Source organism: Salvia splendens, chromosome 5 (assembly GCF_004379255.2).
Source record: "Salvia splendens isolate huo1 chromosome 5, SspV2, whole genome shotgun sequence".
NCBI classification, from domain to species: Eukaryota; Viridiplantae; Streptophyta; class Magnoliopsida; order Lamiales; family Lamiaceae; genus Salvia; species Salvia splendens.
The window spans coordinates 13,601,058-13,656,051 of NC_056036.1; the positions used below are offsets into that span (position 1 = coordinate 13,601,058).

Genomic DNA, 54,994 nt, shown 5'->3' on the forward strand with positions numbered 1-54,994 from the left:
AGTTCGTCGCAGGAACATGATGCCATGCTGCGCTAAGTTGGCTACTTGATCACTCATGTGCAATCTCGCCAATACCATAAAAAACAATATCATCAAAAACTCACACCTTTATGTAGGGATGTTTTGGAGGAATCATAACATGTCACATTATCACCTAAACATAAATAAGATAGACTAAATGAATGTGCAAATCCTGTACCAACCAGAGCATACACTCCATCTCAAACAATTTCACACCTGGTGCTCAGATGTTGCATAGGGTTGCGTGCAGAGAATTAGTTATCATAATTAGACGAAGATCGAGCTCTGCATAGGGTATAAACGAATTGGGGGTGAAAAATATTAGAATTGGTGTGAATATATTATGGGATAGTTTGGTCATTTCATATATTTTGTAAGTGAAATAATAAGATAAAAGAAAAAAAAAGAGGGAAAAACTCAAAAATCTCTTGTTCTGAAAAATTCGCAGGCCACGATCTCATATTTCGAAAGGTCGACGAATTTAATCCCAAATTTCAAGAGGTCAGAGAAATTAATCTCTTTTCCGAAATCTATCATAATGGTCGTATGTTTTCTTTACTTATAAACTCTAATTATGATAGGAGAATTTTTTTGATATTTTCTTTATTTTGTTTAATTTATAACTTTAATTAAAATTTATAATGTTATAGTAATATAATAAAAAAAAATAACTGCATATAATTTTGCGTTTCATTCAATGTTATAAATGCGATACTAAATGAAGTTCTAATAAAATTCAAAAAAAAATTGGACTTTTTATTATAGTGACTTTGAAAACTTTTATTATCTTGGTATATATGCATAATTCATTGAATAAAAATATGTGGACTTTAATAAAGTTAAATATAGTAAAAAGTTTCAAAATATAATTAGTAAATTTAATTTAAAAATTATTCTCTTCATTTTTTTTAAATCGATTGTTTGATTTCTTTATCATCTATATTGAATTTCATTAATGTTATAAATGCAATACCAAATGAAAGTTCTAATAAAAATTAAAGATTATTTGGACTTTTTTATTATAGTTTCTTTGAAACCTTTTATTATCTTGGTATATATGCATAATTCATCGAATAAATATTTGTTAATTTTAATAAAGTTAAATATAATAAAAGTTCATAAAATATAAGTAAATTTAATTTTAGAATTATTCTCTTTATTCTTTTTAAATCGATTGTTTGATTCATTTCTTTATCATCTATACTGAATTTCATTAATGTTATAAATGCAATACCAAATGAAATTTCTAATAAAATTCAAAGATTTTTTGGACTTTTTATAATAGTTTACTTTGAAAGCTTTTATTACCTTGATATATATGCATAATTTGTTGAATAAATATTTGTGGACATTATTAAAGTTAAATATAATAAAAAGTTTAAAAAAAGTAAATTTAATTTTAAAATTATTCTTTTTATTTTTTAAAAATCGATTGTTTGATTCATTTCTTTATCTTCTACATTAATTTCATTATGGTGTATAAATGTTAGCGCTACTAATATCAATCATCGCATGCATATCTAGCTCCAATTATGTATCCTTCTGGGGAAGAATTAAATATTTATAAATCTGATATATTTTATAATAAAATAAATAACATATTAATATTCAATTAGCAGTAGTGTCTATTGGTGGTGAAAACTAGAATATAACTACAATATAGATAACATGGAAAGTCAAAGATATATAATAAGAATATGATATTTAAACATATATTTCATAATGTTTATGAAATCTGATCTGATACAAATATATTATTAGGTAGCATGTACCTTAAATAAAATTTAAACATGCAGTATTAGGTTGAACATACATATTATTCAGCTAAATATTACATATAAAAATTTAAATAATAATAATTTCAACTATTTTTTATTATAATTATGCTAAAATAAATAAAATACCAATAAAATTAATTTGATTAAAAATAAAAGTGCAAAAAGTTATACTCCTATATAAGTAAATGAGTAAATGTTATGGTCTTATTAATAAATTAAATGTTTATTTTGGTACACATAGAATAAATTGCAATATATATTATAAAAATACTAGGATAAATAAACACACAAAAAATAAAAAAATTATTTAGGAAATAAATATAATAAAATAACAGTCCATTTAATTTTAATCAATTATGTTAACGGCAAGATATAAATTAATTGATATTTATGTCAATTGTGTTTATATCGTCAAAACGAAATACATGAAAATCTTATTTCTTATTCTCATCATATCTATATACTCCATTTTTAAGTAATTAAATATAATTAAAATTAATAATTGAAAAATCAAGGGGATTAATTAAATATGATTCAAAGCTAATTCATTAAATTTTAGTGAGTTCTGGCTTGTGATGTGAGTTGTGAGCCAAAAAAGTATAGTTGTACCCCTAAAAATAACCGTCCTCAAACCAATTCATATGATTAATCATGTGATATTTTCTATATATTTCAGAGAGAGGTTCATATTTGAAACAACTAGGTACTGCTTAATTTTACTTTTTTTCAAAATTTTTGTGTTGTATGCAATGTGTATCCTTTTTTTTGGATAAAAAGAAAGGCTCAAACCATTTAAAATGGTGAGCAAAGGAGTACAAAACATGAACAAACTAAAGCTCCTAAAAAACAAAGAAGCGCTACAAAACACCATACCAAGCACAACCTACAACCACCGCAAACAAAGCCAGCCCAAACGGAACACTCGACAAACCAAAAAACTACTAGCAAAGTGCCAAACACCCACAACAAAGATGAAAAGCCTCAACTCACCAGGTATACTTCATTTGTGTCCCAACCATCTTCTAACTTTAGATAGGTCTTCGCATACTTGCTCGGGCGAGTAAGAAAAATTTGGACACCATCCTTTAATTCATAATCCAAGCCTCCAAAGAAGTAGTTTTTTCTCTGCATCCCAATTTGGTTTCATCTTTTCGAAGATTACTTTATTCTCGAGCCACCAGATTGACCAATAGATCACGTAGAAGATAGAGCTCCAAATTTTCTTATCAAATCTCCTGAACGGTGTGTCCATCCATGTAATAAAACAAGATATTGGGTCCTTGGGCATGCAAAAGGTGAGATTCCATCAATTTCATCCAAAATACCATAGACTACTGGAAAATCTGCAATTAAAAATGATATGGTCAATTGTTTCTGGTTCTTCTCTACACAATATGCAATGTGTATCCTTATTTTTTGTAAGGAAAAGATTTAATTTAGATGTTTGATAATAATTTGAGGGCACTATGTAAATCTTCGCAAAGTGTTCGACGAATCGTCGTTTTGGTTTGAAGATTTAGATCAAATAAGACTTTTGTATTCATAAAAAACTTAATATTTTTAAAGTGAAAGATTTGAGTACTTTCCTTATGTCTGGCGATATTTTTAAAGTACATGGACTATGGGCGAGATAAACTCTTAGTCCATGGACATTTTTATAGTTTACTCATTTTTATAAAAGCTTATACTATCTCAAAGTGACTCAAAAATTGTATAAAAGCATTATTAATTGCTTGTGGATTTTCTCTCTTCCGTCTTCATCTTACCCACCATCATTTTTATAGTACATAACTGATTTGTATCTCGTTCATTCGCTATTAGAAAAAAATAGTGCTCGTAAAAATTTATAGAGAATTGCAATGAATTATAATTTAAATTTTGCACAACTATTAATTGATAACCATGCCTCGATAAGTGATAAGAATTAGTGGTGCCAATGGAAAATTAATTCACAAAAATTAGCAAGCAAGAAGAATGAAACAAAGCATTGAATCAGGAGAGATAGCTGCCAAAAAAATTGAAGAGTACGAAAAATCGGCATTATTTAATGAGAAATGTTTGATACTTTGATAAGATAGAGATGAAAGAAGAAAAAGAAAATTAGAAAAAAATTAACAAGGAAGGGGGGTGAAATTTTTTGACTTGAAGGTGGAGTATTAGATATGAATCATGATCATAAAGATTTAATTGGGAGTTTTTGACGTGGAGGTGGGAGTATAGATATGAATCATGATCATGGAGATTTAATTTGATATATTTAAATATTAACACTAAAGTTTTTTTAAGTTTTAAATATAATAAAGGATAATTCAGTAAATAAACAATATAACTAATAATAAAACCGGTTTGGTCCGATTAAAAAATTAAGGGCATTATGTACGTAGAAATTATGTACGAATATCTTTTCCCTTTGTCATAAGGTTATTTTTCTGTGACAATTCTTAAATTCATGTATGACATAAATAAGGATATATTGTACGAGACTATAAATTTAACGCAATCCTTACATTTAGAAACATCATAGTATCATCCGACTCAAATTCACTCCCCGTACGTGAGACGGTGATTTCTAATTTCTGATTTAAGGATGTATGCGATCAAATCTATAAATAGTATTCTGTAATTCATTATTTATAACTATGTAAGAATACAAATTTACTCCCTCCGTCCCAATTAAGTTGAGACAAAATTTTTAGACACGGAGATTAAAAAATTGTGTTGAAAAGTAGGAGAGAAGAATAAAGTATGAAAAAAGAGAGAGTAAAGTAGACGATTGAATAAAGTAATGGTGATTTAATGTTTTATTTTTGTTAAAAAATGAATTCTACTTAGTCGGGATATCCCAAAAAGAAATACGACTCAACTTAGTTAGACGAAGGGAGTACATTATATTATTTCATATTTCAGTCTATTAAAAATGATATGCTATCTGCTTGGTAGATATGAGTACCATGTGATAATACCACACTCGTTTATGATATATTTAACATTTTATATATATTTTATTTAGTTCTAATATATTATAAAAATTTATTAACACTGTACAAAATTATAATAATTTAAAACTAGTCTAATGTCTTTATTTTAAATTGTGAATTCATTGGGCCTCATAAAGCGTTGGCATCATATCTTACGAGTTATAACGCGGGAAGAATACATGACTAGACACTGTCGGTGCAACCATTATATTCCCGACCTAAGAGCATCCACAATGGCAACCAGCGGCATGTCTGTTAAGGATGTGAAGCTTCTGTCTGACCATCAGTTCAAAGACGTTGCGGCGGGCTTTGGGGAATTCAAATATTGGGAGGTGTATCTTGTGGTGCAGACTTCGGCCAAGTTTACTGCGGGTGTTGAATCTGGCTGGCCGAAGCGGACGAAGATCAGCTCCTCCGGGGAGTACAGTAGCAGTGCTGGTTCCCACGAACTCCCCCCCCTAAATTGTTTAATTCCGTAAATTGTTTAATTTGGTGAATTTGTGAATTGTTATTATTGTTGGAAGTCCGTCGGGATGTCCTTGAGGATGTCCGTCACTGTTCAGTGAGATGTCCTTATGACGTGACAGTGCAGTGGGAAGTCCTTATAACTTGGCAGGATGTGTTTTTGGGATGTCCGCGGGGATGTCCTCCGGGACATCCGCACCACTGTGATGCTCTTAGAGCCTAAAGGTAAATAATGATTAAAAGTGATTAATATTGATCTGCCCAATAAATTGCAAAAAATAGAATTGTCATTTTCACCCAAATAAAACTCTAAATTTTAGAGGACAATTTAGCGATCACAAAGTTGGACACTATCAACGTATTATTTTATCCTATTGCACTTGTTGAATATATTTTGTGGTATTTTATGTTCCGATTGCAAAATTTTGTATTTGTGCATGGGCCAACAAAGCCCACCCAATTGAAGCAACCCAATAAGAACTTGTCGAATCACCAAATCATAATAATTTTGAGTACCCGTGTACGTGATGTTAACGTAAAGTTAATAAAATAAGCAAAAAATAATAATTAGAATATTATTAGTTGAAGATGAATGATTGATATGGAGAAAAACAATAGTATTATCTTCTATATAAGTGTGTGCATTTCTTTTAGCATTGAGATCATTTCTACTAAAAAACAATAGTATTGTCGCACTACATATATGGACATAGAAAATATTCTTCCTCCCCCCAAAAAATTGATAAATTTAAATGACACGAGTTTAAAAATTGATAAATTTAAATGACACGAGTTTTAATGTGCAATTAGTAAAGTAAGAAAGAGATGAAAAAAACTTAAAAAGTAAGAGAGGGAGGAAAAAGGTGGTGAAATGAGAGTTAGTGGATTATGTGGTCCACTTATAAATGATATGTATAATTATTATTTGTTGAAAATTTTTGCATATTTCAATTTTGTCTAATATTAGAGGACGGTGTATAATGAAAAAATTAGTGTATTTTTTGGAGATAGGTGGAATGTAAATAAGCAACCAACCATTAAATATTGGCAAAAAACATTAAAAAGGTTTTCGTACTCTTATTTTTAATTTTGATTGTTTTTTTTTGTAATATTGTTTTCGTTATATTACGTTATAGTTTGATTTGTATCATTTCTAAATCGAGTTATATAAACCGTTAACTTTTCCACATTACACGTTGTCTCGTTATTCTTAAATTACTATGCCTTAATAAACCAATTTTCTCCATATCCGCCTAAATTATTGATTCTCTGTCAAGAATTCTTATAGTTTGAAGATGGGTTTTGAAGTTTTTTTTTTTGGTACGTGCACCAGCTGGGAAGATGGGTTTTGAAGTTTGAACAATTGCAATAGTTGGAGAAGAGTTAGAAATTAATTATGTTATGTGGCTTATAAACTAGCTAAAATCTCGATAGTACTCAGCCTCAACTAGACATTGTGTTTTTATATAAACCCGTTAGAAAATTTATTTATTTAATTGATTATTTTTTACTCGAGAAACACAAATGTTCAAATTAATTTCATTCGCTGCAACTTACTAATATTGTTATGGTATCGACACTATGCTGTTAAATTGACCTTCCGCACCCATGATTGAAAGTATATTGAGTCATAGTTGCGTAAAATTAAATTCAGTTCGCTTGATATATGCATATTATTCAATGTCCACTTCGCCTTCTTATTATGATATTCTTTTTTAAAAATCTCCATCCTCACCTTTTTCTTCGGAAATTCATTTAAAAATTTCTCCACCTTCCCAACTCTCACCATTTTCAATTAAGTCCAACGCGGAGTTAATATTAACATTTGATGATCGATGTGGAATTTATATATATAGTTAATGAAAAGGTTAACAGATTTGATATATTCATTCAAAAAAAGACACATTAATGTACAATGGAGGACCCAAAAAATATCGATTCATAGTTTGATACTCCACTTCATTTCGATAACGACCGAACACAAATTTTGATAATTTTCACAAATTACTTAAACCCTACTCCTTTAGTAGTATGTCCGTCCAATTATATTAATTATAAAACTATAAAAATCTAATACTAATAGAGAGAAAAAATCATAAATGACTTAACAAATCGAAAATCGATGATTAAGATTGAAGGACCTCTAATATTTTAGGTAGAATATATTTAATGGCTGGGCAAAAAAAGGTGGATAGATTTGTCAGCATGAACAAAAAATCAAAGTAATACTGCTGAACTCAATAATTAAGTAATAGAATTCACATTATGTATAAATGAAAGTCAAATTTGGAGAGTAATCTCAAAAACACATTCAACTTTTTCGGTCTTCAAATTAATGAGACTCAGTTTTCCCCATAACGAATCAAAAAAAGAAGGGGATAGAGAATGCATATGGATGCGGCGGAGGAGGAGGAGGAGGGCGGCGAAACCGCCGGCTTCGAGTGCAATATTTGCTTCGGATTAGCTGAAGATCCGGTGATCACCCGCTGCGGCCATCTCCATTGCTGGCCGTGCCTCTACGAATGGCTCCGATTCCACTCGCAATGCCACGAATGCCCCGTTTGCAAGGCCTTAATCCGAGATGAGGAGTTGATTCCGCTCAATGGAAGGGGCGGCGCCACGTTTCACCGTCGTCGTCGGCCGCCGGCGCAGATGCCTAGGGCTGTAAGGGTCCGGTTCCGTGAATTTTCTGGTTTGAATGGGTATGGTTCGTTTGGTGGGGGCAATGAGGAGGTTGAAGAGGGGTATGTTAATGGTGATAATATGAAGAAGATTATGTTTTTCTTTCTTTTGTTTCTAGTTTTTGATTTCATAATAATTTGATCAACTTTTGTTCAAACCCCACTCATAATTGATGTGGTATAAAGATTAGTACTTTTAACTCAATTATTTAACTGTTGATGATTGTAGGGTGTTAAATTCTTCTGTTTTGTATAATTGTTCATGGGTTGCTATACGTTGATCTAACACATATTTCAGAATTGTATAGATAAATGGATGAAAGTAGATAATGAAATGCATGTCATAATTTATGTATTAATGGATAATAAAATATAAATTAAATTAATTAGTGAATTATAAAGTTTATTTAACGAAAATAATAAAAATAAAATGAAACATTTGATAGTAGATATCCAAAAATACTTTTATATGACATGTAAAAGTGCACAAAGACAATATCGTGAAAGAGAAAAAATTATAAAATACTATTCAAATAATTATTTTAAAAATTATACTCGTATATATTATAATTGTGGAGCACCATCTCCCATCTTATTTCACATTTTTTACTTGACAATTTCATTGGAGAAAACTTATTAATACAAAATATTAACAAGATTGTTTTTAGCCCAAAAAAGGACAATGTTAAGACGCGAAACATCACTTCATATAAAATCTTATTAATAATTTTACAAGAATTATAAACATTCGACATTCTATAGATAAATGAGAGACTAAAAATAAGAACGCAAATCATCAATCTAAAAAGTAATAGAAACGCATTTGAATATCCAAAGCCTATTTCAAAAATAAATAGTTATTTAATGATTAATTGTTTAAATCCAAAGCATTCGTTTAAACTAGAATCAACAAATTCTGTGACAAGAAACTGGGCTTTTGTAGATAAAAAGGGTTGCACACTGAATGATTAAATGGACTTATCAATATAAATAAGGGCCTAACAAATGTATTGTACTTATCATTGTGGGCCAGACTTCTTAAACTGGGCAACTAAGTGGGACTCATCTTACTTGTCACGACCGCACTTCCTAAGGATAGGAAGCACGGGAAAAATCGTGACTAGTGGGGGAACTAAGAAGCGGGGAAGAAGGGGGAATAATCAATTCAAGGCAATACAACTTAACAATCAAAGAGGTAATTCCATTTATATCGATCAACGTTTCAAAACCCAAGTCTCATAATGAAAGATAACAGAGTTCAACCATAAAGGAAGTAACAGAGTTCAACAGTTCAAAGAAAATAACAGAAATTCTGAAAACATTGAGTAGCGGAAGCAATTTTGAGAGTTTAGCTACTACTATGTATGAAGACATAATAGTAACCGGAACAGTGATTTAATACGTTCTTGGATCATCGCTCAAAATCCTCCGCCTCCCGACCCCGCTCAACCTGCACATAGGGAAAACATATGCAGGGGCTGAGTACTTGGTGTACCCAGTGAACTCATGCCCAAAAACATTCACCGTTAAGATATGTCAAGCCATCATCGTGTGAATCCCGGGTTTTACTTTAAAAAGGCCGAGAGACACTAAAGTTCATTTCCTTAAAAAGTATCCGCGCGGACCAACATCATCCTCCATCATATACCATATCTGAACCATCATGTGAAACGAGACTGTGGTCACAATCTCGATCACTGGACCGGCCGACCTAGGGGACGGCTCACGATCCCCATCAGTGCACTAGTCTAAGTAGGGCGTAGACCCTAGTTAGACCCGAATTCGTTAACTATCAAAGTCTAGTAGAGTTTTATTCTAGTAGACAAACAGATAGGCAGTTTCAAAACATAAACACGACATGACATACTTATAGAAACATCCTTATAACACCGTAAACATATTGATTTAAAATAAACGTTAAAGAATAAAGCCCACCTCAAAAGCTTATGATTTCCGTAAGAATTCCTCGTTCCGACTGTTAGAGTGCGTGCGGACCACCTTCTCGGAAAATACATAAAATTCATATCAATTCTCGGTAACGACGATATTTGGAATGCATGCACTCTAATTCAAATCTTTTAATTCTCTTTCTCAATTTCCGTGCATTTTCGGTTATTCGGCGGCCGCCCAAGGCGTCGCGTGCGATGCCGGTCGGCCTCTTACGCTCGTTCTTTCCTTCGTTGGCTCCTCGTATTTTCCATAACGTCGAAAATAATTTCTAAAAATTATTCAAGCGTATACTTTAAATTTTCATAATTATTTACCATTGAAAAAAAGTATCATTTCATACTTAGGTAAATTGTTCATTCTTTAAAAGGTCTTCCGGAAATTAATTAAATATTTTTTCCGATTAAATTTTAATTTCCGGCCCATAAGATTAAGCTTAGCCCACCTTATTCCTCCAAAAATTTAATTAGGAAGCCCATCAAATTAAAAGAAGTACATGGCCCAAACTTAATAAAATGTTGGCCCAAAATCATCTCCCTCTCCAACACACTCTCTCTCTCTTCCCTCTTTCTCTCTCTCCGTCGTCCTCTCTCTCTCTCGGCAATCACACAGCAGCCGACCGCCACCACTGCCGTCGTCGTCGTTCTCCCTCCGGCTTGCCACCGTCGCGGCTGGAGCCGCCTGCCGCCGCAGCTGGAGCCGCCGAGGAAGCTGCTGTCTTCGCTGCTCGCCGGCGGGAGCTGCTGCCGCGGAGGAGAGTCCACGTCGCCGCTGCCGTGCGGCTGGGGCTGCTGCCTCGCCACGCCGGGGTTGCTGCCTCACCGTCGCGTCACCGGCCGCCGTCATCCGCACCGAGAACGTCGAGCGCGGCTGTCCGCCGCTGCCCGTCGCCGGCGGAAGCTTCTCCCCCTCCGAACCACTCCGAACCCGCCCGGAAACACTCCGCAAAGGCTCGCAACACGTGTTATGAACATAAAGCTAAGTTCTTTCTAAGTTTCGGTTACGCGCGACGATCGTTCGGTTGATTCTTAGTTGGTTTCTTACTTGAATTGGTTATGGAGGATAATCAAAGCTATATGCATGTAAAGCTTAAAACAACACATGCTTTATGATAGGAATGGATTATACCTCCAAGAAGATTGAAAAAGATGGAAGAAAACACAAGATGGATGGCTCAAAGCTTCCTCCTTCTCCTCGGCACTTCCTCTCGCCGCCTCTCTCTCTCTCTCTCTCTTTTTTGTTGTGTAATATGAAGGTGGGGGTGGCTTTTGGGGTGTAGATATTGATGGGGAAGTGGGGAGGTGAAAACCGTGAACATCATGGGGGGAAAGAAAGAACCGTCGGACGTGGTGGGGGGAAGAAGAATTAATTTGGGCTTAGCTAAAATAAATCCATACTTGGGCTCCCATGATTTAATTTCCAATTGGGCTAAAATCAACAATTAAATTACAAGCCCAAGCTAGAATGGATTTAAAGAGTTATTAAAATTCAAGTTATTTCATATTTAATTGGACTTCAAATTTATTTTTGGAAAGTCCAAGATAAATTCATACATTTATATATTTTTCGTATTTTCCTTCATCAATTAAAATTCACGGTCCCTTATTAAATTTTGTTATCTCGTTCTTCATAACCAAAAAAATAAAGTACGAGAAATCGTACATAATTTATATTTGGTGTTGTTCCAAATATAATATTCATTCAACCGTTCCTTGCTTTACGCGCGTCGTTATCCATAAAATATATATTTCTTTCCATTTAATTCATTCGTCTTGCTAAAGAATAGCAATTTCATCAACGACCTTTCAACGAGACCTTAAACGTGTCTCCCAACGTTCATTTTTAAAAAAGAAAACACATTCCTTTTCCCATCAAACCCATAAACCATAATTTTTCCCATATCACATTTATCGAGAAGCATAGCATTTCGAAATAATTTTATCAATTATTCCGTTACATAAAAGTAAATTTCAAACTTAAGGTACGGGTGTTACATTACTAAAATAAAGTAGCAGAAACTGGCATTATAGTATAGATGAAGATAATGTTCTAACTACTCCACTTCAACTTGACAGACTAACTAATTCAGGTAAACAGAATTGAGTGGAACAGACTATAATTAAAGTAGTCTAAACAAGATAGAGGATGCTAATTTTTCTGTATATATTGAACTTAGGTCATTGTATGAATACAACATTTAAATGCAGGTCGTTATAGATAAAATTATATTTTCTCGTCCGAGCACATGCAATTGAGATTTCGTTGAACTCCTCAAAAATTTACATTTAATTTGATATATGGTATATGAAAATTAATTCAAATAGATAGTTTCTTTGAGATTTTTAAGGATTACCCATTTTTAACACAGGGTCACTAAAAATTCAAAAAATCTATAAGTGACTACAACATCACAACAACGCATACAACATTACTCAATGCATCTACAATATCGTCGATTCTTCCAGCAAGAGAGTTGCACGCTCTTCTCCTATCCTATCCTATCCACCAAAGAGGGGCGTAGAGGACTGTTTCTCCATCCCTCTGTGGGGCTGGGCATCCCGGCCGGCCGGCCACTCACAATGCACCCAAGGGCCAAGTGTGTTGGGTATCACATGTCCTAATAAGAAGTTTTGCAGTTAATATATGTAGCAAGTCCACGCGCGACTTCTGATAGGGCTGGCTGAATTTGGAACTTAGGCTAGCCGAACCCCAATTGAGCAATTATTCCGAATCTTATGTCTAATTTCATTAACGAAATAGGTGATTGGTGGCCTAATATAAGAACATATATTTAGTAATTAGTGCTTACTTTTTGTTCCTTATTTCGAATCTAGTACTAGTATCATTTATTAATTCATTGTATCCATTTCAGTGGAAACTACAAAATAATTAAATAAAAATATAATCGAATACATGATTTTGATTATCATATTAACTTATCTATCTTGAGTCTAAATTTTTTAATAAAAAATCATTAATGTTTGTTCATCTACCTATATGACAACTCTAATCCCAACTTATTAAATGAAGGAGAAACATATTACCATGAACTGATTTCATCGCTAAATTGATTAAAGGTCCTTTCTTAACATATAGTGGTGGAGCTAGAGTAGGTTGAAGATCGATTTTTCAATGTATGATCCAACGATTTTTATTTGTGTATGTATATATAAACAAAATTTTAAATGACAGTTCTTAATTAAACGAAATTTTCCGCCTCCGAACTGACATGTAGTACAATACAATACTACTTCCTCTGTCATATTAGTGTTGGATATGATCATATTCATTGGATATCATATTCTTTTCTAGCGTTTCATTATAATTTGATCATTTTCTTTTTTTGACAAAACGCAAAACACTTAATCTCTCTTTTTAAAACTTTCCTGCTTTATTATCCCTTCTACTCTATATTCTTCCTCCAATTAACTCCTTAAATATTTTTTCCATCTATGCCAAAGAGAAAAATGTTAGGACAAAGGGATAACTAGTGGCAAAAGTAAGTAATCAAAACATTGTATTCTGTTCCTTTACACTTGGGTCATCTTCATGGGGCCCAGAGATGAAACTTCCATGCAACTTCGTGAACAATTTGTTAGCGTAAGCATCCACTCTTCATTTTCCAAACCAGCAATTTCGGAGCAAATTCCCATCCTGTTTAGGTATCAATATAAATATTTCATTATCGAGCATGAAATATGCAAAACAATTAGTATAAGTAACTACTGCATTATTAGTGCATTGCACAACACACTAATTAAATTTAATCTCAACGTATCTATCAATGGAAGCTGTGAAATGCTTCTTCTCATTCTCTCCCAAGAAGCAAGCCTCCTCCATCAAGCCCAAATCGAAGTCCGCTTCGACCTCGGGCTCGGAGAGGAGCTCTATGTCGAGAGAGGAGGAGGAGATGAGGGAGGTGTTCCGCCGCTTCGACAGCGATAGCGACGGGAAGATCTCAGCGGCGGAGATCCGGGGGCATCTGGAGTCGGTGGGGGAGTACATGTCGTGTGAGGAGGCGGAGGGGATCATCTGCCATCTGGATTCGGACAATGACAAGCTGGTGGACATGGAGGATTTCCTGCGGATGATGGGAGGGGGGCAGGAGGAGGAGGATTTGATAGCGGCATTTGGGGTATATGAATGGGAGGGGACGGGTCGGATCACGGCGCGGAGCCTGCAGCGGGTGCTGGGGCAGTTGGGGGATCCGAGATCGTATGATGAGTGCGTGGCAATGATTGGGGTGTTTGATTCGGAAGGGGAAGGGGGAATCGGGTTTCATCAGTTCCAACAAATGATGACGCCTACGCCTGCATCCACTTCCTAATATTTGAGTGTGGTGTGTGTACCTATAAAACGAAGGAAAGGAAATTATGGTGTTTAATTCAAATGGTTGGAGAAGAAGATCAGTACTATAAATTGTTAATCTCTTCTGTTCTTATAAAATTAATGATCCGAATTAATTTTCATGATAGCAACACTAGTTTCATAAAATAAAGTCAAACTTACTAAAATGAGACACAAATTACCTCTCTTTAAAATTATATTGTTAAACTCATCCATGTCATGATTCATGTAAACCCGATATGAGTAGTATTACAATGTGTATTCACAAGAATTTCACCTACAATTTTAAATTTAAATGTACAAATCTTTAAATAAACATACAACATTTTTTAAAAAAATTATCACTTCGAAAAAATTGGGTCTACAAAATTGGATAATAATAACTACAAGAATCTGTCCTGCAGAATTTGCTCAAATGATCAACAATATCTTCCCGCAATATGCAATAGATTATGTTATGTATGCAAGCAAAATAGTTAAAAAGACTTCCAATGGAAAACAAAAATAAAATGATGAACCAACACTCACTATAATAGCAATTTTAATCTCGATGAGTCCAGAATTAGCTAGACTGTGTAATAACCTTGGCAAGGTCAACAATAACACCAATAATATCTAAAAAAATAAATGCCGTAAATATGTTACTCCATAATATAATTAAAAAGTACTAGTAATGTATCAAAATTACGAAAAAGTGTCTCGTCAACTATATTTTCGATCTGCTTGATTTGCTCAAATGTCTTAAACCAGAACATATAATGTGATGATTTTTATTTGTAGATGCCATCACCAAAATGTATACTCCCTCTGTTCCCAAAGAGTATAAACAACGGGTTTAGTGCCTGCAGGGGCAGCGCAGTTGGCAACGAAGGGGCAGATCTTGCTGCAATGAGCCTGGGTTCGAATCCCACAACTGCCGTGTAGTTGTAGGCATGCACATACCGAACCAAACCGGCAGTTCGTATCCCGAAACCTGAACCGCCGGACGGTTCGGTTCAGGTTCACAATTTTCAGAAACCGGAACCGGCGGTTCAAATAAAATTTTAAAAAAATTATTTATTATTTATAAAAATTAATTTTTATTTTTAAAAATCAAATTTTACAAATAAATATATACAAGAATTTCATAATAGCTCATATTTATTGTTGGGCCTCTGAATTCTAAGAAACCCTTCTTTGTTGTTTCTCTTTTATAGAGACATCCTTGAATATTTTATGTTTCACTTTCGATATGAGACAAAATATGTTGAAGTATTTTCTTTTATAACTACATATTTAGATCATTCATTAATCTTTTTCCAATGTAGAAGACAAAACTTTATTTATTTTTTACATTTTATTATTTACTATTACTTTCTTTATTTTTACATTTTATTATTTACTATTACTTTCTTTATTTTTTACATTTTATTATTTACTATTTTTATCTTTATTTTTGTCATAATTATTTTTTTCTAAGACAAATTTATAGATAATAATAGCACGAAGTAGAATAGTTTAGTAGAATAGGTTAATTAAATTTGAATGTTGCATGTTGCTCATAATTTGTATATTTATAGAATGTGGACGTGTTCAAATAATTGGATTTAAATGTAGGTATGTTGCTCATTTTTCTCAATGTATTGATCAAAATGTGTAAAAAATCAACATTTAATATCATTTGTATAATAATGATAAAAATAGACAATTAAAAAAGCAACAAATATTTAAATTTATAGTTTAAGACTTCAAGTCTTTTGTAAATTGTAATCGTTGTAACTTGTAGTCTCGTTTAAATTTATATCAATAAAATTGTAATTTTCATCCTTATTGTTTGAATTTTATTTACACACATTTCATAGATAAATAAAGACTAAAAAGAAAAGAAAAAAAATGAACCGCCGAACCGGCCCGGAACTGCCGCCGGAAACGGTGGTTTTTGAACCGGAACCGCCAAAAACCTATCCGGGCATGTTCAGGTTCAAGAAATTTTTGAACCGTGAACCGCCGGTTTTTGAACCGTGTGCATACCTATGTAGTTGCTTCCATCTCTCAGGTACAAGTGTGAGACCTTGGGAGATGGGCTTCTAGCAGCCAGTGATCTCCCCCTTAACGGGCTACTGCGTACTCTGATTGAACCCTCTCACATGATGTCGAGCCAAAATGTGGGGGCCGGCAAGCAACGGAATCGCCTTTTTTCTACAATGAACAACGGGTTTAGCACGGGTTTTAATAAATAAAGGGAAAAGTAAGAGAGAGAGAAAGGGTAGTGGAAATAATGTTAGTGGAGAGTAGGATCCACATTATTGTAATGATATAAGTTGTTAATGATAATGATATAAGTTGTAAATAAAATGATGTGTAGGGGTAATATGTTGTTTAAATTTTCCAAAATTAGAAAGTTCATGGAGGGAGTACTTCTCAGGAACGACGAAAAAGAAAATAGTTCATACTCTTTGGGGACGGACGTCCACAAAAAATTGTACGCAAAATGAAATCCGTACACAATTCGTGTTTTTAAACCATTGACCTTATTTAAAATGTATAATATGATGAGTTGAGCAAATTAGCCAGCTTTAGGTGACACATAACATCAATTGTTAGTTTGTTATACACAAAAAAAGATATATTGCTTGAAAGTTTATTTTTGTAACAGTAAAGCAGCCTTGAATATGGAAAGGACAGCCATTGGCTACCTTGTACACTATGAATAGTCCACAGTTAAAAAAACCATAACTTGAAATGTACTCTAAAGTGCCAATCCTTTTTATTGTATAGGTACAACAAGAGGCTACCATAATCAACATGGCTTCTACCTTCCAACACCTCACCTTCCTCATGATCATCATCATCTTCTGTGCTCCAGCCACCGCCGTTGATTTCAGCTATCCGGCAGTTTTCAACTTCGGTGACTCCAATTCTGACACCGGCAACCTAGTGGCTGGCATGACCGAGCACCTCGAGCCGCCCAACGGCCAGGCTTACTTCCAGAAGCCCTCGGGACGGTTCTGTGATGGCCGCTTGATCATCGACTTTCTGAGTGAGCATTCTCTCTCCCCATCATACAATCTATATTTGATCATCATCCATTAACACAAAATATAGGTAGTTTTTCTTATATGTTTGTATAAGAAGAATTGATATAAGTAGTGGATGCCATCAGAAAAATGTATATGTTTTAACATTAGCTCTTATTCTGAAAAATAAAATGCAAACCTGCTAGTTTTGATGTTTGTCTGCAGTGGATGCAATGGACTTGCCCTTGTTGAATCCATATTTGGAGTCAATTGCAGCGCCGATATTCAGAAGAGGGTGCAACTTTGCAGCTGCAGGCGCCACCACTCTTTCGCCAACGCCTTACTCAGTTTGTCCGTTTTCGTTCAAGATTCAAGTAGCTCAGTTTCTAAGGTTCAAGGCAAAAGCTGTGGATATCCTCACTAAATGTATTTCAATCTTCCAATAACATAATAGTAACAATTAGTTCAATTCTTTGGTACCAATCACCTCCTCACGTACTGGTGTAAACACAACAGCCAGGAGATTCGACAGGTACCTGCCGGCTCAGGATTACTTCCAGAAGGCGCTCTACATGTTCGACATAGGCCAAAATGATCTGGCGGGCGCCTTCTACTCCAAGACGGCCGATCAAGTTCTTGCTTCAATCCCAATAGTTTTATCAGAATTTGAAGAAGGAATTGAGGTTGGCAATGCCATGTCTTGACAGTTTCTCACATACATCATCATAGCTTAGATGAAGATGATGAGTCAACAAATCTTTCCAACTTCCTGCAGAAACTGTACAACGAAGGAGCTAGAGATTTCTGGATTCACAACACCGGCCCCCTTGGCTGCTTGCCTCAAAACATTGCCAAATTCGGTAGAGACGCTTCGAAGCTAGATGAGCTTGGATGCGTCAACTCTCACAATCAAGCTTCAAAGCTTTTCAACCTGCAACTGCACGCTCTCTGTAAAAAGTTGCAGGGACAGTATCAAGATGCAAATGTCACGTACGTTGACATTTACACAATTAAGTCCAACCTCATTGCAAACTACTCTAGATATGGTAAGTGCAATGAATAAGAAGAGAGGTTTAGCTTGAAATATTTGGCAAAATACTGATGACTTGACTTACAGGGTTCGAGCAGGCGTTGATGGCGTGCTGCGGATATGGAGGACCACCACTGAACTACGACATACGGGTTCCCTGCGGAGAGACCAAGGTTGTGAATGGGACTTCAGTGACGGCCAAGGGATGCAATGATTCTACAGAATACATAAGCTGGGATGGAATCCATTACACTGAGGCTGCAAATCAGTATGTTGCCTCACAGATTCTTACTGGAAAATACTCTGATCCACCCTTTGCTGACAAAATGCCTTTCCTTTTAAAGCTCAAATTCTGAACATTCTATATAGTAACATGAGACAGTAACCCTATTGATTTATTCCACTCTCCACGCATCAAGATGAGTCAAATATTTGCATCAAAGTTCAGCTTTCTTCTCTATCCATGCTTTTGTGAGGAAAGCATTTCTAAAGAGCCACGAAAAGAAAACTGATTATTCAAATTCAATAAAAGATAAGGGAAGGTACTGTCATCTTGGTGACATTTTTAGCATTAATCTCTATTAACAGATTATTCAAACCTCATATATTAGTTTACTAACAATTTTCCAGTTAACGACATCGGAAAGACCAGTTGGCAGCCAAGTTTTGTATGCAACATTTGGCCTGTTTAAATTTAACGAGTGTATTTTCCCAACAAAAAAATTATCACTCGGAAACGTCCGAATCATCAGCTTGATTACATCTGTAGACCAGTTAGAAGGTCGGCAGTCAGTTACAGTACCAAATCATCATATCTACTTCATTAGGAACACCAACTCTCAATTTTCTCATTTTCTTTTTTTAGCAAATGCCTGTTTTAGACAAGTTTATATCTGTAGACTTACAATGCTTTTTTTCTTGCAATTAACGAAGGGTGTTTTCATAGATCAGACATGAAATCAAAATGTACAGAATAAGGTCAACTTCAAAAGAAAATTTTCTTGGTAGCAATGATTTGTTCTTTATGGTAATAATAACACATAAAGAAGAGGCATCAGACTTGATTCTGATAAGACTACTGCAACTATACACAGAATAATGACTGGGAATCTTAAACCAACTTACAACTTTCAACGAGCTTCGACTGGAGTGACAACAGGGGAGACTTCCTCAGTTTCGAACTTGGAAACCCAAGATTTTTCACTCATATGAGGAGATGATTGACTGAGTACACTGAGGTTGAAGACGACCTCCCCCATTGTTGGTCTCTCCAACGAATTCTCCGACGTACAAGCTCTAGCCAAAGTTGTCAAGCTTAGAGCGTCTTCAATGGGGTAGGACCTTTCCAAATTTGGATCCATCCATCTCCTTAGCCTCTCTTTCCTTTGATCTTCAATATCCAATATTCCATTCACTTCTTTCCACAGCATCACAACTTCACCATCATCCTTCGTTTCCATGACTTTCTTTCCCGAGAGCAACTCCAGGAGCACGACTCCAAAAGAGAACACATCAATGTTTAACATGACAGATGAAGTAGCTGGTCTGGCTGCAGATAAATTTGCTATCTTTGCTCTAAAGTTGGAATCGAGGAGTATGTTGCTCGACCTGATATCCTTGTGAACAATGTTTGGTTGAGTATGCTCATGCATGTAGTGAAGACCATTGGCAACATCTAGAGCTATAACGAGCCGTTGACTCCAAACAAGAGATTTAACTGCGGAAGAAGAAGTTGACACCTTCGGGGAGAGCCAATTGTCCAATGATCCGTTCTCGACGTATTCATAGGCTATGAAGAAGTTACCATCATTATCAGAGGAAACTCCCATCAACTTCACCAAATTTGCATGATTCACTCTCTGTAATATTTGGACTTCCTCCGTTGCACCACGTGTTTTCTTCACAGCAAGAACCTGGTCGTTGATTGTAGCCTTGTAGACCGACCCTCCAATTCTGTACCGTTCACTCAGGTTCATAGTTTCCTTCAGAATCACATTTATATCATATACTATCGGCATGCCAAGATAGCCCGATACTCCCGGAAGCAGCTTGTCCTGTATCGTCTTCACCTCTAATTTCTTGTCTTTGGAGGCTTTATACATTGCAAAAAGATCCGATGCATCCAGAGAAGAACCATTTCGGTCCAACAAGTTCTTTTTCTTGCGCGAGAGAAAGAAGAACGCCACAAACCCTGATAAAACAATCAAAGCCAGAGCACTCGAACTAGCTATTAGAATCGACCGGAATTTTGATTTACCACGCGAAGCTGAAGATGGAAAAAGCTGCACAAGAATCGGCGTCTTCTCTGGAATCAACACAGGAAGACAAACTGCAGCAGTGAAATTCCTGTAGTTGTTCGCCATCTCAATATCTGAAGCCGTCGTCTGGAACATAGCACTCACAAGCTCTGTGTTGTCATCCGGCTGCCATACGTAAGTAGTGAGGAACTGAATTCCCTTTTCTTTGTATGACTCTCTGGGGCACTTGCAGAACAATGGGAAGATGACTTCCTCCCCTATCGTCAAATTGAGAGGATCCAACCCTGGGTTCATGTCTTCAACCACATGATAGTCGGTCATATTCTGGAAAACCTTCACTTGAACTGCGTATAAGTTGTCATCCTTCTTTATCTTATATGTAGCATTGGAGAAATAGTGCGTCCCGTTTGAGGTACAGGTGATTGGCACCAACAACAGCTGATTCGGAATTAGTGGAGCATCCTCCGATGTTAGATTAGTGGCTGTTGCTATCTCTGCTCTGCTTTTTCCAAACAGATCAGATATACTTCCAAGGTCAGTATAAGGGGACTTAACACGATATGTAACATAAGCCTCACACGATGACGGCGAGTCTGCAGATAAGGTGAAGTCAGTAATAGCAGTATTATTAACAAATTCAGAAGCAGCAGGGGAAATCACAAAGATCAGAAACAGTGAAGATATTATCAAAATTATATCAAAAGAGGCTGCCATCTCTTGAAGGGTAAGATTAAGGGATGGCTAATAGTATACAATCGCATATGCTGTCTGTGCAGAATGAAACTTTTCACGATGTCATCATAGGTTCATATAAAAGCTGAAAAGGATCACTGGGATTGATGCACATAACTTAATTACTATATTAATCGGATATTCCTTGATTTGTATGTATTCAGATTTCAGAAATTTGTTGTGGTAAAGGCAAATCAACTCGACAAGAATAAGGTGGCCCACCTTCTAATATTCTACGACAATATTCTGTTTCATATGTTGTCATCTCAAGATTTCAGGAATTGTTTAAAAAAGAAATCAAGCAAAGACGGCACTAACGCGTGTTCCCTTCTGAATCTCAAAAGCAAGACAGCAACTGTAAGATTAAAAGAAAGGAATTGATGGCTACGGCAACTATATTTTTTATATTGATTTCTAAAGACTGTCACCTTGAGAAATAATTATTGTTTCTAAACATAGATGCAAACAACTATGTCAACTACATAGTAAATAGAAAAATTAGGTCTCCATCAGTTTTGTCCTCTTGACAGAGGATCTATAAGAACAGACAACTACATATTCCCTTGATTAAACTTCTATTTAAGGTTCATATATTCAAACAACAGTAAAAACGTCGCAAGCGATTAAAAGTGCTAAATCAAGAGGAGTAATAAACAAGCTCCCTCTGACTTAACAAACCTTTAAGTTGGTTCTGGAGACCCAGCATGTCATGCTGACACAACTGATTCCGTCTCACGAATTTCTTTTCTGGGACAATCTGTAAAACAACCGGAGTATAATCTGTACACCATTATAAGATCTGCATTGCTAACAGTGTACAAGTGTCCTGGCAAAGCAAGTGGCAAGTTGTCCACGGCTTCCTCAGTCATCTCTTCCACTCGAGCTGCCTCTCGGATCTTTCCCTCCTTCCACAAACTCTTCACAAGTGTTTGTTTAGTAGCAGCATCAGGCATCAATTGCGAGTTCCTCATATCCTCAAAAATCTTCAGAGCAAGAGAAGCTCTTTCACACTTGCAATAAGCACAGATGAGAATCTTGTACATGTAAGCATCCGGCTCCAAATCACACTGTCTCACCATGGCAAAGATTCTCTGCACAGTCTTGATATCTCCTTGAAGCGCATAATGATGCATCAACCCAGAAAATGTCTGCACATCCGGGCAAACCCCGCGCAGCATCATCTCCTCAAGTATATCAAAGGCTTCACTATTCATCTGGCACTTTGCTAATGTCCTCAAGAGCGACGAATACAGAATAAGCTGACTATTTTGTGACAGTGGACCACAAATTGTTCTGACATTTTGGAAAATCTCTAAAGCTGCATCGCCCCTTCTCGAGAATCCATAAGAGTCAATAATCAATCTAATGGTGCTGAACGACAATAGCATGCCTTCTCGCTTTATCTTAAACAGCAGCTGTTCAACCAGTTGTAAGCATCCATGGCGAGCCAACTTGGCAATCATCCTCGACACTGTGTATATATCATGAACGAATCCAGGCTGACGAGCCACCCAGCAGAAGAACTCCCATGCTGTTTCAGGTGATTTGAAGTTCCTAATTAATTTGCAAACCAGGCGGCTTGTCCACATAATGTTTGCAGCTTCTAGCACAGCCACTTCTTCATCTTCCCAATGTTTCAATGCACTCGCCAAAGCAGCTGGATCCAACCAAGGTTTCAACTGTACTTCATCCTTTTCAACACCACAAAGACCAGAAGCTCCCTCATCCTCGTCATCAACATCATCCTCGTTGCTGACTAAGGAATAGCATATAGTTTTTATCCTCTCATCAGGCATCATTTCCTTAATCAGTTCATCAGCCTCTTCATCATAGCCAGCCTCTTTCATCACCTCTAGCGACATCAGCATTGCTCGACCAGGCAAAATCCCATCAGCTCGCATCTCATTGAGCAAGATTTTCACAACTTCCAACTTGTTAGCACTAGTAAAAGCTTCAACCAACATAGAATACTGCATCAACGTACGCCTAATTCTCATAAGAGGCAGCATTTTAAAGAGTTTCAAGGCTGAATCTAGTTTCTCAAACTTCACGAGGTGCTGAATGATCACTGTATACGTTCTGCAGTTCGGAAGGGCGCCTTCCTCAACCATCCTACAAAACACCTTGACAGCCTCTGCATCCATGCCCTTCTCCACAAAGAGCTTCATCACAATGTTGTATGACTCGGTGCAAGGATGCTTGTCCAATGTTCTTCGCCACTCATGCCAAACGCCATTGACCTCAGTCAGATCACCTGCAGCAGCGTACCACCGCATCCTATCCATGAAACTTGCATAGGCCACGTTTGTGAACTTTCCAGCATTTATGGCGTCAATCAACGCTCCTAGTTTCCTCGTCTGTCCAGATTTAGCAAGAATCTTGGCCAATGCGTGGAGGGTCTCTTGCATGTGAGAAAAAGTTTCGATCTTTTTAAGATTTTCGATCAAATGCAGAGCGGTAAGAGGCGAGGGAGCCGACCGGAGAGCATTGGCGACGACAAACGAGTCAAGAGTAGGACTCCTCAATATGGTAATGAGAGACGAATCCGGAGCATTGGAACGGAGACAGAGTCTTATCGAATCAATGATTTTTGCCCTTTGGAGATACAGAGACATTTTGCTCATGTTTCTGGCGCCCCACGAAAAATAGCATGCTTGTAGAGTGAAATTCTTGCAGAAGGCTGATGCAGTGTATATTGAGGTGGAATACATTGGTAGATGATAGAAAGATTAAAAAATAAAAGAAAAAGTGATTAGGTGTAGATACATATAAACACGAGAATGGGGACACTAGTTATCTGAAAAGAAATGAGAGAAAAATGGAAAAACTATTGTGGGACAAATATCAAACAGCTGGCGTGCATAAATTTTGAGAAAGTGCAAACGGACTCGGGATAAACATAAACATCAACATAACGAAGTCTTCCACGATTATGATTCATTTCTGGAAGCTGTAAATATCTCAACACAGTGGGTTTTAAGTAGCAAAAGAAAACCAATTGCTATGGCAGCGTAAACTCAGACAGAAAGGAGAGAATTCAGGACGCCGAGGGAGAATACGATTATTATTAATACTATATAAAAAAAACAAGTCTAACTGGGCTTTATAGAATTGGGCCATAGGAATAATATAGAGCCCAATATTTTAGAATGCGTTAAACCCTGAAAACTGAAAACCCTCTGCTTACCATTTCTCCTCCACTGCCCCACCCATTTCCGATCAATCAAATGTCCAAGTGTTGGCGCGCCGCCGCTGGCGTTCTCAGAAACGCCAATCAGACACCGGCACACCGCTCCTATCACACGATCCAAGCCGTTCCTAGAGAGCTCTCCGGCCACCGGATCTCCGCCCGCGAACGTGCTCAGGGACGCATCCCCGCCGTCGTTTTCTCCCAAAAATACGTCCAGAAGAACCCTAGTGACCCCACCTCCTTCGTCGCCTCCACCTCTGTCTCCCAGAAACTGCTCCTAACCACCGAGCGCAAGCAGATTAAGTCCATTCTCAAGGACATTGAGCTGCCCTTCTTCTGCTCCACCGCTTTCCCTCTCCAGATCCGCGCCGGTTCAGGTTCGTCCACCATACTTCAGAATGGAAAGGTTCTTCCCATCAAGGTTCGCTCATTTCTACTCTCTCGATTAATTTGTAGCCTGCTTTGATTCGCATGATTGCTTCAAGGAATATGCTATTGTGTTGAACATATTTTTATTAATAATCAAATGAGTTGGGCGCTAATCAATAGAGTCGTTGTTGTTATGGTTTGGAAGATTGGAATTATTATTGTTCGACCCAATCATCCAAATCTTCAAATTTAGCTTTGGTCTAGTACCTTTGTTTAGGCTGAAGTTGTTTGCTTTTACATGATTATCGATGTTTTTGGTGCCTAAGATACATAGGGATGATGAGGGGAACATACTGAATTTGGTGTTTGCATGGGCGGAGGATGGTTCGGAGCTTAAGGTGGAGGTTCCAATTGTTTATACAGGAGAGGATGCTTGTCCTGGTGTCAAGAAAGGTTCGTATTCGAATCTGATTTGCTTTACTGGTTCTTCATTTGCCCTCTAACCAGATATCGAAGATTGTAAGTGTTACCGGTAACAAGTTTATTCAACCCAGCAGCTAACTGTTTTAACTGATTAGTTGTTGGTTTGTTATTCAGTGCTTAGAGGGCCTCTCTATTAGTGGCATAACTTGTAGTGTACTTTGGACTCTGCGAGTTATAGCTCCTACTTCCTAACTATCACAAGTTGTTGTGCTCGTTCAAGTCCATGTTTTCTGGGTATCGGTTCTTCTTATTATATGTTTGGATATGGATTGCATCATACATCCTCACATTCTTGGTGTGTGGCAAGAATGTTGTCTGATTTTCATTGGAATGTAACCCCGTGTGATATCTGCATTACTGTAAACCTGTTTGCAATGCTTGGATATAAGCAGCGTATCATATTGCATTATAAGATAGCTATGTTTTTATACATTTAAGCTGAGGCATAGAGTTTAACTTTAACATTAGTTTGACAGGCGAAATAGCTTAATGTTCATTCAAATTAGTTATACCCATTTCTCAGAATAGATGTTTCCATATTATTTCTGCATCAGAATGAGAAAAGGATTGTCTTCTAAATGAACCTTTCTCCCGGATTTTGTCAGTATTGAAATTTAATCTTGCTTGAAATTATTTCCATCATCTAATACCTCTGTTTTATCTCTTTTATAAATGTTGCCATTTGAGTTTTACTTTTTACTGCTTCCATGTGATCATATCTTTTCCACATCTAAATAAGAATACCAGGATGCTTGTTTTAGTTTGTTTCACTCAGTTATCATTATACAATCTGACACTTGTCAATCACTGTCAAATTTGATATTTGCTGGCTTATATAAAAACGCAGGTGGTACTTTAGTTAAGATAAGGAAATCCTTGAAGTACATGTGCCCATCCGAACACATTCCTCAAAAAATTGAAGTTGATGTGAGCAATCTGGACATCGAGGACAGAGTGTCCATACATGACCCGGTGGTTCATCCAAGCCTGAAGCTGTTGAGTAAGAATGAGTCAATACCTATTTGTAAGGTCAAGGCAACATACATAGACATAGAAAGCACAGAAGATGCATAAATAAGCACAAACATTGCTGCTTAGGAATGTGTACAACTTTTTGGAGCCCAGTTGACTGGTGTTGTTCAAGCTTGCAGGTCACTCGGTGCTATTTTTCTTTGACACAAATACAACATTTCATGTACTGGTTTCATTAGTCGGGCCGTGTAATAAGATATGTGAAATTCTTTTTGTGATTCAAAGTTAGTGGTCTCTGTGTATGCCAAGGAGTTTAGCCAACTACTTTAGTGCTGTGCTTTCGACCTCATTTCTTCATATGTATTCCACAAGGATTTTGTGGTATTGGTCTAATGAAAATATTGAGAAATCTGTGCATCATAGTGAGGATTGAAGACTACCTGAAATTTTGTCATGCTAGTGGGCTCAAGAATGAAGTATGTTAATGCGTTGTTTTGGAGTATAACATAATTTTAGTTATAGCTATAGTATTATTCAACCAATTGAATATGTTTGATACTACTATTTAGTCTATTTAACATCGTGGCTTGGTAAACTGATGTATATTAGAAGTTCAACTGGAAAAGGAATTAAGTGAAAATAAAACCAATTTTTTACGTAGATGTCAATCAATTTCATGTTAAAAAATTTATAATACTACTCCCTCCGCCTGGTCTGCGAATAGGAGTCCCGTTTTTCCATTTTAGTCCATCCGCAAATAGGAGTCTCGGTTCACTTTAACCATAAATGGTAATAGGGTCTCACCTTCCACTAACCCATTCCACTCACATTTCATTTAAAACTAATATACACAAGTGGGATCTCTATTCCACTAACTTTTTTTCACTCATTTTTTTTAATATTTCTTAAAACCCGTGCCGCCTAGGAATAAGACTCCTGAGGCAGACGGAGGGAGTAATATTTAATGAAGCACATTCACAATTTCCTAAGCTTGTGTTCAAAAACCAAAGTTTACCATATTCGTAAAAATATAATTATAAATTATTAATTGTGCTCATGTACAGATATTGTGTAGATCGTTTTCAAAGTTATATACCATATTAATAGCTAATCAGATGTGTATTATACTATATAGTCAATGGATCTAATGAATGCTATATGTAGTATATATATTATGGTAGTATAATTCTCTCATTTTTGGTATAAAAATGTTTCTTCTATGTTATCATTAAAAAACTTTAATACTACTAATTTTCTCTTTAATTTAATCATTTAATAACTCTATCACAAAACTCATGTCGTTATGAATAGGATGAATGGGACATATAACAACATAGTTTTTTGTTTAAGTTATCATAATTGTTCACAAAACCAAAAGCATAGAGCTAATTTAGCCTACTGTTGAACGCGGATGGTCGGAAGCACGTTTGTTAAAAATGATGAATTTCAGAAGCATTTTTTGAGTATAACTTTATTTATATGGAGTATATAATAAAAATGGAGTATATTTTTGGAAAGTTTATAAAATGAAGAAAAAACTATTGTCGGCGTCGCGGAGTATTATGTTTTTCCTGTAAAAACAACCTTACATCACATTTTGAGGGATTATAAAATCATAGTAATTTATTTGATTTTAGTGTAAGTATGTAAGAAGTAAAATGAAATATTTAGTAGGAGCACATAACTCATGCTCGACTCATGTTCTGACTTCCGAGTCTTCCGACAAAGTGTTATGATTTACTTTAAATTGACGATTTATAAATTGGGAAACTACTTAGAAGCTCGAAAATAACTCCAAAAGTCCAAATTATATAACGTTGACTAGGTAATTGAAAAACGACTTCCGTGCTGTTAAGGTACATAGCATGGATTTTTTTTATTATTAAAAAGTCAAGCCGATAATGTGTTTAGGCTATATTGGGTGTGTGTGTGTGTGGGTGACTGTGTGTTACATATGAGTTCAGCAGCCCTAACAATTCGCATTCACATTCACATTACTCACATCTCGATTTGGTCGTGCAATCACTCTAGGCCTTTTCTACATTTGACTTTATCTCATTCTTGCTTAATTAAAATATTAGATGTATAACAAGTTCTTTGAATATTTAGTTCTAGGAACGAGTCTCTTTAGGGGAAAGATGACCACAGAACATACATAATTGGGTATTAAGATGTAGGCTAATATTCAACAACAGACTAGGTACATTTCAAATCTTAATAAGAATCAATAATACATGTATGGGTATTAAGATGTAGGCTAATTCAACAAAAGACTAGGTACATTTCAAATCTTAATAAGAATCAATAATACTTGTTGATTTAAGGGTATGATAATATTTTTAATTAATTCAAATTAATAGAATAAATATGAGAGTCCATTAAAACTAAGGTAGTTAAGTACTACTCCATCCGTCCATTAAATTTTGTCACACTTTGATGGGGCAGAGTTTTGGAAAATGTAATGGAAAGTGAGTTGAAAAAAATAGTGGAGAGTGAGTCATACTTTTATATATTCCTAGTTTTATAGTAATAAAATGTGAGTTGGAATGAGTTAGTGGAATATGAGATCCATTACAAAAAATAGTGAAAAGTGAAATGTGTCAAATTTTATAGGACGGACGGAAATAGAAAAATGAGATAAAATTTAAGGGGCGGAGGGAGTATATCCTAAAATTACTCCATGCGATTGGACGGCCAAAGATTGGAAAGTATCGCCCTTGTCACGCAGGGTGCCTCCGATCAACGCATGACTCACGCAGGAAGTTGGTGCCTCGCGTGGGTCCTGCACCATTGGCATTGCTCCTTCTCGCAAAGGCCGCATGGGTCGGGTAACACTGCTTGCCTGCACGCAACATGTTCGGTCCTCTCGACCTTATCTGAACTTCAATTTCACATCTTTCATCTTTTATCCATTTAAAGTCATTTTTACTTGAAAATAAAAAATCTCGCCAACATACTGAATATTACTCCCTCCGTTCCATAGTAATAGAGACATTTCATTTTGCGAACTCGTTTTGAAAAAATAGTCTTATCTACAATATTCTCTCTCTTACTTTACTTTTTCTCCAATTTAACTATTTATAATTATTTTTCAAAACGAGTGCGCAAAATGAAATGCATCTATTAGTATGGAACGGAGGGAGTACAAAATAATTTAAATACTCCTATACAGCATTTAAATCAGTAATCCTTAAGTATCATGTAAAAACTGAGTTACTATTATTTATCCAATATTGTGTGCAAATCAAGCAATACAAAGCCAAATTTTAAGCTTTAAACTTTGATTTAGGGTCCGTTTGGTACATATAATTAGAATTGGAATTAGAATTCTACAAAATTGAATTCGATGAAATTGAATCGTAATTCAACTCCAAATCTTTTGTTTGGTAAATGATAGTATGATTTATACGAAGTGTGTGTGCGCGCGCATTGTGTGTGAGTTGTGTGTGTAGTGTCTGGTGTGCAATGTGTAGTAAGTCCGAAGGTGTCCAATTTTATAACTATTTGAAATTTCAATTATCTACTTTTGATATGGAATTCAAATTGTGGAATCAGAATAATTTAGAACTGTAATTCAAATCTAAATTCAAATATTATGCCTTACCGGTATTGAATTTGGAAATGAAGGTTTTTATTCCCATTCCGTCGACTCAGTTCCATAATACCAAATGGAGCCATATTTTTCCCAAATTTCAGATCTGCGTTTTTAACGTGGAATTAGAGCATGGTACAATTCACATATAATCGTTCTCAAATCTGAAAATTTGACCCAACAATCCAGATGAAAAAAGTGCTAATATTTTATTTTGTGGTAATGTAATTCATTGCAAAAAAATTGGAGTCATACTTTATTTTTGTAAATAAATTGATATGGTGATGGCAAAAATATAAGACGTTGCTGCTGGTAAAGTAATTTATAAAAATAGAAAATGTACACTGTTATAGAATGAATTAAAATGATAAAATAAGCATATTTATATAAGAGCCAATTACTAAAAAAACATAAAGTTTAGTTAAATTTAATTTGTTTAAATTTATTCCCAATTACCCCATGATGATTTTTTTGGAGAAATTATATTTAGTTTGGAAGCTTGTATTTAATTTGGAAGCCGAAAAATCAAACATGGGCATTATGACTGATGAATTAAAACAATGTCAGTTTAAAAAAATGACATTGTTTGGTGAAAAAATGTGAACAACATACTATACATATGTGACTTCAACTTTTCACCATCGAATACTCGAAAAAAAAATGATAACTATATGATTTTTCGATCTAATTTTTGAAGTTATTGAACAAATCAAAATTTAACCAAACTTATTTATTATTTTGACAATTTATCCCTTATAAAAACGGGAAGGAGTGCATTATTATGCATTAGTTTATAAGTTATGGGTTTAGATTCATGACGTTGTATTGTCAAATTATGCGACACCCGGAAATGGAGGAAAGTATTATTACTCCTAGTTTATAATACTGCTTCAGATTTATGACATTATTTTGTCAAATTATGCGACAACTGACCAATTCCAATGAATAACCGACAAATCGTGCAATATTCATGGGTCCAAGTTGGAAGAAATGAAACAATTCAACAAAAGAAATAGATTTATTATATCCTTGTATTTTGGTTAGATTTTATTGTTGTAGTATGTGTTGTTATAAGTCATAGGTAAGAGATAAATTAGATGTGAAGTTAGTAGGGATGCAAATTATAATAGTCTTTATTCATTGTATCATTCCACTTTGTGTTTAGTTACTATTACTCCCTCCGTGAGTCGAAACAAAAAATAAAGGATCGATGTTGCGCTTAATATTATGAAATTTTTCAAAAGCTTGTTTTCTTTCCATAAACTTTAATTTTGATACATAATATCACAAATTTATATAGTTATTTCATTTGTTATTTCAGCATATAAGATATGGTTACCACTTAAAAATAATAGTAATGTGATTATAAAGTCTTGAAAGCTAGATATAATTATCCATCTCATTTTAATGTAGTTAGATTTTATTTTTGGTGAGAAAGTTTGTGATATTATATATCAAGTTTAAAGTTCGTGGGAAAAAATAAGTTTTTGAAAAGTTTTGTGATATTAGGTCCCAATATCCGTAAATATCATGACTTTTTTTTCATTTTGGTCTATCCGTAAAGATATGTTCTTTTTATTTTTTAGTAACTTCCTTCTTTCTAATGAGTTTAGGTCACACTTTCTCTTTAATAATATTCTATTTATTTTTTCTTTTTACCTATTTATTAAAATTATAAAAGAAAAATTAAAATTCGAAACATTCCAAATATCTGCATGAAACCAAATACTTAGATCTGTATTTTAATGGAAAAGCAAAGAGTACTATTATTATTATTATAAGATAAAGAGTGAGACACGGTAATTGAATGACGACGACGTTGACATAAGTAAGTCATTTATAAGTTCCACCTACAAAATAGTACTGAGAATTATTCAACGGACCATCCAAAAATTCCAACCATGCATTGGTGGCAGCTGCCATTTTCGTCTTCCACCATCGCCAAATTGCGGCAAAACGACGTCGATTCGAATAGGTCTTCTCAGCCGCTGCCTCTGCCTCTGCCTGAACTGCTTCCGCCTGAGCCTGAGCCTAAACCAGTCCCCTCCGCCTCCCACAACGTGCCCCTTCCTTCTCCCCCCAAGAGCCGCAATGAGGAGAGATATCACCACCTGAAAAGGTATCGACTAAGAGTTGAATTTAGCTGTTTATGCATACCTCTGCTACTTTAATCACCGTGGAATGCTGATTCCCTTTTGTATACTGAATCAGCCGATCAAGTGTAGAACAGCCTGAATTTCGGTTATCTCGAAAGTCAGCTGTTAAACAAGAGAGCCGCCGCAGTAGTGCTCCAACTAGTCCTGTATGCAGTCCCTGGATATCCCCTGGTATTTTCCGTGCTCGCTCCGAGCCAAGGAATCCCCATTCCAATGGAAATACAGGACTAAGTTGTAGTTATCAAATGCCTTGGGATAAAATTTCTGGTTTAAGTGTTGAGGTTCCTCCTCTTATAACTCGACATGTCGAAAGTGCACACGAGGCTGGATTTACAGAACCTTCCAAGATATCGTTGGAGTGGAGGGAAAGTTTTTGTCATGCCAATGTACATACTCTGCCTCTCCCTCCAGGGGCTGACATGCCCACTCCACTATCCTCAACATCTCCTCTTTCAGGAGCCTTGTCGCCTGCTCCAATTTCCAGTCTTGTCGTAAGATCTGAGCATCCCGGACTTAAACAGTTCTCTCCTATTAGATCTCAATGGCAGAAAGGGAAGCTCATTGGGAGGGGTACATTTGGAAGTGTGTATGTTGGTTCCAACAGGTATGCATGGCTGAATATGTTTGCTGATTTCAGCATCAATCACACATTTTAACTTTCTTTCTTTTGTGTCAATAGGGAGACTGGAGCTTTATGTGCAATGAAGGAGGTTGAGATTTTACCAGAGGATGTCAAATCTCAAGAAAGCATCAGGCAGCTAGAGCAGGTTATGCTCCAATTTAGCTGCTTCTTTATTCTCAGCATACTTATATCTTTGGTTTGAGTAAAATAAATCTGAATTATCTTTCACCTCCATTGCTTATTGGTGTGCAAATTTTTAATACTATGAGTTTGCAGACTGGTTTGTTAGAACAAGAGTTTATGATGTTTCTTAATCTATTCAGGAAATTAAGGTTCTGACCAAGCTAAAGCATCCAAACATTGTGCAGTATTATGGCAGTGAAATTGTACGTGCTTTTCCTTCACGAAGCTCCACATCGATAGCCATTTGGAATCTTACTTTCTCTGATCATGCAGGTTGGAGACAAGTTTTACATATACCTGGAATATGTTCATCCTGGATCAATCAATAAATTCATCCATGACCATAGTGCAGCTATTACGGAATCTGTAGTTCGCAATTTCACACGTCATATTCTATGTGGGTTGGCTTATTTGCATAGCACGAAAACCATACACAGGTAATTATGGGGTGTTTCTTAAAATACTCTTACTTACATGCTAGCTAAAGAATATTTTTAGTCAGAAATGTCTAAGCCTAATCTTTTTTCAAATGAATACGGATGACAAGAGGCAAAAGTAAGGAGGCAAAGAAGCTTTGCACAGTTGGATTGTGGCCCTAATAGAGTGTATCATGATTGTTTAAAAAATAATCAAGAAAACTGCATTTCTTACACGGCATAGATAAAGTTCGTTGGTCTAATGATGATCAGTTTTTATAGGGACATCAAGGGTTCAAATTTACTTGTAGATGCACATGGAGTTGTCAAGCTTGCTGACTTTGGGATGGCTAAACATGTGAGTTTTTCTTTTTCCAATTAACACAAGTATATATGTGGGAAATAAAGGTACTAGAAATTAGTCCCAGAGGTAAAATGTTTAGCATAGGCTTGTATATCAAACATAAGAAATGTGAAGAAAGTAGTGCAACTGAGTTTCATCTATGCTAATGATTATTATGGCCTATGAATATGCAGCTAAACGGGGAAGCGGTAAATCTATCGTTGAAGGGTAGTCCATATTGGCTGGCTCCAGAGGTGCACGCATGCTCGAGTTTAATATACTGGGAAACTGTGGCCCTAATATACTAACATTACTGTATTCCTTCCTGCAGCTTTTGCACTGTGTGGTGCCAAGTGCTGATCTTGGTTTAGCAATAGATATATGGAGTTTGGGGTGCACCATAATTCAAATGATCAACGGAAAGCCCCCATGGAGCGACTACGAAGGGGTGAGTAACATTTTGTGGGGTTCGAGTTTAGTATGATGAACTGATTTGTGAAACTGTATTGTGTGTTTTAAGGCTGCAGCATTGTTCAAGGTTTGGAAGGAGAGTCCACCCATACCTGAAACGCTGTCGGCAGAGGGCAAGGATTTCTTGCAGTGCTGCTTCCGTCGAAATCCTGCTGATAGACCTACAGCTAGCAAGTTATTAGAGCATCCATTTGTGGATTGTAGCCGCATCAGTTCCACTCATTTAAACTGATCAAGTTAATGGTACTATAATGCAATGTCCAATCCCTTTTGGTGCTAGTGCTGATCAGTTTAGTATTCCTTTTGCTAACTCAAAAGCTAAACATTTTCTTCCCACATGATTACTGCATCCTAGCTATGTCACTTTGGCATTCCTCTTGGCTGCAACACACTCTAGTTTATCAGCTCTATGTGTAAATCCATTTAATTTGCAGCCTCTACTCTAGTGTTGATCATGTCATCTCATTGAAATGTATGTACACATTTTTTTGGTAGTGTTTCCCTTTCCCATCATATGCCTTTGGAGTTTTGTAATATAATCCAATTACATTCTTTTTATCAAATTACATGCTTTTCTTGTACATATGTTTTTTTTAATTAATGCTTATTCTTATAGTATTCCAACGCGGTCCATTTCCTAAAAAAATGAAGGCCAATACAAGAGATATGGTTGGCGGTCCATTTCCTAAAATGGTTACAAAATAAAACAAATTCCAACGCGGAACGCACTAATGATAACCAAAACAAATAAAGTTGTTTGGCAGTGTTGAATACTCCATAAAGCTGCATCTTCTACTTTCTTCCCCCATTTTCGAGAGAGAGAGAGAATGGATCCACCTCAAGTTCAATCTATTGAAAAGTATCCTCCCATGGAAGACGACCAAGACAAAGCCATTAACCAGTGGTAATTACTTTTCTTTACTACTCCATTTGTCTCATGCTTTGAAATTTAGCTTTTGAGATTTCTGATTGCTTTGCAGCTGCTCTTGCTTCTACGACTGTACGGATAGCTGCTTTGACTTCTTATTCTGTGACCTCTGCTAGAACAAGACTACATCAATGAGTTTTCAATTTCCATTTTCTCAATTACCTCTTTTCTTGCTTAATCTTCTTTCATTTTCTATCACATTTCTTCTTCGCTTTTTTTATGGCTTTTATAATTCAACAATCATGTTATGATGGATGCTATCCTAATGAAATCATTTTAGTATAGTAAATTTCATATATATGGAAATACATGATTTGGTTCAAATAAGAATTATTTTTACAATATAAATTAGAAACTATTTCCGTCCATCAAATTGTAAAGATCTACAATGATATTCTCTACTATACATTTAACTTTTTTTAGCAATTTTAGCCATCAAAATTTCTTCATAGCCTTGAGATCAAAACTCGTGTTTAGCGCTCATTCGCCACGGTAATTCCTTTACATAGTTTAACTACTTTTATATACTACCAAAACAGAGGTTGGCGAAAATTATACAATATCTAAATATTTACATGGATATAGATAGCTTTCATCGGAAAATTCATTAAATTAGGAACCAATTTCACCCCGGCTTAATCATATGCCAATTATGTAATGCAATTGAGTGACCAAATTTTAAATTTGTGAATAACAAGTGTTCGGCCTCTTCTTGGGCCTCTGTTTCCATCAAAGTAATTATTTATTTGCAGATTTAATATATATTGATCTACATATATACTCCTAAGTATAAGTCAGGGAAAATATACAAGTCGAGGAGGATATCCTTCCTATCCTATGCTACATATGTGCTGCATTTTTTGTGGACTGGGCGTGTCATCATTGTCAGTGGCAGATCCAGAGCATAATTGCTTCCTATCTAAATCACTGCTGATCATGCTGGTTTCAGCTACTATGTACAATAATATGCAATTCTTATGATATAGTACTCCCTCCATTCCATAGTAGTAGGGGCATTTCTTTTTGGCACGGAGATTAAGAAAGTAGAGAGATGAAGAGAGAATAAAGTAAGAGAGAGTAAAGTAAGTGAGAAGAAATGTGTTAACTTTTACTAAAAAGGGAAATGACTCCACTACTATGAAATGTACCAAAATGGCAAAATGACTCCACTACTATGGAACGGAGGGAGTAGTATTTTTCTACTCGTTTAATGAGAAAAGAAAAAAATGATGCTAATATTCAAGAAATGCAACATTTGCTATATTTTTGAAGGTGTTTAGTAGTTCTTTGAGTCTTACTTGGTTTTACACACTACTCAATTTATATAGTTCGATATTAGGGTGCGATTGTGGCTAGGACGATCGATAATCACGAGGCAACTATGGGGCGCGGCGGTAAGACCATCCACAATGCCGCCCAGCCGAGCGCCGGCGCTGGGCGGTTCGTTGGGCGGTCTATTGCAGTCGCCCAGCGGGCGAATGGAGAGAGAAACCGCGCAGCGCTGGGCGGTCGCGTGGCGCTGGGCGGTCCGCTCGGCGCTATTGCAGCGCCCGGATCGCCCAGCGCACCGCCTAGCGCGAAATTTAATTTTTTTTTTCCGAAACACTATATATACGCGCTTTGCTCGTCATTTTCATTTGCACCACTTGTTTTAACGAGTACTCTCTATATCTTAATTTCTGTACAAGATCAACAAGGGAAATGGATCTCAACAACGAGCCTAGTTCAGGGAGTAGCGGGTCACAAACTCCGTCGATCCCCGTGGGAAGTGGATGGGGTCAGATGCCCGGGTACTACAACATGTACCCGTGACAGCAGATGTATTCCGGGATGCCAACGGGGGGGAGTCCGCTGGGGGGGTTTCCGGCGGTACCGGGGTGGGCACCACCGGGATGGGCACCCGGGATGCAGATGATGCCCGGGGGGTACCGCCAACACAGGGGACTCCGGGGGTAGTACCGGCTACACAGTGGACTTATGGGGGGTCCCCGGCGACGGCGGGGGATGTCTATCGCCCCAGTTTAGATTTTTCGACTGGTTCATCGCACACATCGACCCAAACGCCCTTGGGGTTTGATAGTTTCTCCTTAGATGACTTGGTGTTTGATACTCCCGGAGCTCCGGAAACTCTCGTTGAAGGGGGAGGGGCAGAGCGGGTGCGTGGCGCCCTCGCGAAGAAGGGCAAGAAGAAGGTCGGCGAGTCGTCGCAGCCGGGTGAGGAGGAGGTACGGAGGAGGTGGACGGACAAGGAGAACGTCGCGCTCTGCAAGGCGTGGGTGAGTGTTTGCGACAATCCTCTCGTTTCGAACGAGCAGAGGATCGTCAACATGTGGGGTAAGATAGCAGCAGCCTACATGAGATTTTGCCCGAAGGGGAGGCCACGCAACGGGGAGGATTGCCGGAAGGCCTGGAACCGAATCAGGAGTGCGGTCTCCCGATTTTCGGGTTTGTACACCAACGCACTCCGCATGATGAGCAGTGGCCAAACGGAGGAGGACTGCAGGAGAATAGCTGAGAAAGCCTTCCCACTGAAGGGGGTATACAAGGACTCACCTACTGGAACTGCTATCTTGTGCTGAACGAGTCCGAGAAGTTCCGAGTAGGTGTCGACTCTGGCTGGCCGAAGAAGCAACGACTGAACTACACCGGCGATTTTAGCGGCAGCAGCGGTGGTTCCCACGACCTCCCCGAGACGACGCAGGAGTTCCCCACGCCGCGTTCGGTCGGTGGCCGACCTCGCCCGATGGGGCGCAAGCGCGCTCAGCGGGAGGCGAGGGGGAACGCCGGGGCTTCCCAGGAGGTCCAGTCGGCATCCCCCCTTGGCCAATCCACCGAGGATCTCAAATTCTTCGCTCGCGCCCAAACGCGCGCTCAGTTGATCAAGACGATGGCCGAATGGCGGGTGGCGACGAATCCCGTGGAGAAGAGCGTGCTTCAAACCTTGCTCATGAGCCTGCAGGACGAGTTGGAGGCGGCACGGAGGGAGACCGGCGGCGGCGGCGGTGGCGGTGGCGGAGGCGGCGATGGTGGCGACAGCGACGGAGGCGGCGACGACGGAGACGAGGAGTGAATTGGCACTCCTTTTTATTATTGTATTTTTTTTAAAATTAATGTATTTTTTTAAATTATTGTACTTTTTTAAATTTTAATATTATTATTAAACTTTTTCCGTATATGTCTCGTAAATTAAATTTCGTATATTGTGTGATTGTTAATTATTTCATTTTGTATATATTTGTTAATAGTGATGTGGATATTATGTGGCTAGGCTATGGCTGAGCTATTGCTGGGCTATTTGCTTGTTTTGATGATGTGGCAGGAGGATTTTTAGTGCTGATGATGTGGCAGTGGCTAGGCTATGGCTGGGCTATTGCTGGGCTATTCCTATTGTGGATGGTCTAAATGGAAAGTTTCTTCAACTTCAATTTTTTATATAAAGAAGGAAAATTAAAAGGTGTTACTCCTTTAATGGAGTATAATTTATTGTCATTAACACCTATAATTAATCTCCTTTGATATTTTCAAACCTAACGAATATGTTTTTTATATTTCCAAAACTAAATAATTAATGACAAATATCTAACTCTATAGATTATTACATTCCATCTTTCCCTAAATGACTAAATGTGAACTCACAATAGCGCACTTCGATTCGTGGGTGATATCAATATGCTGCAATGTGCCTTGCAAATTGCACCCATAAGGCCATAACAATGGGCTATATATGACATGATACAATGAAGTGAAGAAATGGGTGATATCATTTTATATACATTTTATAATGAGTGATGCAATTGAAACAATTCTACTTTGGTTGAGTCTTCCTTAAATATGGTAGGAATGTTTTGTTGGCAAATAAATCATTCTATCAGGATTCCGGTAGAATGCCCAAATATTGCAAGTTGCAACTCCCTTCTTGCATTTGATCAGTTTTAGAATTTGCATGACTTGCAAGAATTATCTTTGGTATTTCAATATTTCTTGAGACTTAGTATTGATGTTTCAAGAAAATCTGTTTTATCTTTCAACATAAGGATTGTTCACATGCAAATGCTACATACTCCATATAAAATGTCTTATATAGGTAAACTCTCTCACTTTCCTAAGGATAAATCACGAGCAAGTGCCATTAGACAAATTGGAGAATAAGTAAAAAGGGATGAAATAAAAATATGACTAAAGGCTAAAAATGGTCCTGAACATATGTCCATTTTACGATTTTGGTCATAGGCATTATCTTTTGAATTTTTAGATCCCAAACATTTCAACTCGGATCACAATCGGACCAAAGTTAACTTCTTCTATTTTACTTTATTTTCTTTCTTACTTTACTCTCTTCATTTTAATTTTTAACACATCAATTTCTTAAATTCTGCGCCCAAAAGAAATATCTCAATTATGTTGGAAATGAATGGAATACTAGTTTTTAGTGAGAGAAATGTGGCCCATACTTGATTAAAAATAATTAATTTTATGCCTATATCAACATATAGCATTTGGATTTCTATCTTCAAATGGGTAAAAAGTAAAAACTGCCTAGCACAGGCTTAGAATGGGTCAGCCCAATATAATTTTATTTACTCCTATATATCGAGTGTATACTTTATTAGCGTGTATTTTCAACTTTGGGGCATTATTACTATTTTTCAACCTTAATATTTCAACTTATTTTATAATAATATCAGTAGTTGTTAATTTTTCCTATTGCTATTCAGTAGATTTTAATTGAATTGAATCAAAAAAATTTAGTTTGACATTTTCATTTCACATTAGTACACGAGCTTTAAGATTTATTTCAAATCTAAACGTAATTGAATGAATATATACATTAGCAATGTGAAAATGGCGTGGCCCTGCCGAGTGCTTATATATGGAAAATCTCATGTTGCAAAATATTCCCTAAGAGCATCTCCAATAAGCACGGACGTCAAATAGCCATCAAATAGCCTTCACACTGCCACATCATCAGCACTACAATTCTCCTGCCACATCAGCTTGCCATATCAACTGGACATCAAATAGCCCTCACATAGCCTTCACACTACATATCCACATCACTAATAACAATTATATAATTTAATTTACACTTGTATCAACACACGGAATTTAATTTACGAGACAAATACGTGAAATTCGAATAATACTATTAAAATTTAGAAAGTACATTAATTTTAAAAAAAAGTACAATAATTTAAAAAAAGTACAAAAATTAAAAAGTACAATTAAAAAGGTACAATATTTCTATATGGAAACATAAAACATTCAAGGATGTCTCTATAAAAGAGAGACAACCTAGAATGATTTTTGTCCCACATCGAATGTGAAACATAAAACATTCAAGGATGTCTCTATAAAAGAGATACAACCTAGAATGATTTTTGTCCCACATCGAATGTGAAACATAAAACATTCAAGGATGTCTCTATAAAAGATATACAACCTAGAATGATTTTTGTCCCACATCGAATGTGGAACATAAAACATTCAAGGATATCTCTATAAAAGAGAGACAACCTAGAATGATTTTTGTCCCACATCGAATGTGGAACATAAAACATTCAAAGATGTCTCTATAAAAGAGAGACAACCTAGAATGATTTTTGTCCCACATCGAATGTGAAACATAAAACATTCAAGGATGTCTCTATAAAAGAGAGACAACCTAGAATGACCCACATCAAATGTGAAACATAAAACATTCAAGGATGTCTCTATAAAAGAGAGACAACCTAGAATGATTTTTGTCCCACATCGAATGTGAAACATAAAACATTCAAGGATGTCTCTATAAAAGAGAGACTACCTAGAGTGGTTTTTGTCCCACATCGAATGTGGAACATAAAACATTCAAGGATGTCTCTATAAAAGAGAGACAACCTAGAATGGTTTCATAATTCGCAAGCCCATTAAATATATATGGGCTATTACGAATTTCTTGTATAAATTTATTTGTAAAAATTGTTTTTAAATATTAAAAACAATTTTCATAAATAAATAGTATTTTTAAATATTTTTTTTAAATTCGAATTTTTAAAATTCGAATTAAAAAAAAATTAAAAATTTGACGCCGGTTTGGCGCCGATCCGGGACGCACAATGGCGCCCGTGAGGATCGGCTTCGGAACTGGCGTCAGCGCGGGAATCGGCATGGCGATGCCGATTTTGACGCCGATTTCGCCCACGCCGGTTCCAATGGTTCGGCGACAAACCGGCGTGGGCGAAAAATCGGCTTCGCGGTGGTGACGCCGGTTATTGGAGATGCTCTAACAATAAAAATTGACGCCATTTCAAACTAAGTCGTATCGAATATGATGTAACACAAGATTTTCACACATTTCAGCACTTCACGCTATCGTCGAATTTTGATTCTGTGCTAAGTATGGCACAGCTTTATTACCATTCGTATTAATTCTTAATTGGCACATAAATTTTTCTCAAGAGTTTATTTGTATAGTGTATTTTAGTTTAGAGCACTTCATGTCTCATTTAAATCAAGAGAGAAAGTAGTAGTGATTATATATTTTCAAATTGTGAACGAAGCATCTCTCTTTTCATTTATCCAAAAACGAATATGTTGAGTGCGATGGATCGATGTTGTAAGCATGCATGAAATGTATGTTTGAATAATGCTTGAGATTTGAGGCAACCTCTAAGTTTAACTTGAGTTTCGTGTTTATTATGTCACGAGTATTACACTAATGTGGTCCTACCTCATCAACTTCAAATTTTCAACTTCATCCTCTCTTTTTTCCTCAAGATAACGACTGAACATGTCTATACTAAATAATTAAATCACCCAAAAATTGCATCAATATGTTCATTTTACACCAAAGTTAATTGGACAACTAAATTATACTTTTTGCCTTTTGCCAATAATGGGTTTACCGCTAGCCTACAACATGTCTGTGGGAGATGCGCATTAGTGATTGAGAGTGTGCACGGCCAACTATAATGTTTTCTAGGTGACAATGGAGATTCCAATTATTGCTTTTGTGGCTATGTTTTTTATATTAGGTGCACATCATTTTACTATTTCATATCTAATTATTTCTCTATCGGTTTATAAAAAAGTTTTTATTTACGGAAGATTTGAATTTAACAGTAATTGACAAGTATGAAAGAGAGACAGAAAAGATATAAAATAGGAGAGAGAAATAGATAGAGAAAAAAAATTATGATATAGTTTTTGTAAATACAAAATGAGACAAATTTTTAGGTGAATGGACCAAAAAGAAAAAGTAAGACGTACAACTGGCTATGTTTTCACTTATGGTGGTATTACAACTATATTTCATGGACTTCTAAGTTGAAGACCGTCGCTTTGTCTACTACAGAGATGACGTGGTTGTACAGTTTCTTAGATGAGCTTGGGAAGGAGACATATTTTACAAGGACAACTAGAGTGTTATTTTCTTGGCAAAAAAACTGTTTCATTTTAGAACAAAGCATTTAGAGTTGAAGTATCATTACATTCAGCACTTGTTGGAGACCAAAATGCTGCAACCTAGAAGATATTTGAGAATCTAGCATACATGTTTACTAAGATAGTGACCTGAGCGAAACTGAAGTTATGCATAAATTCAATTGGTCTTAAAATTTAAATAAAAAGTTAGATGATGCTTAGCAGATGCAGTAAGAAGATCATGAAGATATGGTTGTTTGGAAGTCGCCAGCCTCCAGGTAGAAGATTGTTAAATATGGAGCATAAAAGGAAGTAAGTCAGACCTAATATGTTTTCTACCATGTTTATGATTTGTTTTTTATTAATATGATATAGTATATAGTAGGAGTATTTAACTTGTGATATTCTATTTGCTAGTGTAACTAGAATTAGAGCTATTTATTTTTTCTATATATAGAGTAGTCTCTTATTGTAAATTGTCTCCAAAAATTACAAGGTGAAATTTCTTAACTCCGAAAATTGGTAGTATGATATTATACCAAATATAATGACAAAAAAATGAAAAGTTCCCACCTAAGCCTTAGGCTTAAAAATTGGGCCGTATAGGGTAAAGTTAATGGCACGCGTATCAAATTGGGCCCGCCAACATTAATGGTACCACCATTTAGGGTAGCTAGTTTTTGTTGGTCCACCACGAACTCACATTTTTATGTTTATCCTTTGTCTCCACTTTTATTTACCACTATTTATTACTCAAAGTTAAATCGAGGATTGTTTCTGTCCCATTCCTGGATATTTGTAGGTGAAACAATAGAAAGATGTCTCTTTGGTCGAATCACATGAAATGAACTACAGTATATGCTTCGTAATTCGAATTTTATTACCTAGCTTGCAGCTTGATTCCAACATATAAATTGAATTTACAAATACACTTATTCAATTGGCAATTAAAATACTATAGTAGTAATATTTTTCAGTAATTATATTTTTTAAAATTATAAATTGTTTCTTCATAATCATATGATCATATTCATGAATCATGCGTGTTATATTCTAACTTGTTTGGGAACTCATAGACCACTCCATTTGAACCTCTAAAAACTGATCAAGGACTACCCCATCTCGATTTTATTGCTCTTCTTTAGTCGAATAAAGAAGTAAAGATCTTGGGAGTTTCATCTTCGTGTAAATTTAAGGACACATGGATAGATAAAAGAGATCTAGAGAGATTACACAATATTGCATATGATAAAAGATTAAAAGGTATAATAGGTGAGGGGTCCATGCTTTTGACTTTATATTGTAACAAATCATTTTTCATCATTGTCGCTCTCTTTTTATTTGAAGTCAACACCAATATATATAAGACAGATTGCCCTTTGGAGAATCTTTAATAAGGTGAATGAAATGGATTGATTAAGGATCTTTCTTTTTAATATATATATATATATAACATGACTTGCATTATTATTTTACTTGACTTTTTTGACAAAGTTGAATGCATGTACAGACCTCAATAGTTTTGATTGTTAAAGTTTTCTAGAATATCTTAATGAAAAAAGATTATTATTATTATTATTAAATTGTGCATGATTTCCTCCTTGTGAATTGCTTTCCACAATTAAACACGGCTTATACTGTGGGATATGCAAGAAGCGTGTATTATTTACGCGGCACAAAATAATTTCAGCTTTTACATAAATTAATATTAGTAATAAATGTATAATATGAATGAACAAGTCAAGTGAATTAAAGAAAAAAAAATTGTAGTGCATATACATAAACTAGTCAAATCCACGTGAACAAGTATTTAATACTTGATTGACATAGACAACGAATTAATTAATTAATTAAAATTAATAATTTGAAATGAGAGATTTATACATTATAAATTTAAAGATTAATAAATTCTACATAAGTTTTTAATAAACACTAATTTGGAATTTATAAACTCTAACTACAACAAAAAATAACTCATAATTAAATTAATAACTAGTTGCAACCGTTGTACGAGATTTTAGTGACTCTTACACTGTATTAATTTTGCATTAAAACTTGTTTCGTATACTACCAAGATTATTGTTAGTGGACAAAGGGATTACAAGATCAGTTAGTTAATTATAGCCTATGCATAATTTTCATTTACTTTTTCTCATATGTGCAGTGCAATAATGTGACGCGTCTTAGTTTCTAGACCATCCAGACAAAAATGATACGAAAAAGAAGTTCAAACAAAAAAAGTGAAAAACTAAGTAATTAATAATATAACATGATATTCATACCCTTGGCGTTTGAAAATCAAAAGGAGCTAGCATTTAATCTTATTTATTGTTAAGTAGACGTGAATTAATTTCGTGGCAATTAAGACACAGAAAGTGGTGGTCAAGATTACCTTTTTGCATGTATATTTATTTATGTATAATGGGAAAAACATATCGTTAGAAGCCCTTTTCTTAATCAACGAGTGAAGCAAGTTTTTCCATCAAGTTGGGTTGGTGAAGTTGTTGAAAGTAATTTGAGTTGGGTAGCATGCATATCTCATTACACGTACAAATGTCACCTCCAAATCAATACTAGTAATTCTATTTTGGGGTGATAAAATTAATGTGAAATCTTAGTTATTCGTTCACCAAATATATGTAACTTGATGTGAATGTATATGTGTTAGTGTAGATGATGTGCCGGTATGAAGTGAACCTAACAATTGTTTTAAAAAAAGGATGTATTGGTGATCATATAGTGTGGTAGATTAGGGGGTAATAGAGTCACCCATATAACACTATAATATTGATCAAGTTTTGACTATAGTACTATTTAATTTATTATTGAGTCATGTCTCACCTTTACTTACTAAATATTTTAAAGCTCAAAAATGAAATCAAATCATTATAGATATAATTAGGATTAATAAAAAGAATTATAGTAGTAGTAACTATTGTCTGTCTTTGTGAGTTTTTCATTTCTTGTTATTTGTGTTTATTAGATTTATTCAATGAATGAGTATGACAGATAATGCTCATATATGTGTTGCTTAACTGATTTTGATTTCTTGTGTTGGTCAGACGTTTTTTCTGTAATTGTTATGACAAAAATATTATAATAGTTGATATAAAAGAGGTATAAATGTAAATAAGTGATGGTGAAAGAAAAAGTGAGAGAGAAAAGGTTTCAAGATTGAATTGATGAGGTTTGCCACTTAGAAGCAGTTATTGCAAGTTGCAGACATCGTTATCACAATTAACACAAAAATGGGGTCGAAATATTTATGGGACAAGGATTATGTGCCTGTCATATCTACCTCAAATATTAGTATTCATTTACTACTACTATTTTTCTTTCCTTTCCTTTTTTTTATTTGTTTCACTCCTGTTTGGATGGTTGTGCAATTTGTTTTGTCCAAGATGCTGTTGGTGATTCTCAATTGCTTTCTTTTTCTACTTTTCGATAAACAAAATATTAATTGGTAACGTAACTCACTTCATAAAAAAGTATGGATTGGGAGCTAGATAAATGTAGTGGTCGAGTAGTATTATAGAAGTAAATCAGTAATAAATACTTGGTTAGTTAGTAGGATAATGCATGATTTGCAAGGCCTAGAATGTAGTGATTGGTAAAATCCATTTCTAGTGATTGATATTCATTTATATTGAATATAATACTTCTCCTACGAACTTATTAATTAGCACATGAGTTTTCATAATTGTAGCAATGTGATTCAAGTAATTAATTAATGACCTCACATAAAATTCATTAATAGGCTTGAATTTTTTCTCCTTTTTTTTTGGATTTCATTTTCAATTGTCTTTATTGTCCGAAAATAATATTTCATGCAACATGAATAAGTATGAATTGTCTCAAAATTGATAGATTTTTTTTTGGTGCAAATTTTTTCCGAGTAGAATCATAATTATATAAAAAATTGCTCCAAAAATTTGGTTGTTTATCGAGTAAGGTTGTACTTGGTAATTCAACAACAAAGCATTGCTCGGTACATACTTTGAAATTTTTTATACGACCTGTAATTTCAATGTTACTTGCAAAATGCCTGATAAAGTTTTCGTTGATCGATGTCCACTCGCAATGTGCTCGTAATTATCAAGTAAAGTTGTTGGTCTGTAAAATTTACTTTGGTTTTTTTTTTGTAGTGGTTTCCTTAATTTACATGTATAACTTTTTTAAGGTAACATATTAATTTCTAAATATTTTAATAACTTTCATAGCCCAATATTACAACTTCCCTACCTATAAAAATCCATCTATCACTCTCTGCTAATTTTACTTACCTTATTTTCCTTTGAAAAGATAGATACATGATTGTGGGCCTATTTGCATATTCCCTATTACATTGAATTTCACGGACATGATTTTGGTAACTAATGAGGTTGGAAGCCTCTATCATTCTCGCTAGAGAGCTAACAAAATGCAAATAAAATATATAAAGTGAATATAAGTAATCCACTCCATTGGTATAATAATACTACCTCCGTCCCCAAAAATTTGTCACACTTTGACCCGACATGGGTTTTAAGAAATGTAATGGAAAGTGGGTTGAAAAAGTTAGTGGATTGTAGGTCCTACTTTTATATATTAGTTTTATAATAAAATGTGAGTAATAATGAGTTAGTGGAATATGAGGTCCACTACTAAAAATAATAAAAAGTGAAATAAGATAAATTTTGGGAGACGAACGAATATAGAAAAATTGGATAAATTTTCAGGCACGATGTACATCCCAAGAGCAAAGGACTCATCCCAATACGCCTCAATTATATTTGTACAAATTCTATGTTAAATTTGAAACTCCATTGGCTAACGAAACTGTTCGCCACTATCATTGAAATTCCCAAAGTTCTAATTTAAAAGAATTGTTTATTACAAACAATATTTGACACTATTGTTTAATTATATCAAACATTTTGTTTGGATGGATAAATCATAGTAAATGAATTTAAATTTAAAGATCGTGTTATGGAGAACTCGAACTTGAGACTTTGACTTTAGATATTAATTTCTCTACCGTCGTTGACCAACTCACACACATAGATCATATATCTTTTGTTGGAGGAAAGTGGTTACGAGTTACGACTTTATATTTTGTGGCTATATGTTCAACTAAAATTATATTGTAAGTTTAAATCATATAATGAACACAATGTATATTCAGGCATGAACTTCAATTTAAATCAAATTATTCACACCCATGCAGATGGAGATATGCAGTATTACAATTCGAACACTGGATATCTTTTCAATTAAGTTCAATTATAGTTATAGTTATAGTTATAATTATTATTATTATTATTATTATTATTATTATTATTGTTGTTGTTGTTGTTGTTGTTATTATTGTATCCAATTTTAGTTAAATTGAATATTTACATTTTTATTCTATTATTTCGAGCTAAAAAATGTAAAGATAATTTAAGAGTTATATTTTGTTCGGTCAATTTAAAAAGGAATTACATATTCAATAAAGCAACACAAGTCTTTAGTTTTCAGTGATTATAGTATTGTATAGTTTCATTTATTTACACATTTGAAAAAACCGTATATATCTAATTATGTTATTCAAATTGTATTCGATTGAACTATTCTTAATGATTTGGCATCATGATTATTCAACTAAATTTATGTGTAAATCAATGATATAAAAGGGGCAACATTAATTTACAACAATGAGCGGATACAATCAAATATTGTGCACAAGATAAATATAAAACAACCGCGTATTTAATAGTAGTATTAAATAGCAAAATTGTAGACTTGAATAACTCGAAAGTCGAAACACTATGGAACATTGATTTTCTAAGAGCATCCACAATGGCGGCTAGCGGATCGGCTAGCCGATTCCTGGCGCTGGCCGGTCCGCTCGCCGAACCATTGCAGGCGGCGAGCGGCAAATCGGGGAGAAAATCGGCGAGCGCACGCCAATTTTCGGGCTTTGGCCGATGCGCTCGCCGATCGGCTGACCGCCATTGCAGGCTCCCGATCGGCCAGCTCAATTTTTATTTTTTTTTCGAAACACTATATATACGCGATTTGTATGTCTATATTTCGATCTCAACTTTGAACCATAAATCGATCATAAGAAGAGGCTGAAGACGAAGAGTCGTGTCTCTTCGTTTTCAAATTATTGCAAATTAGTCCTTCAACTTTCGGAAATTACGTTTCCGGATGAATATTCTGTACAGCAACTTTAATGGAAATAAAAAATTTCCAAGCTGACAGCTCGACCCCAGCCAAGGGCGCTGCCCCTTGGACCCCCGTCTAATCATAACGAATTCAAATAAGTGTACACTCCGTACTTCCAACTTATTTGATGTCTCATTATGATCATATTGATCAATCAAGTTAATCCAATTTCACTAAAATATCCATCAATTTGCATGTCATTTCCATTTGCACCACTTGTTTTAATTGAAGAGTTGTGTGCGCAGAGGACCGCACGTCGTTAGTTTTTTTTTAATTAATGTATTTTTTTTAATTAATGTACTTTTTTATTTTAATATTATTATTGAATTTTCTCGTATCCGTGTCGTAAATTTAATTTCGTATTTTGTGCGATTGTTAATTATTTATTTTTATAATTTTGTTTATTGTGGCTAGGCTATGACTAGACTATTGCTTGTCCAGTTGCTTGTCCACTTGTTTGTCCTGATGATGTGGCAGAAGGAGTTTTTAGTGCTGCTGATGTGACAGGAGGAGTTTGTGGCTAGGTTATGGCTGAGCTATTTCTATTGGAGATATGCTCTAAAATCATAGTCAAGCTCCTTAAAAAGAGTCGATTAAAGTTTCTATCACGATTTTTCCATTTTTTTTTCAAATTTATCAACTTTTGTAAAATATTAGTTACATATATGACCTTTTAAAACATTACTGCATTCAATTATTGAATTAAATTTTAGGCGCCTGACAGGCTAGTTAACATGGTGAAGGAGTATGTGTTAAATCTCTTCTAAAATAAACGTAGTATTGAATATGATTAAACGTGTCTATAATTTTATTTAACAAAAAAAATCTGACCTCCTTCACGTAAGAGTAAGACCTTCTTTTCTTAACTAGCCCACCAATTTAAGCTTATTTCTGTTTGTGTTCAAACATGAATAAATAAATAATTAAGAGAGTCAAAAAGTTGTATAGAAGACATTGCAAAAAATTACCAGCATACTTATAAAATGAAAAAAAATAAGAGAACAGTAATGGGCACAAATAGTTGGCTCGAAGACATTACAGAAAAGGAGCATAAAAATGATAATAAAAAATAGAGAAGAAAAATAATTGAAAAAGCATAACAAGTTAAGTTTGAATTGATTGATCCTTGCGGCACAACACCAAGACAAAGGATTTTTCGATCCACTATTCTTACTTCAAATTATTTGTCTTATTTAAACGGCGTCTCAATAAATTATATACTGTGTTTGTTTATTTCTATTTTCTTCCTTTCCAAAGTAAGAGTATATCTAGAATTCCGGTACCGGAATTTAATATTTTGCATCGCTTTTTGGCGTGCCGTTTGCGTACAAATTACAATTATCAAAGTTTACAATACTAGATTATACTACTACTTCTTTAGTTTTATTAATAAAATCGAGTTTCATATTTAAAAATGCAAAACCATGAGAATTTACTCTCATGGCAAGTTCGTTCGATTTTCAATTTTTCACCATGTGCATTAGGGATTTCTTTCACAAATAAGTATATGATGCCATGTAGGTGTACCTTATTTTTGGATTCTAGCATGTTTGTTTGCAAAAAAATATAGTACTCCATCCGTCCGACATTAGAAGTCCCATTTATGGGCGACACGAGTTTTAATAAATATTAAGAAAAGTGAGTGGAAAAAAGTTAGTGTAACAGGAGTCCCACTTGTATATATTAGTTTTAATGTGACTATAATGAGTTAGTGGAAGGTAGGACCCTATTACTACTATTTACGGTAAAGTTGAACCGGGATTCTTATTCGCGGACGGACTAAAATGGAAAATGGGACTCCTATTCACGGAAAGAGGGATTACTATTTTATGACATTTCGACCCAATCATTATGGTTGCAAGGGAGTACTATTTTATAACATTTCGACCCAATCATTATGGTTGCAACTTCATTATACAATTTCCGAAATGGCACAAAATACAAAATTTTATATCTTATAATAGAATGGACACTTTTTTACGTTACTATAGTTATTATACACAAATATTTTTATTAAGGAAAAATTTACTGTCACTATTCTTGAATCATTTTACTTAAATTCGACCTATAAAATATTAGTGTTCCTGTAATGTTCTATTCAACTTAATATATCTTCTAAAATTGTCGAAATGATTAATCATTATTGCTCATGGCATTCCAATCCATTTTAAAATAAAATTTTAATATTTTACACTCAACTGAATTAAAACTGGATGGAACCTTCTAATAAATGTAATACATGATCGTATATTGTAAGTCGTACATGTTGGTATGAATATAACACAAAAGTTGGAAATATTTTTTTTAGTAGAATAAAATTTAAAAAGTAAAACTATTGACGGAAACAATTGATATGATGGACGGTAGGGCTGGCATTTTTCGACACGATATGATAATCCGACACGAATCCACACGAAATTATTGGGTTGGGTGTTAGTTTCTAGGATTACAAGAGATACAACCGGGCGTAATACAACCCAAAAGAATGAATAGAAATGAAAACTGAACTGAAATTACAACTGAAAATCGAAACAACTAAACCGTGAAATTTGTTAGCCGAGTCGAGGAGTCCTCTTTCCTCAAGACGAGATACGCCCAGGTAGTGCTCTTCGGATTGGCGTTTCGTCCCCAAAGATAAAACGGCTACGTCTCTGGTGAAGCAGTACCGCAATCAACAGAGATCCGACGAACTAGATGGAGGAGAGGGCGGAGCTTTCGACAGAAAGACAATGCAGAGAGAGGGAGAGAGCTTATGCTATTATGCTTGTGAATTGTGTCTAATCCAGTGGAATGACTAGCCTATTTATAGGTCAAGCCACCATGCAGAGTCAACCAAGCCATGAAGGCTCATCATGGCAGATTCGTAATCGTCGGCGGTTACAAGCGTGTGGCAGGAGTGTGCCTTTCGCGTGTGGAGCGTGTGGTTTTCTCACGTGGCAGCTTTGACTGTGTCATGCTTGACGATGTGTCAAGCCACTTGGATTGCTGACTCAGCGGTGGTCTAAAAAGATTACTACGGGTCCAGACCCGAGCCCAAAGACCAATTGCCAAGATCCAAGTCCAAGTCCGAGGCCCGAGGCCTGTGACTGCGACTGCGAGCGCGAGCACTGGCTCGGGCGGGCGGTCGGCGGCGGTGGCGCGCCCGCATGTGGGCTCTTTCACCCATCTTGGTCCACTATAATTATTAAGTAACATAAAATCACTTAATTTAAACACGTTAAAAGATGTGTCACTTTTCCAATGTTGGATAATTAACACTAGTTAATTATTCCCTATGCTCAAATTCCAAGCTTTAATTAAAAAGCTAAGTATGCCCAACTTTAATCCATTATTTCTCACTCACCGGAAATCGGATTTGAGAAAGTGAATATACTACATTTATCTACGTAAAATGTAGATCGACGCTATATTATTTAATTTCACAAAATTAGATGTCTCGTCACATTTATTATTTGGTCAAAATCCATTGACCGGGCATATTTATTCCATGATTTCTACATTGGGGTCAAGTCTTATTGGGTTCGTGTCCTTATCGGGTTGACCCATTAAGAATCCGATAATTTTGGGTTGGGTTCGGGTCGGATGCGGGTTGGATACAGGTAACCCATTAAGAAATAATATTATTATTATTATTTTTATTTTTAAAATTATATATTACTTTAATTTTTTAATTTCTTATAAATTAGGTTTAAATAGTATAAAACAAATTTTAATTGTGTAAATTATGTTAAAAAATAAGGTTTAGTCGTGTAATATCAGATTTTAATCGTGTAATATCAGGTTCTGGTCGTTATCGTGTCGTGTCAACCCATATTATATCGTGTCGATAACGGGTTCGTATCGGGTGCGGGTCGTGTTCGGATTTGAAGGTAGCAGGTCGGGTTCGTGTTCGGATTCGGTTTCCTTAACAAATCGGGTTCGGGTTAGGCCTTATTGGGTTGGGTCATTGTCAGGTTGACCCGATAACGGCCCAATCCGCATGATTTGCCGGCCCTAATGGACGGGCCGCGGTCGTGTAAGTCCATACTATGCTTACTAGTACTCCTTCTATTCTATATTAATAGAATCATTTACTATTTTGTGAAGTTCCAAATTAATTAAATCATTTTTTTTGGCAAAAATAAACAATTTGTCTTACTCTATTCTCTCTTCATCGCATAGTTCTTCTACTTTATTCTCTCTTACTTTATTCATTATCCACTAACACACTATTCTTAAACTTCGTGTTGAAAAAAAATGCATCTATTAACAAGGAACGTGGGAGTAGTATTTTTTAATGTTATAGTGTCTTCAAACTTATTCAAATTGGTTTACTATTTTAGTTAATATGCCATTAGGAGTTTGTTTATTTTTACTATAAATTGTACTCCCTCCGTCCCACAGAAGATGATCCACTTTCATTTTTCGTCTGTCCCAACCAAGATGATCCCTTTCTTATTTAGGAAATATTTAAATTCCTCAATTATCATTTCCCTTTCTTACTTTATTCATCTCTCATACTTTTAAACACTCAACAATCTTTTCTCTCTCTTACTTTTTGCATCTCTCCTACTTTTAAATATCAACAACATTTTATCTCTCTTACTTTATTCAACCCTCCTACTTTTAAACACCCAACAACCTTCTCTCTCCCTTTTTAAACACTTTAAAATTAGCATACATAAAATCACGTGCCGTCCTAAAAAATGGTCATCTTCCTTGGGACAGAGGGAGGAGTACTCTCTATTCCTTAAAAATATAATATTTTTTGAAACAGTACAAGTTTTAATGCAAAATTGAAAAGTAACAGAGATTGAAAAAAAAAAGTGTGTTCATGGAAAATGAATCTCACCTCACTAGTAAGAAAGAAATTGCCTTAAATAGAAAGTTTATATTTTTGGGAGACATACCAAAAATGAAAGAGTTTCTATTTTTAAGTAACGGAGGGAGTAGGTAGATATCACATTCTACTAACTCATTCGATTCACATTTTATTGTAACACTAATCTATAAAATTAGGTTTCATATTCCATTATCTATTTCTATTCACTTTCCTTTATGCTCTCTTTGTTCGCGAATAGTAGTATCATTTTTTTATTTCGGTCCGGCATGAATAAGAGTCGTGGTTCATTTTTACTATAAATGGTAATATGCTCACATTCACTCCTATTTCATTTAAAACTTATACTCCTATATACAAGTGTGACTTATATATCACTAACCTTATTTCATCCACTTTTCTTAACATTTCTTAAAATTGTATCGAAAAGAAACATGACTCCTATTTGCGGACGGATGGAGTATTTCTTAAAGATCGTGCCGTACTCAAATGAGACTCGTAATGGCGGACAGAGAGATTAAAAAAGTTCATATCAACAATCTAAATTATCTAAAAATATATATTTCAAATAAAAATTTCAAAATGTAGCCTCTATTTTTTAATGCGTCAGCCTCTAATCCTCACATTTGAGCGTCTTCAAGGAAGGAAGAATATATTTGCCTCTCCTTTTTTATAAAAACTCAATCTATAATGACAATAATATTTGAGAAGATATTATACTCATGTAAACTATATTCCACTTTAAGAGTCTTTATTTATTATTTTTGGGTGTCTCACTTTAGGAGTCTCGGTTGAAATATTTCATAATTGGTGTTAGGCCTCATATTCCACTAACCTTTTTCCACTCATATTTTATTATAAAATTAATACTCCATAAAAAAGTATGACTCACATTCCATTATCTTTATTCACCAACTTTCCTTTACATTTCTTAAAACTTATGACGAACTCAACTAGGACTCCTAAAATGGCACGGAGGAAATGATTATTTTTACTCCTATATCCCCTTCAAATTATCTTATTTCATTGGAATTCACTATTTTTAATAAGTGAATAAGAAATATACTTTCTCAATTTATCTCTTTTCCTTGACAAAAATATACTTCATATTGAAAGAGATAAAGTTATGGGAAGACGGTAAGAGATATACATCTAAGAGCATTTTAAAAGAAAATAGATTAATTAAGAAAGTAATGGAAGAAGATAAATTGACAAATTAATGGAGTAGTAAATAATAACCACTACCATATTCATTTTAAAGATACTAAGAGTAAGAAGTAAAGATACCTCTTTAAAATTGACAAAGATATAATACCTTTTTAAATATGGAGTATTATTTTCATTGGTCTATTGGATAATAAGTTTTTATGAAGAAAATGTAAATAGCATAGTTATTTAATTTACCTTTGTATTTATCTCATCCCTTGGAGTGTGGAGATGCTTTAAGGGCACCAAGATTTGTAGTTTGAAGCTAATCTAAAAGTTCAATAAACTTGTCTTAACTTCTGCTTGATTAACTATCATATATATTCAACTAATCCTCTTTGGGAGTATTTGGGGTAGCAAAGTATTGCAGACAAACATACACAGTAAAAAACAAAAAGAAATATCTTGACAATCAAAA

General features: G+C 35.2%; 6 protein-coding genes and 1 long non-coding RNA gene across 11 annotated transcripts; 6 read left to right on the forward strand and 1 right to left on the reverse strand.

Annotated features, from left to right (window-relative positions):
- Window positions 1–7,627: 7,627 nt before the first annotated feature.
- Window positions 7,628–8,204, forward strand: LOC121803851 (E3 ubiquitin-protein ligase RNF185-like). Its single transcript, XM_042203440.1, has 2 exons — window positions 7,628–7,986; window positions 8,153–8,204. Exons 1-2 carry the CDS (start codon window positions 7,628–7,630, stop codon window positions 8,202–8,204), a joined length of 411 nt encoding a protein of 136 aa, XP_042059374.1.
- Window positions 8,205–13,285: 5,081 nt separating this feature from the next.
- On the forward strand, window positions 13,286–14,344 carry LOC121802375 (putative calcium-binding protein CML19). The gene has a single exon (XM_042202040.1). The coding sequence runs from the start codon at window positions 13,655–13,657 to the stop codon at window positions 14,195–14,197; it is 543 nt and encodes a 180-aa protein (XP_042057974.1). The 5' UTR covers window positions 13,286–13,654; the 3' UTR covers window positions 14,198–14,344.
- Window positions 14,345–16,844: 2,500 nt separating this feature from the next.
- LOC121804728 (GDSL esterase/lipase At1g54790-like) lies at window positions 16,845–18,685 on the forward strand. Its single transcript, XM_042204371.1, has 5 exons — window positions 16,845–17,236; window positions 17,439–17,639; window positions 17,730–17,896; window positions 17,989–18,259; window positions 18,331–18,685. The coding sequence occupies exons 1-5, from the start codon at window positions 17,002–17,004 to the stop codon at window positions 18,597–18,599; spliced, it is 1,143 nt and encodes a 380-aa protein (XP_042060305.1). The 5' UTR covers window positions 16,845–17,001; the 3' UTR covers window positions 18,600–18,685.
- On the reverse strand, window positions 18,005–24,282 carry LOC121804726 (pentatricopeptide repeat-containing protein At5g66631-like). 5 transcript variants are annotated; one of them, XR_006051205.1, is made up of 4 exons: window positions 21,912–22,084; window positions 19,369–21,094; window positions 18,329–18,400; window positions 18,005–18,144 (listed from the first exon to the last, which is right to left on the reverse strand). XR_006051205.1 is itself a non-coding variant. In XM_042204370.1 (3 exons), the coding sequence occupies exons 1-2, from the start codon at window positions 21,937–21,939 to the stop codon at window positions 19,374–19,376; spliced, it is 1,749 nt and encodes a 582-aa protein (XP_042060304.1). In that variant the 5' UTR covers window positions 21,940–22,084; the 3' UTR covers window positions 18,600–18,729; window positions 19,369–19,373. The 5 variants fall into 5 exon arrangements, 3 of the variants coding, with proteins under 3 accessions (XP_042060304.1, XP_042060303.1, XP_042060302.1); XR_006051204.1 differs by having other exon boundaries at window positions 18,022–18,161; XM_042204370.1 differs by lacking the exons at window positions 18,005–18,144; window positions 18,329–18,400 and adding an exon at window positions 18,600–18,729.
- Window positions 24,283–24,379: 97 nt separating this feature from the next.
- LOC121804729 (50S ribosomal protein L25-like) lies at window positions 24,380–26,667 on the forward strand. Its single transcript, XM_042204372.1, has 3 exons — window positions 24,380–24,844; window positions 25,119–25,245; window positions 26,123–26,667. The coding sequence occupies exons 1-3, from the start codon at window positions 24,461–24,463 to the stop codon at window positions 26,347–26,349; spliced, it is 738 nt and encodes a 245-aa protein (XP_042060306.1). The 5' UTR covers window positions 24,380–24,460; the 3' UTR covers window positions 26,350–26,667.
- A 5,073-nt stretch (window positions 26,668–31,740) lies between these two features.
- Window positions 31,741–34,579, forward strand: LOC121803853 (mitogen-activated protein kinase kinase kinase 5-like). Its single transcript, XM_042203441.1, has 9 exons — window positions 31,741–31,958; window positions 32,051–32,599; window positions 32,675–32,762; window positions 32,941–33,003; window positions 33,074–33,237; window positions 33,499–33,574; window positions 33,754–33,813; window positions 33,891–34,007; window positions 34,080–34,579. The coding sequence occupies exons 1-9, from the start codon at window positions 31,741–31,743 to the stop codon at window positions 34,260–34,262; spliced, it is 1,518 nt and encodes a 505-aa protein (XP_042059375.1). The 3' UTR covers window positions 34,263–34,579.
- Window positions 34,580–34,745: 166 nt separating this feature from the next.
- LOC121802578 lies at window positions 34,746–35,384 on the forward strand. The gene is made up of 2 exons (XR_006050813.1): window positions 34,746–34,934; window positions 35,011–35,384. It is a non-coding gene; the product is annotated as an uncharacterized LOC121802578 (long non-coding RNA).
- Window positions 35,385–54,994: the final 19,610 nt, after the last annotated feature.

Bases quoted from the DNA above. Each gene is read 5' to 3' on its own strand.
- LOC121803853 (XM_042203441.1), top strand. From the start codon at position 31,741: ATGCATTGGTGGCAGCTGCCATTTTCGTCTTCCACCATCGCCAAATTG. The intron at 33,004-33,073 runs GTACGTGCTTTT...CTGATCATGCAG, and splicing joins AGTATTATGGCAGTGAAATT to GTTGGAGACAAGTTTTACAT. The intron at 33,814-33,890 runs GTGCACGCATGC...TCCTTCCTGCAG, and splicing joins CATATTGGCTGGCTCCAGAG to CTTTTGCACTGTGTGGTGCC.
- LOC121802375 (XM_042202040.1), top strand. From the start codon at position 13,655: ATGGAAGCTGTGAAATGCTTCTTCTCATTCTCTCCCAAGAAGCAAGCC.
- LOC121804726 (XM_042204368.1), bottom strand. From the start codon at position 23,944: ATGTATTCCACCTCAATATACACTGCATCAGCCTTCTGCAAGAATTTC.
- LOC121804729 (XM_042204372.1), top strand. From the start codon at position 24,461: ATGTCCAAGTGTTGGCGCGCCGCCGCTGGCGTTCTCAGAAACGCCAAT. The intron at 24,845-25,118 runs GTTCGCTCATTT...TTGGTGCCTAAG, and splicing joins GAAAGGTTCTTCCCATCAAG to ATACATAGGGATGATGAGGG. The intron at 25,246-26,122 runs GTTCGTATTCGA...ATAAAAACGCAG, and splicing joins TTGTCCTGGTGTCAAGAAAG to GTGGTACTTTAGTTAAGATA.
- LOC121804728 (XM_042204371.1), top strand. From the start codon at position 17,002: ATGGCTTCTACCTTCCAACACCTCACCTTCCTCATGATCATCATCATC. The intron at 17,237-17,438 runs GTGAGCATTCTC...GTTTGTCTGCAG, and splicing joins CTTGATCATCGACTTTCTGA to TGGATGCAATGGACTTGCCC. The intron at 18,260-18,330 runs GTAAGTGCAATG...CTTGACTTACAG, and splicing joins TGCAAACTACTCTAGATATG to GGTTCGAGCAGGCGTTGATG.
- LOC121803851 (XM_042203440.1), top strand. From the start codon at position 7,628: ATGCATATGGATGCGGCGGAGGAGGAGGAGGAGGGCGGCGAAACCGCC. The intron at 7,987-8,152 runs GTATGTTAATGG...TGATGATTGTAG, and splicing joins AATGAGGAGGTTGAAGAGGG to GGTGTTAAATTCTTCTGTTT.